A 72,089-nucleotide genomic window follows, 5' to 3' on the forward strand; every position below is an offset into this window, starting at 1 on the left:
ACATGTATCAAGAAAACAGAAGCCATTCTAGGTATTTTAAATAGAGGGAATTTAACACAGGGAAATGATAACATAGGTGATAGAAGAACTGAGGTGCCAAAAATGGGAAAGTGAGTCAATCCAAATTTTAGAAACTACAGGAAACCACCTTCAACCCCATGGCTGGAGAGACAAGGGGTGCTAGGACAGAAGCTAGAACCATTGTGTGCCTGTCACAAAGAAGATGCCTTCATTTATATCAGAATGAGGAGTGGGAATACACTGGTTTCTACCTTCTTGTTGCTCTCCAGTCTTCTATTGGTTTTACCCAGATTGCTGGCAAGTGAGCAGAGGAAGGGTGAAGGTGGGATCTGAGAGGAAGTAGACAACAGCTGGCATGCTATACAACCTGTATTTGCATTAAAAGTCACACAACAAGCATCTACTAGGCTTGCTCAGTGATTCATTTAAAGAGTAGTCCTATTTTATGTCTCAGAGTAGGCTATGATGCAGTATTGTGTGCTAATTGTACCTTTTGATGTTTAGTTTCTTTTGTTCTCAATAGGCACCTAATTTCTCTTTCTTTAAGATCACCAGGAGATTCCTATGTGCCCAATTAGTTGAGAGCAGAGTGAATAGTGTTTTTTCAAAGAAACTCTTCAAAAGAGTTTCAAAGAAAATCTTAATCTGAAGGCCAATGTATATAAAGTATATAAAAGAAAAGTTGCTCTGCTTCAAGTAGAGGTTGGGAGCCTGGACCTTCCTCTAAACTCAGCCATTCCTGGAGAGACAGTTAGATTTCCAAGTCTATCCATCTCATTAATCGACATACAATGACCCATTCAAGTCACTGTAGTATTATGTGGCATTAACTAAAGCCTGAATTACACCTACATTAGCCACAAATAAGGCAGAGTTCTGAAAATAGCACATAAGTCTCCAGGTCGTTAACTATAAAATGGAATCATTATTGGTGGGCTGTTATCCCAGTAGTTCATAGAATAGTTTAGAAAGGAGACTGTGGATTAATCTCCTAGCATGTGGCAGGTAGAGTCATCAACTTTGAAACAAAATTCTCTGAAAAACAAAGATAGAGATAAAACACTTTGCTGGATCTTCTCCATTAGTTGACACTGTTTAGAAGGGAAATTTTTTTACCATTGTTCTTCAAATATTTTTTTCCTGTTAGTTAAACGAAATCATTTTTTAAGGCGCTTGTGTAGCACGAAGACTAATCACTCATGTTCCTTCCATATCTTTCAGGTCCTATCCCCAAACTTTTAAAAGTATCACACAGAAACTTTTGGGAGGGTGGGATAGGAGTGTGGGGGCAGGAAGGCAGATTGAAAAATACATTCTCCAGTAAGCACAAATCCACCGACCTATTTAAGTGGCTCTGTCCTGAGTGATTCCTGGAGACATGTTTTATTTCCATTAAAAACAAAACAAAACAAAACAAAACTTCAAACGTTCACTGTTCATGTCTCAAAACTGATAGGAAAAGTATCTAATATTTGAAGTGTTCAAGAAAAGCTCGAAGAAATAAAAGAAACCAATTTGGTTTCTTTGGGGCTCTCTGGACCACTTCAGCAGGAACAACGTTCCTGGAGAGCCTTCAGGTTCGTTGGGAAGGGAACTCAAGATGGGCGTTAAAAGCCTGTCCAAATGCTGTGTTTTTGTCTGTTTGTTTTTGTTTTGTTTTGTTTTACTAGACAACAAAAGGAGTATAAGTGTTTCGGTGGCTGACGGTGACCCAAGCAAGCGGGTCAGTCTCACTTTTCTTCCTCCCTTTCTCCTTTTTCTCCTCCCTCATCTCTACCCTGTTCTCCTGGGTGCCCCTGCAGGGTCCTGGCTGTCTCGCCACTGTCCTAGCCCCTCGCGCATCCGCCCTGGGTGTGCATCTGCGCCCACTCCAGGGCTCACTCGGGACCCACACCTACACCTTTCTCTCCGGCCGCCCCCACTCTTCCCGGCTAAGGGGGATCCCGGCCAAGGGGGCCGCCCCAGCGTCGGCCCTCCCCCGCCCCCGGGGGCCCGGCCGGACTTAAAGAGCCGGGCCGCGGCCGCCCAGCCCAGCCCAGACGCCCGCGCCTCCGCTCCGCGCCCGCCCGCCAGGCCGCGAGCGCCCCCGACCCCGACGGCAGCTGCGCACGCTGGGCGCACACCCCGCGCGCCCTTCACCTGCGCCGCCAAGGGAGTACCCGGACGCAGGAACAGCGCTCCGCCCGGGGACACCGAGGCAGGTTCGCCGCTGCCGTCGCCCGTGGGCGCCCCGCGGGGATCCAGGAGAGCCAGCATGTCGGCCCTGCGCGCAGCCGCGGTCCTCCTGCTGCACCTGGTCTTGCAGCCGTGGCTGGGGGCCGATGCCCAGGCCGCCCCCCAGGGTAAGTGGGCTCGGGCCAGGCGCCGGGGCGATGGGCACTGGGTCCCCCGCCCCACTTGGGCAGGTGGAAGGACCAGGTTGGCGCGCACTGGTTGGCCCCTGGCTCCTGGGACCTCGCTCAGCACCTCCGCTGTCCCATCAAAGCATATTGTGATTGGAAGAGATGATTGTAGCATTTTTTGAGATTCGATTATCCAGTGATGAGACCAATTCCCTAAACAACAGTTTTGGGGGGGGTGCAAAACTTGTTTTCAGTCTATGGAAAGACGTCGAGTTTACTTCAAAGCTCACCACCGGGCCCCAGACCTCTAAAACATCCTGTGTGGTGTAGGGTGATATCCCGGTTCTGCACGAAGACTGGTCTCTGTCCCCGGCAGCCCCCCACTCAGTTCTTGCCCCTAAATCCTTCGGACAGGGCGGGAGCGGGGTTCACCCAGAGAGGGACACCCCGAAGAGAGTCGCAGCACTATTGTTTGCTCTTCCACCTGCCGTTTTCTGCTTTGACTTTGCTTAGACCCCCAAAAGCAAACCCTCTTTCAGGAGATGGCTTAATCTCTTGATTCCTGAGATAAATAGAAGAAGGAAGGACCAGGAGAATGGTCTTTTTCTATGAAAAAGCACAAATTTGGTAAATAATTTGAAAAGACACCTGGATAATCCTCAAACCCTTTTGTGAGAAGGCGTGGAAATAACCTTCTTGCAGAAAGCTTTTACAGTTAAACAGAAATTTTTTTATAAAGGCCAAAAGGAAAAAGTGATTCAGCAAGAAAGAGTACTTAGGGCTTTAACTGGTTTATCCAGCGTGTGACCTTCATCTCTTTGAAATTGGTGCCCCAGTTGATTTATTACAGACTAAGCAAATAAAACTAGAAAAGGCATAAAACTCGGAGTAAAAAGTGTTCTTCATGACAAAGTGGAGGCTGTGTAAGGAAAGCCTGGGAGGGTCCTCTGAACTCCCCTCACCGCCCACTTCAGTAATCATACATTTAAATGTTGCATTTCCCCCACGAAATTATTCATCTTGATTTCAGAAGAGGCAGCCAAAATGGTGGTTTCAGGGGGCTCTTTGTTGCTAGCTTTTAGTTTAGGTTGAAATATTTGAAATGATGTGGTCTGTAGTATTCATTCACAGTGACTTGTGCTTCTAGGAAGGAAAAAAGGAAGCTTTTAACACATTTCAAAAATTTTCTTTCTACAGGTGATATTTGGCAGGTTTGAATTTATGGGTGTAATTGTTTGTGTTATATAAATTCTCAACATTTGAACACACAGTTTCATGATGTCCCTTATGTATGGATTCCTGTTTTTCCTTAGAACTACCTGGCTGTTTCATGAAGATTTGAACTCAGGCTATACAAACCTAAATTACCTGGTTAATTTAGTTGCTGTAGATGATCTGATTAAGTCAATTCTCTGATAGGTTCTTTTACTGAGTTACCTAGTTTGCAATTAGCAGCTCAACTGGATAGTTTGCTTATCTCCTTTTTCCTCTGAGTTGCACAGCTAGAATCTTAAATTAGTATGCATTTGTTTTACATACCATAGTAGGTGGGCTCATTCGTAGCAGTAATTTCACCTCTAGCGCTAGAAGTTTGTGCTTAGATCCTGGCACTATCACTAAAATGTAATTACATTAATAGAAAATCGTAGTGTCTCATTTCCTTTTCAAAATGCTCTCCAAACTCATTACTAACTAATCCGAATTCAGTCTCCTGAGAGAGAAGCAAGTGGATTAGACCAACCATACAGAATGAACTACAGCAAGTTTAACTTGAGTCAAATTTTGATGTGGACATAGTCAAAGTAAGGATCAAGAATACGAAGAGTGGTTTAATGCAGTTCCCATGCCTTAAATGCACATCTCTTTTCTGGAGATGCCTTGTCCTGAATGCAACTTTCAAACATATTGCCCTCTTTTCCCTTTGCTCTCACTAGGGGAAATAGAAAATTCCAGCTCTCTGGATTTAAAAATTTTTATTTCCTTTTTGAAATATAGTAGGTGGCAGTCTTCATGTTTTGGGGATGTGGATCTTAAGAGGAAACACAATAGATATTCTGCTTTCCAACACTTCTAATATTAAATTTATTGTCATTTAAGTTCCTCAGGTACACGTGAAAAAATCAATATGGAAATAGTCTGAAGACAGATTGTCTCCGAAAACTAGTAGACATTCTTGATTAACTAGGTTTTTGCCCATTTGCTTTGTAACTTTTATTCATTTTTCTGTTATTACAAAAGCAATAACTGTTCATTATAGAAAATTGGATAAGCAAAAATAAAAGATAATATAGCCCAGAGATAGCCACAATTAATATTAACATTTTGCTGTGTATTTAAACCTTACCCACTCTTTCAAACCTTTGTCTATGCAAATATACCTTTCAAATGGGATCACATTATACATATAGCTTTACACTGTTTTTTTTTTTTTCCCACTTAATGTATCAGAAACATTCGTCCATGTCTGTAAGTATTCAGTTGCATTACCGTTTTTAATAGATTGTATTCCACTTTTGGGGAGGAGCAAAATTTATTTAACTAGGGCCCTTCTATAAGACACTTAAGTTGCTTCTAGTATTTTGATATTATCAATAACATTTTATTGAACAATCGCAGTACCAGAAGATGGTTTGGGGTGTCTTTAGCCCCCCCATAATTTTCATCAAGCCCTCCTTTCTTTGCCAAGGACAATTTATGTTTTCACAATAAAGTGCTATGCTAACAGACATTCACGTTTCTCACATCTTCCAATTAGATTGCTTCACCTAAGTCCTTCATAAACAGAAATTCTAGTAATTATTACCAGTGGTGGATATCCTTGAATCTAAATCACTTACCACATCATTCATTATTTCCTTAGGATAAATTCCTAAAAATGGAATTGCTAGCTCAAAGAGCATACAGATTTTGGAGCCTTTGATACTGTTATTTTATCTGTTTTCAAAAATGTTTGTACTAGTTTAAATCTTATCCAGCAGTGCACAAGGGTGCCTGTTTCCCTGCACCTTCACCAACAATTAGGTTTTATTGTATTTTTTGTTTTTTTAATTTGATGGTGGAAAATAACATCTTATTGTTTAAGTTAGCAATTCTTTCATCATTAAGCGTATGAACATTTATTTGTATATTTATTGGCCATTTAAAAAAATTTATAAACTGCCTCTTCATGTTCTTTGCCCATTTTTCTATTAGGATGCTTATCATTTTATTGATTTGTAGTTCTTCATAAACTGTGAATATTAACTTTTTAATAACCAGATTATTGTGTCTAGCAGACAGTTCTAGGTGCTAAAGTGCCTGAAGGCAGATTTGTTCAAACAGAATTCGCATAAAATAACAAAGATACTAAATAACTTTCAATGAATATTACTCAGATTTGGGTTTTATCTATAAATGATGTGACATATTCTCTCATGGCTTTCATAAATATTCAAAGTTTTTGAGAGAAAGTGTTTGCTTGATCAAAGGCAGCTTGTACAAATGCAAATTCTAGTTTTGTAGACCAACTCTGTCAGTCAGGGTACAGCCAAGAAATATAAAATACATCATTTTGGGTTTTTTCCCACATCAATATTTTTTAATGGAAAGATATCAGAGAACTATAAGTTACAAGGGGAACACTGAGGTATCACCAAGGTAGCAAATAGTTTTGTTGGCAATATATCTCCCACCACAACCATGCTTGCTGCTGCATTCCCTGTCATTTATCACTTACCAGGGAAGTAGAATTGGCCCTGGTCTCATTGGTATATAAGGGACTGCATGGCAGAAAGTCACTACTTGGGGATAAAGGAAAACAATGACTTTGGATGTCTCACCTCTTCCCTTGTACATTAAGCCTTCAATGTTTTTCCTAGCGGGCATTTTAAGCCACTTTTCCAGCCAAATCCAATTTTGTGTTTGCAAATGTAGTCTTCTCTTGAGGGCTATAACCCAGTGATGATTATTGCGTTATATTTCTTCTGGTTGAAATAACCAGCTGCTATGAAAGTGTTGAGGGAGAACTAGTGAGTTTTGCAATGTGGAAAAATGATCACAAGATTAGTTTATATTACTTTAACTGTAGCTAATTGTCTAATTATCCCCCTATGAAACATGTTTGCTCCAAAGTTAAATCTTTAACTGATTACCGCTTTCTCCCTGATTCTCCCTAGTCTTTGACCTTCTTCCATCCTCCAGTCAGAGGCTGAACCCAAGCATTCTGCAGCCAGTCCTGACAGACCCCACCCTGAATGAGATCTATGTAATCTTCACCTTCAAGCTTCAGACTAAAAGCTCAGCCACCCTCTTTGGCCTTTACTCTTCAACTGACAACAGCAAATATTTTGAATTTACAGTGATGGGACGCTTAAACAAAGGTAAGCAAATTTGCAAAAATCATTAACTTGAAAATTCCGTTTCCCTGTTCCAGGATGTTGGGGTCTACTTTCCTTAAGAGGGTGCCAGTGTACAGTTTATTCTCAACCACTGTTTGTTTCCATTTTCAATAGTACACAGGCATTCTTGATTAACTAGGTTTTTGCCCATTCTTTTCAAATCTGAAAGTCCTGAATTCTACTTATCATATATTTCCCATATAGGGAGGGGGACAATGTTGGGAGCAGGAATGAAGAACTGCTTCTGGCCAAGATGCCCTTTGACATTGTTCCACCCTTGTGTTATTCTGGACCCAATTATGGAAGGGACAGAACCCAGGGCAATTAGTCTACCACAACATTCTTATGTTCTCATGGAAGTACGTGGCTTAACAGACCTAACTCCTAGCTCTGTAAGCAACTAATAGAAGAATAAAATGAGCAGTTTCCTTTTCTACCTGTGTCACGTCAATATATAGAGGTATGTCACTTGTTTGATCCCTGTGTTGTCATCTGTTTTGCTGCCAAAGTGAGTTACTGTCCGGCGCCTTCTCGCTCGGTCCCACGCGTCCTGTCCTCGGCCGGCAAGGAGAACAGAGGGAAAGAGGGAGAGACACAGACAAACTGACACTTGAGGCACACAATGGCAGTGAATGCAAGCCTTTTACTGGAGCCAGGAAGAAAACTTTCTCTGTTACATATTCCACATGAGGCCCTACACCCCGTGGGAGAACAACCTCTATGCGGCCGTCAGGCACGGCTCCCTGTGGGCTGTCTCCCCGAGGCTAACCCGGGCAATTTCTTATATACAATAGTTACAGCCAATGTGCTGGTACTACGTAAGCGTGTACAATAGGCTAGCAGCAACCGCTGCCTCATGCGTCATATGCGGAAGCAGGATACAGGCGCCATCTTGGCTCAAACGATGGGCGGGGGCTACTCTAGAGCAGGTCGCGGCGTGTCCACCAGGCCCTAACCCGGAAAGCGGCTCCCCACAAGTTACTACAAGCACTAAGCAATGACTCCCAAAGAAAAAGGCCACTATTTTTCATCTATTTCCCCTCCACCCGCACCACGGGGACAACACCTGTTCCTGCTCATTGAGGAACGTGACAGATCCATGTTCGTGCTGTCTCATGCATTTAATAAAAATAGGTGGACTATTAAAAAGAAGTAAAAAGTAGGAGGACTGCTCCTTCTGGCTAGATTTTATATTTATTTCATTTTACTTCAGAAAGTAGACATTTCTAGTTCTTCAGACTCTCAGATATTAATGGTGATTAAACACTTAAATCTGCAGGCACAAGGAGTTGAAAGAAAGTCCTAATTCTTAGCCTTCATGGAACTGTAGTTTTGAAAATAAGAAGGAATGGGGCTTCATCCCCCTTTTATTTTTGTCTAGTTCTGACCCTCACTGGAGTGAGGTTTCGGATAATGAAGGGAATCTGGCGACATGGTCAGCAAATGATTCAACCATTCATGCCCACTTTTCCCCATCTTCAGCCCTGACAGGAGATCACTTAGCCCATCTCTCTGCCTCAAATCTGAAAGTCCCATTTTGACACACATCCATTGAAGGAACTCAGCTACTCAGTTTGTAATGAATTGATATCATTCTTCATCTAATGATCAGCAGCTTCTCAGTAAACTGCCTATTTTAGGTGCATTATTCTTTTAGCTCATTCAGTTTAGTGGCTAGAAGGCCCTCTGCAGGATGAGAACCTCTGTTTTTGCCCTCACTGAATCTTGCTCCCTATTTTTAAATTGTTTTTTATGTGTGAACCCATTGTGGCATGTCTGTGCTGCCTGGAAACAGAGGAAGCAGCTTTCTTTGAACTGACTCTTTTTGTTTTTGTAAGCAGAGACCACACCAGATAGGTGGACAGGTAGTAGACAGGGAAGGAAGTTGTTAAGGCGTTTCCTCTGAAGAATCACCAGTTACCTGACTCCGCTATAATGTCAGCTGATCTCCATGTTAGAGGAGAAGATGAAAGGGTCAATGAACACTTCTCCACTCTCCAACTCCTAGAGAAAACAAACAGATCCTTAAAATTTGGGAAAAAAAATAATCTGAAAGAATCCAGAAATCAAAATTCTCAAAAGACAAAGGAATTTATACCAGTATTAGCACTTGGAGAGTTGAAGAATGTGGCATAGGGAAGAAATTTCACTGGAGCAATAGGAAAAGTACAAAGATTTTCCATAGCTGATGAATCTGAATGTTCTGGGAAGCAACAGCAGTCTATTCTGACTGAAACAATAAGGAGAAGTCATTGGCTCCATTTGGTCCAAGGAAAAGAAAACAGCATGGGGCTCTGACGCCCCGTTGAGGTATTCTGCGGTGGCCATGCAGACCTGGCATAATTTATGGAGGGTGGAGGAAGAATTATCTTCCTGGAGAGTGATCCCCAGACATTATTCAACTTTCCAAGGTTCAGCTGATGTCCTATTCTGTTGATTTGAATGGAAAACAGTGAAACAGCCAGAAGAAATCAAGATGTCTCTCTATGGACTTAAAAGACCTGAATAGGGAATAGAAAGCATCCTCTTCTACATTAAAAGCCATGATTTGAGAGAGTAGGAGTATGACTACACAGATAATACCAAAAAGCAGGATTTGGTTGCCCTGGATGAGCTCCTGGAACAAACTACTAAAACGTAGCTCTTGTAGATTGCGGAGAATGAATTTGCCACTGAGCTCTCTGCTGCTGTTCTCACACTCCCCAAGTCACTCTACATGTGTGCTTTTGTTACCATTCCCATAGCATAACTTGGATCAAGTCATAGCTGACTCCAGAGACCTTCAGTAGTTTCCCCATTCCAAACTGAATAAAGTGAAAAACCTCAGCTGAGCATTCAGCACTTTCCGCTGTTTGACCTCAACCAACCTTTCCAATTTATCCCTCCTTCCAATCCCACAGGCAGCCTGTGCTCCAAGAACATGGACTAGCTACCTTTCCCTGGACCCACACAGGCTGTCCCTCCTTCTCCATCCTTTTTCTCTTCCCTCTGCTATACCTTGGTATATGTCATGTGCCATCCCCACATCCCAAAGTCCTACACATTCAAGATCCATCTCAAATTCCTTTTGACACCTTTCTTTATGTGACTTTGTGTGTCTTAATATTGGTTTGCCTTAGGTCTTCTCTCTAATAGGTTGTAAGCGTCCTCAAGATAGGGACTGAATATACCTTAACTCACCTTTGCATCTACTGCAGCACTTAACACAGTACGTAGAAGTAGCTCATGGACAGACTGAACATAATAAATGAAGGCCAAGAAGAGTAGCCTTGTTTATTAAGGAAGATATACACCACTGTGTAAATTCTGGACATCCAATGCCTGGCACATAGTAGGTGCTTAAAAAAGTTTTTTGAATAAATGTTGAGGACCATTTGAATGAGTGCATAAAGAGAAATACAGATAGTATTTCTGATAAAAAAAGATCTATCAAATTATTAGTAGTAATCCTGGTAGAAATAAGCATTCCACAGAAACTCCCTGGCTGAAGACCAGGATAGAAAACAAGGTTGGTGCTTTTTCTTGTATTTGTCTTAGAGACAACTTTCCGGTCAGCATCCTAAAAAATTTATCAACTGTGTCATCAAGAATATATCTCTGGGGGGATGTGAAAGGAAATGAAATAAGCTTCAGTGGCAGAGAGATTCCAAAACGAGCCGAGAGATCACTCTGGTGGGCACTCTTACGCACACTTTAGACAACCTTTTTTAAGTTCTAAAGAATTGGGGTAGCTGGTGGTGGATACCTGAAACTATTAAACTACAACCCAGAACCCATGAATCTCGAAGACAGTTGTATAAAAATGTAGCTTATGAGGGGTGACAGTGGGATTGGGAATGCCATAAGGACCAAACTCCACTTTGTCTAGTTTATGGATGGATGTGTAGAAAAGTAGGGGAAGCAAACAAACAGACAAAGGTTCCCAGTGTTCTTTTTTACTTCAATTGCTGTTTTTCACTCTAATTATTATTCTTGTTATTTTTGTGTGTGTGCTAATGAAGGTGTCAGGGATTGATTTAGGTGATGAATGTACAACTATGTAATGGTACTGTAAACAATCGAAAGTACAATTTGTTTTGTATGACTGCGTGGTATGTGAATATATCTCAATAAAATGATGATTAAAAAAAAAAAAAAAAAGAATATATCTCTGAATTGCTTAGCCTCAGCTTCACTGTCTCTAAAGTGGAGATGATACTAGCTGCTTCATAGGTTTATTTCAAGAACTGAATTATTTAAGGTATGATTACTTTTTCTAGACTGTGAAGCTCAATAAAATTTCATGTTCTTGTATTATATAGTAGTGACAAGAGATGTCTGTTATTGGGACAGCTGTCTGCCAAAGATAATTGTTTGGTCAACTCTTGGCTTGTCTTGATGACATCTTCACTTTTCAGGAAAAGGAAACAAGAACTACTCCTTTGATCTTAATTTGGTCACCATCGAAGAATGACTTGGTGCTGTGGAAATGAGGGGAACCTCAGGAATTTACAGTAATGAAATCCCCAGTAATAGAGAGAGTCAGTCAAGCTCTGTAGCCTGAGGATGGGAGATGTCAAGTAATTCAGGGTAGTGGTTCTGAAGCTTGCAGGCTAAAGAGAAATACAGCATGAGAGAGATAGGAGAGTTTAAATATTAGAATTCTAGACCCAATAATGAAGGGGGGAAAGGAGGGTCTTCAAAAATTAATGAATAGTATTTATAGAGCCCTTACAGTGTACCAGGGCTGTGCTATATGCCCAATACTAATTTTCCCTTTTAACTTTCACATTGTTTTTATGAAATGCTCTCGAGTAAATGCAAATCCAAAGGGGTCATGTGCAGAAGATGGAAGGAAGAATTTAAAAACTTGACACAAAACTATAATAACTAGGAATGAAGGCTGAAACCTAATTGAATCAAAACTGGCCAATCACACATAAGATAATAAAAGGTATGTTTTCAGCTATGTTCAGAAAAGGAAAGAATAAGGAAGGAATAAATCCGCTGCCTGGAATGGTAATGAAAGATTAACATATCGATAGAGCTACATTGTAACTACTAAGCTCTTTTGTTTCTGTCTCACTCATCAAGGGCAATATTCTTCAAATTGTCAAGAAAGGACAAAGCATGACTAAAAGAAAAAGCAAAAACAAGCCAAATGAGGAGATAGCAGGGAAACATCCAATCTCCTTTGTGAGTTTAATTGTCCAAATCCAGATAAATTATATTTTGGGGTACTTGGTGAAGAAAGTGATAATGCAGCCTCTATCAGTAGCATTTAGAAATCACAGAGAACAGAAAGGTTCTAAAAGACTGGGGACAGGCAAGTAGTTCTATTTTTATAAAGAAGGGAAATGTGAATTCTGAAAACTACAGGCCAGTGGGTTATTAGTATTCATGTATTTTGGGATCCCCTAGAAAAGAAAGCTATGATTATTTGCAGGCAAATTGGATTTACTAAGAATAAGTCATACCAAACTCACTTTTTTTTTTTTCAGTGAATTTCCTAAACTGTTAGACCAAAAGGAAGCTGTGAACATAACATATCTTGACTTGAGAAAAGAGTTGTATGAAGTCATTCATACCTTTTATAATGATATATAAAAGAATGAGCTAGATTATATTGCTGTTAGGGGTTGATAAGTCACTTTATATCAAAGTATCTAGTTATTTTTTACAAGGCTGTATTTGGGGCATTGAACTGTTCAACATATCAGTGACTTAGGTGAGGGCATAGACAGTATTTTATCATTTTTGCAACTGGCACTAAGCTAGAAGAAATTGAACATGTCAGATGTTATCAAGGATCGCAAGGTCTTACCAGGCTGCCACAAAGGGCCACAATGAATCAGGTGAAATTTAACAAGAATAAATGTAAATCTTTCTCTTATGAGGAAAGATAAATTGCAGAAGTACTGAATGCGGGAAATCTATCCTAGGAGTCCTATCAAAGTAAGAAGCAATCAGTGTTTAGCATAGTGCCTGATACATACTAGGTTCTAAAAAATGTTTGCCAAATGAATGAATGAATGCATGAAAATAGAGACTGCGATGCACCTGTTTTTTTAAAAGTTCCTTAAATTTTAGGCTTCATTAATACATATATGTGACCAAACTAAAGGAGATAATAGTCTCACTAAACTTTTAATCGTAGGGACCGTATCTAGAAGACTCTGTCTAGTCCCGGACGTGTTTCACAGGGACACTATCAACTCAGAGATTATCCTGAAGAGAGTCTCCAAAATAGCCCCTGTCTGGGTCCTATTTTTTACCACATCACAAATCAAAAAGTTAAAGGAACTGGAGAACTAAAGGAGCCAGACAGAAGACATGAGAGATATGAAAGTTGCCTTAAGATATTTGAAGAATGTCATTTGCAATGAGGAGCAGACAAAATTTGTCTGTAACTCTGAAAAATAAAATTAGGCCATTGGTGAAAATCAAAGGAAACAGATATTGGCTTCGTACTAGGAAAATGCTTTGCAGCTCTCTGCTGTAATGTGACCTTGGGATTCTGTGCATACTCACAGCTTCCTCACCTACCAGTTAGTTGTGTAAAATGACGAGTTTAAGAATTTTTCAAATATAAAACCCTCTACAGATGTTTAATATTATTGCTGTGTTTCCCCTCTGAATGGTTTCTTTTCATTATGAGTGTGTGTGTGCACGTGCATGTGTGCATGTGTCTGTATTCTGTAAATTTTACATTTGTTCAAACCACCATAAAAAGATTTTGAAACACATGGACAGTACTTATCACAGCTAGGAGTCACCCAGCGTACTTTCAGGAAAAGCAATTTGATGATTTACATTCTATATGTATTTCCAAAGCACTCAGGCTACAAAGACCTAATGTATAGGGCATTTAGATAAATAAGCAAGGCAAAAAGAATATCCATCACAAGAGACATTAATAGCAAGAAAGCATTTTTTTTTAATGTACAGTTATTTTAAAAGAAGAGGAAATGTTGACAGTGATGGCTTTCGTCATATATTTAAAAGTGCCAAAGAGCAAGGTCATTTGCCAAGCAAAGCAGAAAGCTCTGGACTACCTTCCCAAGTTTGCTGCCCTCAAGCCAGCCTACTCTGAACTCCTTTAGCCCAAACAGACAAAATATTATCATTTGCAGGTCTTTAAAGCTGGCACCTGACATTCGACATACAATATTTTTGACTACCAGGTCCATTTTTCAAAACCACATTTTGAAAATTCTTTTCTGAGATAGCAACTTTTCAAATCTTCATTGCTTGGGTTTGCTTTTTCATCTCCTGCCAGTCACTGAAATCATATATACATGGTCTGGGCTAGTTGGTTCCTGTATTGAATTGGTATCCAGGCATGGAAATGTAGCTTTGGGACAGGGCCATAAAATCAGGCCCCAAATTATCAAGGACACAAAATGCTAAGGTCAGAGGAAAAGGATTTACATAAATAAACCAATAGAAATTGCATCCACATTTTTTAAAAAGATAAAATTTGGGGTAACAAAAATCAGAGTTGACACCTGAAAACTATTTTAACTACTTTTTTTTTTCATTCAATAAGTAGTTGCATTTGGTAGTGTCAGATGCTAACAAACTATGGGAAAATTGGTAAGAAGTAGATTCTTGATTCCAGGAGCTTATGTTCTAGTAGGGAAGATAAGAAATAAACACAAATAAATACACTAATACCTACATTTGTATTGCAGTTTATAGTTTTACATTGAAAAGTACACCTAGAAAAGAACTGAGAAGGTGTTATGGAAACATGAATGAGAGAGAAAACTTTCAACTGCAGGGAACAAGGAAGATTTCAGGGAGGAGGTTGCATTTGAGCTGGATCTTTGCTACAGAAATGTAGTGATGAAGGAGCAGGAGAGCAATGAAGACGGGGAGAATATTCTGCACAGAAAGAAAATGATAGGGAGACTGAAGAAATTTAGAGAGGCATGAAAACATAGAACAGGGTAATTGAGATGGCTGGAAGGTTGGGGCCAGTCCTCCAATAAGGAGCTTGGACATTATTTAGGAGGCACCAGGGAACTGTTGTAGGATTTCATTTGCTTGCTTCTGTGCTTGCTCTGATAAGGCAGTAACTTGATCGGAGCAGTTCTTTAGGAAGCTCAATCTATCAGTCTGAAGAAACTGACAGTGCACGCAGGAAGAAGAGACCTTTGGTAGGCAGGAGAGTCAGGATCAGGTAGAGGAACACAGAGTGGAACAGAATAGAGGATGCCCACCTCCAGCCTGCAGTTTCCATCAGAGGTGCACTGAGTGTTTTATACTAGCCTTGCAAGATAACCAGGCCCAAGTCACCAAGCAAACTTGTTTCGACGGGTGGAGAGTGCAAAGCAAGCGTAAGAACTGAATGTGCTGCAGCTGAAGAAACAGAGTTGGGCCCAGCGACTGTTTTCCTGGTATGGTGCTCCCCTGGGTGGTGACCGGACAGAGGTGTGGTGGAGCCGGGGAAGACCGCTCCTCCCAGCTTCAGGGCGCTGGCTTTGTGCGCCTCTCGGGCAGTGCGCAATGACTGTCTTACTCTGTGTGCTGTCAGCCTCTTGGCTTTGTTTCCTCTGCTATGTGAGTGTGTGTTGGGCTAAAATAGGGTGAGGTGAGGGTTGGGAAAGGGAGGCTGGAGAGAGGAAGGGGATCCATTCCTGATCTCTCCCCCACCCCAATGGTGCTTCCTCTGTGGAAGGTCAGAGCAGTTCCCACCCAGCGGGCTGGAGGCTCCTGGGGCAGAGCTTTCGGCCATTTCCTGACTCCATAGACTGAGGTGAAAACGTTGTGTTTCCTTAGCAGGCGCCTGTCTGCCCTCTGGGGTGGTCTTACTGCTCTGAAGATGAAATACGTATAGAAGCACTGAAGTTAGGAATTTGCAATAAAAAAGAAAAACAAAAAATGAAGGCCAAAAGAGAAATGAGAATTATTGGATCAAGGTGCTTGGTAATTTTTCTGCTAACAGATGTTGTGAAAATGGAAGTTTCCATAATGCTTTTCTTCCTTTTTTCTCCTCTTGCCACTGTCACAGATATAAGAGCATGAGGAATTTGTCATTTTGATACTGCATTGCAACAAAAAGCAAAGCAGAAGTACAGAATCCCCTTAAATGAGGGTATGAATACAATAAGAGGTTTTTGCTGTATGGAGTAAAATGTTGAGTTGCCATTTTCAAAACATTTTTATTTTGTATATGATAAGCTTTAAATGCAATCATTTGAACTTTCTTTGGAAGTTCATGTTTACAATGTTTAATGTGCACCTGCTATGTATAGCGTAGTCCGCTGGGCACTATTTATAAAATTAAACTCAGCTATTCAGTTATGAAAATAAACCATGGCCCACATGCCCTGTGAAAGCCTGTTAAAAGCAGGCAATGGGCCCAAGAAAATATGTTTCTTTTGAATTTCATGGAAATTTGAGTTTATGGAGGAAAACCAAGAGTATTTGTTTTAAACCACAGGTATTCTCTTAAACTGTTAATATGGGGAGGAGAAAGAGGTGGCCATGACTAGGATAAAGAGAAATTGAGTAAATGTGTGTATGACCTAATTCAAGTTTGCTGGTCCAATTGGTATTTTTATTGGCCTGTAAAAATTCCAGATATATGCAAAACTTTTCTAAATAGGAAAGGAATGGAACTTTTTAAAAATTTAATTACTGCCTCTGTTTGGGCTCAAATTCCCCCTTACCTTGCATAGTATATATGCCTCCAATTTCCAGCCACGCAGTGACAATTGCAAATTCTCAGCAATCAGTATTAGATAAAAGGGTAAACATTCTGTTGCATACAGCAGTTTGAAATACCTCAAGAGTGTCTACTCATGTCTCCCTTCCACCTTCCCACTTTTTTTCTTTTGCTTCATACCACATTTATTGAATCCTACCAATACTTTACTCAAGGAAACATGCTATGTACTATATTCATAGAAATGCCTTCGAGCTAGTCTGTCTTGCCAGGTCTTACCAATTCTTTTCTCTCTGTAAGCAAGTGGTGGTCACCACATGGATGGAAGAGAAAATCTCCTGTCTGACCCCTCCTTAACATTTCTCTACACCACAGAACCAGATGCCAAGTGGGCATTCTCCAAACCAATGGAAAAGCAAATCTAGTCAGAGTTTAGAAGGAATGCAGAAATGAACCTAGAAAGCCTGATGTGGGGAAAGAGTTAAAATATATCCTTAAAGTTTCATTAGTAGTGATTTTTTAATTTTTTTAATCTTTAAGTTTTTTTTTTTTTTTTTTTTTTTTTTTGCGCTACTACAACACAAACGAGTATTTCTGGCTAGCTAGGCAATGGCAGCGCCAATTGGCGTTTACACTCTACAAAAAAAGCTACCCGAGATGATGGTCTGAGTTACTTGACACAAATCATACAGATTAACAGCAACACAGTGTATGACTCTTTTCTTTTTTACTTTTTGTGTTGCATATATCATGCACGTTTCTTGTAGAAATATGAGCTAATGAAGATGAGCAAGAAGGAAAAAAAGCACACATCATCCAAGCACCTAGAAATTATCATATTAATGTTGATATATTTCCTTCTATTGTTCCATATACGTGTGTGTCCATTTTATATGTACATACATATATATATGATATGTACATATATGCATAAACATGCATACACATATTTTTTATGAATGAAACTATACTGATTTATAATCTTTTCTCACTTAACAAAATACTGGGATTGTGTTATCGTATTTTCAATGTTTTATTTTTATTTATTGTATTTATTTATATTTTATGTTTGTTCCATAATTTAGGTAGTTATACCTCTCCTTTTAGACAAATATGTTGTGCCAGATATTTGCTATAATACATATTTCTGTAATGAACATTCTTATCTATACATCTTAGTGCTTCCTTAAAAAATGTCCTTAGTTTCAGTTCATACAAGGGACATTGCTGGATCTTTACATGTTCAAGTTTCTGATACAAATCACCAAGTTACCCTCCAGCAAAGTCCTACCGCTATACCTCCCACTAGAGGTATGTGGAGGCTTTTCCACCCCAGGGTAGTCGAAGGCTTTGACTCAGAGCTTTGGAGCTGGGATGATGTGTTTAGTACCTGAGTTATCCAGCAACATTCACAATCAACCTTCCTACCTTGTTCCTGGGATTGTTTCTGATGATGAATTTGGGGTCATGAGTGGTACCTTGGGGTAGACCTGGAGATGTTTTTGGTAGACTCACTTAGACCTTGTGAGCAAGTACTTTGGTCTTTATAGCAAGCCTTGGTCAACAGGCTTCATTCATAAAGGGTCAGCATCCAGGAACAGATTTTCACTTCAGGTCTCAATATATTCAGGACAATAATGGAACCAGAATTTTTTAATTCATATGAATTTTCATTTAGTGAGCCTAAGAAAATAAATGGTTAGTTATCTGCCTAGAAAAACAAACAGAAAATAAGGTATTGAATTTCCCTTCTAGTCCTTCTTTTGCAACCATGGATACCTTGTATTTTCTAACTGAGCATCGCTAAATTTGGGGATGGCTTGCTGAGGAACAACATGACACTTAATTCGACATATGCTTACAAAGGGCCTGCCCGTGCCTAGCATTCTTTTAGTGTTGGAATAAACCAGCACTGGCTTTGAGCACAGCTTCAAATTCTAGTCCTGCCACTCACTGTCTTCAAGCAAGTTCCTTCACCGATCTGAGCTTCACTTTCCTCATCTGTAGTGAGTCCAATCTCATAGGGTTGTGACAAGTGGGAATTCAGTATTTAAAGCAAGGAAGAACAGCAGCCAACCCCAAGCTGGTGCTCAGGAAATGGTGAATGAATTAATGAAGTTGTGCCCTCAGGAGCTTATGATCTACTTTTACTTGACTTTTGAGGGGGTTCTGCTTGCTTATTGTACTTATTCCTATCTGAAATGATTTAGTTTGTTTTTTAATTTGCTGCTATTGTTTGTTTCTCCATCAGCATAAAATGTCCTCCATGATGGGGAGAGGGTCCTTTCACCACTGCATTGCCAGTGCCTAGAACAGTGCCTGGCACACAGAAGATACTGATTCAACATTTGTAGTAACAACTTGCTCACATTCTTTCCGGTGATACAGCCTTGTGAGCAAGAGGCTGTTCAGGACAGTATCCCCAACCTTGCCTTATCACACCCATCCTTGGTCTGTGCTTGATTCCAGCCGTCCTCCGTTACTTGAAGAATGATGGGAAGATTCATTTGGTGGTTTTCAACAACCTGCACGTATCTGATGGACGGCGGCACAGGATCCTCCTAAGACTGACCAATTTTCTGCAGAGGGCTGTCTCTGTAGAACTCTACCTGGACTGCACCCAAGTAGATTCCATTCACAATCTCCCCAGAGCCTTTTCTAGCCTCTCCCGCAGTCCTGGGTCCATTGAATTGAGGACTTTCCAGAGGAAGGCACAGGTAGGAACTAACAAGACCATTATCTGAAGTAGAGAGGTGGGCTGCCAAGACTGCCAGCACAGGAGAGTTTGCTGAGGAAATATGTTGGCTCATGGAATGCCTGTTCCCCTCTGAAGGCCAGTGGTCTTAACTCTGTCTGCATGTTAGAATTACCTGGGCAACTGAAAAACAAGACTTTCACAGGGCCCAAACAAGACCAATTGAATCAGGGGCTTTGGCATCAGGTTATTGAAATACTGATTCTAATGTGAAGCCAAAGTTGAGACCTTTGCTTTAGGGGATAAATAGACTCTTTGGATACAATTGTAAAGTGGGAAAACAATAGCAAAAATAGAAATAGCTATCTTAGAGTGATAGGGTCATCTATTTTATAGAGTTTCAATTATTCTGTAATGTTATATTTTTAATGAAAATAAAAAAGAATGTCTAGAAACTGTCTAGCACTAGGGACAATATTTTTCATGGATCTTGTTAGAACGGTCACTAGCAAAAAAGGAATTTATTGCCAGCTTAGTTCTCAAAAAGTCCCATCCCCCTGTCTTCTGTTTCATATTATGTTGTTATTTTTTTTTCATTATATCATTGTACCTCCTGTAGAAATTGCAACATACATTTCTTTTAGATTTTTGTGCTGGGAAATGCTTTCTTTCCTATAAAGAATTAGTATTCTCTGTCCTTTTTTCAATAATTATAACTATAATCGATCATAGTTCCTGAATTTCATCTGCAACCAAAGTCAATGCCAATCTTAGAAACCATATTCATCTGTTATGGCCAGTAATATTGTTGTCTTCTCTCTCTTAATCCTCATTTATCACATCCATTTTATTATTTCATCATATGTGTTTTAGTTACAAGCTACTCTGAGCCCTTTGTACAAGGAGGCAGGGTATAAGCAATAATTTCCATTACAACTAGGAATGGATGAGAAAGTTTAGATAATAATAGAAAAACTATTGATCTTATCCTGGAATTCTGTGCTTGAACAAGAACAAGAATTTTTAAGCAGAGATCCCAAGAAAACTCAAATCCAAGATTTTTGCTTGTATTGTTTGTTTGTTTTTTTTTTTTGTTTGTTTTTGCAGGTTCCCATACATATGGGGAAACATTAAGGAATAGAGAGATACACCAGGCCTTATTTCAGGGTCCCTATACCAGCCCAAGTAATCAGAATGACAGTCAGAAATTGTGTCCCTGACCATTTCATAAATTAGTGTCCACCATCAAATAAGTCAATTTCTAAAAGCCAAGAGCCGGTCATGAAAGGTCATCAGAAACTGTAATCACTGGAATTCCCTCAAAAGCTCTACTTTCTTTGACTTTCAGTAGGGACCATAGCAACTTTGTCTTTATAGTCACCTACACATTCATTTAATCACTCAACTAGTCAGCAAATATATAAGCGCTGACTATGTGTTGGACACGTGCTAGGCATTAGGGAGACAGTGGGGCAGTATGTGGGCAAAAAGGAGTCACTGGTTGAACACCCCAGTCTTGGTCTTGCCTCCATGGAGCTCACAGTCCGATGTCCAACCCAACATCTGTTACAAAACACACACTGCCTAAATCTTAACATAGTTAAATGGAAAAGTAGAATTCCTCTGAAAATGCTTATCAGCATGCTCATTTCTAAAATGAGTATGATAACTTCATGAGCTGTTATGTATACTTTTCCTGTCATGTATATCTATAATAAAAATGAGTATAATTTACAAAATTAAGGGGTGAGGAAATTGACTTTCTGACTAATGACGAGTGATTGCTATTCACCAGTAATGTAAATTATGGTCCCAACTACTTAATCATCATAGAATATATTGTTTATTAGTTTCATAATTCAAGAAAACCAGAGACTTTACTAAAATCTAGAGCCAAAACATCCTAAAAACAATACTGCTTAAAATTAGGATCTGTATCTTCATTTCAGTCTAAACACCATAAATTTCAGGCAATTCACCAGGTAATTTCTGCTGCAAAATAACATTTACCATGAAAGAAAACAGCCTTTCCTCTTGTCAGTCATTTTGATGAACTCTCAGGCCAAGTTAGATGCCAGCATATTCCCAAGTTACTAGTTACTTCCGTATTTGCTTCAATGGAAAGGATAGGACTGGCAGGCTTTAGGAAAAATGTGAACCCACGAAATTATATAAGATTTCAGAGTCCAAGTATCCATGGCTACCACACTATGAAAATTATGTGGGTCTGGAAGTACATTGGCTTTTGAATGGTGTCACAATATTTGGTATGAATGTGATTTCTTCCAGAACGTCTTAGAAGAACTGAAGCTGGTGGTGAGAGGCTCCCTGATCCAGGCGGCCAGCCTGCAAGACTGCTTCCTGCAGCAGAGTGAGCCGCAGGCCACCATGAGCTCAGGTGGGGGATCTGGGGCAGTTTGCACACCTTCAGCAACACAGTCAAGCTCCACGGTCTCCAAATGGGCTGGGTCCCATCACCAAAAGGCAGGCTGTCAGCAGGACAGCTCGACAGGATATATTTACAGAAATCAAGCTCCCATGCCAAAGTCCAGGGCAAGGAATACTTGTGTTGCAAGTTTATTTTTAGAACTCACAGGAATTTGGACTCACTAGCCAGTAGCATCTTATCATGATCATTACTTTTTAGAGCAATTAGACAGATTACCCCTGACAGAGAAAAAGGCGGTGGATTCTCTGCCCAATGCGCTCAAATTCCTGAGACACCAGAGTTTCAAAGAGAAAGAGTTTATTGCTAGGCACAAAGCTGGAGATCAGATGGCCTATCAGCCTAAAATTCTGCCTAGGGAGTTCAAGGTTTTTATGGCTTCTAACAAGTGGAGATGAAGTCATTACAATTTCAATAACAAGTATAAGCATAAAGGAAGAGAGACAGAGTTATCATCATTTCAATAGCAGGTATAGGCAGAAACAATTTACAAATGGAAAGTAGCGAAACTGTGCTGGAGCCAGTTCATGGTTGGTTCTGAGCTGATGAGCTGATGGAGTTCCTCCATTAGCATTAGGGGGTTTGCCCTTAGAAGTTTCTAAAGTTAAAACAAACAAACAAACAAGTGGGTAAAGGGATTACCAGCTTTTACAATCAGAAAGGCACAAGATACACAATCACTATCAGAGATCAGGGCAGCAGACCACAGTACAGAGATTTGAGGTATTTCCCTCTGTCTACTCCAATATACCAGAAAGAAAAAAAGAACACTTATATAATGATTCAGTAATCATAATCATTTATTAAATCCTAACTTCTCGGTTACACCCCCAGTTAAATTCAGATGCTCTGGGTTTTTACATCATCTTGTCATGTTAATTCTTTGGACAATCATCTGTTTTTGTGTCTCTGTAGAAATGAGTCACTGGTTGAATATTCCTTCATTTTTTCTGTTCTTACAGGGGACTTTAATCGACAGTTTTTGGGGCAAATGAGCCAACTAAACCAGCTACTGGGAGAGCTGAAGGATCTTCTGAGACAGCAGGTAACATACAGGACATGTCATCAGGAAACCTCAGTCTTACTAGAGAAGCTCTTTATACAGCTGGTGGAGCTACAGGCCTGCAAAGGCAAGGAGGGGAACCCAAAGCCAGACCTCAGGGGGTCCCCCACAGACCACCACCCCAGGTCTCTGCTAGACGGGCTCTGGAAACAGGGAACAAGCTTGCCGTAAACATACCATGACTCCAAGCAGAGTGGGAGGCCTCAAGGAGTACTTCCAGCATTGCTTTAAGAAGTGTTGCATTACTTGCTACACATGGATTCTTTTATTCTGGGATTATATATCAGGTTCTCCTTTTCAATCTTTTCTCCCCCTTGCCATTTCTAAAGGTCAAGGAAACATCATTTTTACGAAACACCATCGCTGAATGCCAGGCTTGTGGTAAGTGCTTTTCTAGTAACTGGCTCATTCTGAGTCAGATGAGCGGATGCAGACTGATGAAGGACCTGGGGTGAGGAATGTTGCCTGTGGTTTTTGGGGCATCAGCACAGAGCTGGAGGGAAGGGAGAAGTTCACTGGGAAGCAAAATTTCATTTTGTGTTTGCTATGTTCTTCTGGTGGTAATTAAGCCTATGGGTTATTGTTTTTCTCTAGGTCCTCTCAGCTTTCAGTCTCCGACCCCAAACACACTGGTGCGCCCGGCACCCCCAGCACCCCCAGCATCCCCAGCAACCCCAGTATCTCCAGCTTCCCTAAAGCGCCGGTGTGACTCCAACCCCTGTTTCCAAGGTGTCCGATGTACTGAAAGCAGAGATGGCTTTCAGTGTGGACCCTGCCCAGAGGGCTACACAGGAAATGGGATCACCTGCTCTGATGTGGATGAGGTAAAAGTTAAATTAAAAGGGGAGGGGGCTATCTATGTACCTTCCACACCTGAATGGAAAAAGAAGCAAAGTTGACGATTAAGGGATGACTTAGGCTGTCCCCCAGGCTACATCAAAACTATTTCCTTATGAATCCTTACAGACCACGAGACGCTGTGAGCCAGGTTGTAGCTGGTCTGTAGTATCCCTCTTCTGTTTCCAACTGTTCTACCTGTCCGTGTTGCTACAGTGCTGAGATTTCTGCTTTTATTCAAACATCTGCATTGATTATTTCCCTTAAGTAGTCTGTATTACAATTTTGTTTTTCCATGCTTTCAAATGTGGGAGGAGGAGGACCCTGTTGTGGGTATATTTTGGGGGTGACAGCTGATTTCTTCAGGCTTCCTAAATAGAGGAGCAGAAGGGAATCTCAAACCAAAAAAATCTACTGAGGAGGCCCTATAAACTGTGAGTAACCACAGCCTGTGGTACCCAAAAGAGCCCAGGGATGGAGCCAGAGAGAGCACTTATGGCAGATACAGGCTTTGGGGTTGGCATAGCTTCAAGAGGAGACTGTTCAAGACCTTGGTTAGCCGGTCACTAGTCTAGTCTCAAAACAGTTGTCTGCCTCTAGAATGTGCATAAGCCTTCTACCTGGCTAAAGGAAGGCTGGAAGAAATCAAGAGAAACAAGCAAGGAGCTTCTGCACACACTGACACCCACAGGGCTCCTGCAGGCTCATGGTAATGCTTGCTCCCTTGCTCAGCTGATTATCTCTCCAGATAGTAAGCAGTTAAGATGGTCCCTAGTAATCCCTCTATTGGAGAAACTTCTGCTCACATTTCACAGAACTGCATCTGGTTTTTATATGTGAGCTGGAATTTTCCTCCTTTTGGAAGAGCAGAAGGTGGTCATGTTTTTTACATTAGTTGAAGTGGTTAAAAAAAAGTATCAGAACTGATCTCCTAGACTCAGAAAGCCTTGCAGTAGCCACAGACTTCATAGGGCACAAATACAGGGACAGATACTGATAGATCAAATCTTACTAAAGAATCTTACTATAAGTGCTGTGGCTTTGTTTTCTTGAGTCCTTTTCATTTGAGCAGTTGTTTAACATATCTGTATTCATCTAACATCCCAGTTGGTAAGTAGTTCAGGAGTGCTGTCCTTTCACAGAGATTTTTAAATTCCAAGTTAAAATACCAAGGAGCTTACCCTGGAGGTAGCCTGCTTGGCATCATGGACCCTTCCAGTTTGAATGTGCCATTATCTTATAGCAAAGCTCAGAATGTGTGGGGTCAGGGATTCAATGGATAACTCTGGAGTTGGAAGCCTTTATTTCCTTTTATCACTTTTCCCCACTAAAAAATAGTTCAGTGAGTAAATAAGCATATGCAAGTAGATGAATGAAAGTTTGAAAGTGTATAACCCATGTGGCTAAAGACTTTGAACTTTTGTTGGTCTGCAGTGCAAATACCATCCCTGCTACCCGGGCGTGCGCTGTGTGAACTTGGCTCCTGGCTTCAGATGTGATGCCTGCCCCGTGGGCTTCACAGGCCGTATGTTGCAAGGTGTGGGGATCAGTTTTGCCAAGTCAAACAAGCAGGTGGGCTGAAATCACGGTTTTACTATTCATTGTTTTATGTTAGTTACCCACAGAATAACTTTGGTTGGTTCACGCCTCTTTCAAGTATCACTCTTTACCCTACTTGAGCAGTTAATGCCATATTGAATGTCATGAGGTATAATGGGCAAATTAGGCCACTTGTCAGCTTATTTCTAGGTGTATTTCATAACTTCCAGAAAGGAGGAAGCTGTTAGATTGGGATAATAGTGTATACCCCCACAACTCCCCCCAAAAAACAAACAAAAAAAAAACAGTGAATGGAGTAAAACTGAGTAGGTGACGTAATTTCAGGCTTATTTTGTTGATACCCATTGAACATTCTGTTCTGCAGAATAACTTGAGAGGCAGGTAAGCAAACGAAAGCTTTGAAAAATTAGATCACTTTTATAGAGTCATTGTTGCCAATCAGTAGCTGTTTTAGAAGTGAAAGGATTTCAAAAGTAGAAATAATCCCCTGAGGAAAGCTACCCTTATTCTTATATAAACTATAAATTGTCATAAAGCACTTGAGTACTTTGTGACAGTCTCCATTTATTTCCAAATGTTCTGCTATATCCTGGTCATTATTTAACAGACTGTGAACTTCTTTTTGATGTTTTCAGCCTTTAAAAATGGTTGGTCTATAAATATATTTTACTACCTTGGGGAAATTATTAGCTTTGAAGAAGGGTAGAGCTTCATTATTTCCTAGCTGCCTCTCAAAGAACTCCAGGGGGCATCATTGTTTAGACTAGCAAAGGAAGGAAGCTAGACAAATAGGAATGACAAGAAGCCATTAGAGTAATATCCCAAAGTTTTTCATTGTCTTCTCTAAAGGCACAATCTCCAAGACTAAACCAAGGAGAATAGACAAAATGAAATAAAGGGGCCTGGTATAGGCCAGTAAGGAGCACTTACCAACAGATTTCCAAGTATATGATAGACTGAACTGAAGCAGTGGAAAGCTACCTAAATGAAATTGAACAACAGATTTTAATGCATTACCAAGATCAAAAGAATTAAAGGGAAATATGCAGGTTCCAGAAACAAAGAAGGAACTCAGAGTCAGAGCTGTGAGTAGAAGCTGATGCCACAACAGCTCATGGGAGGTGGGAGCTGGATGTAGGTCCTAGGAGTGGGGAGCTGGGATTTTAATACCTATGTGGGTGCAGCAGATATAGTCTTGGACCCTTGCAAAGACCTAAAACCCCTGTATAAAGGCAGGGGCCTCAGAGCTGCCCTATCCATTTACAACGAGACTGGAAAAACTTCACAAGCCCCAAGAAACAAATGGAAGCTTGACTTTAGCTTTAGGACATGGTTGACAAAAATGGAAATACAAATCAAAAGCTTGTACCACATATAGTTGTGCAAGCCAAATCTGTGTTACACATAAGATGCAGAAACACAAGCCAAAATATTAGCACAAAAACCAGTCTTGGAACAGTAGAATCCCCAGGGCCCTGGCTAAAATCAAAGTCATACCACTTTGTGAAGACACTCCAAAACTCAGGGCCAGTGGAACACTCACAGGCAAAGGCAGCATCACTAAGGATGAACTCATAGACAAAAATGGTAATTTGTATAAAAAAACCACCTTGAGAAAACATGATAAATATAAGTTAAAAAGAATAAAGAGATCCTTTATAGTAGTATGGTATCCATGGCATAGATACCATAATTAAAGAATAGGGTAATATGAAAAAAAATGCAAGTTTGAAAAACAGCCAAATAAAACTGCCAATGAATAATATAATCATTGAAATTACAAACTCATTAGATGGGCAAAACAGATTAGACACAGCTAACAGGGAATTCATGGACTGGAAGGTGAATCTAAGAGAATCGTCCAAAATGCAGCACAGAAAGGCAAAGTTGTGGAAGATATGAATGAGGGTTTAAGATTTAATAGATGATATTAATCAAAAAGTCCAATATTGGTCTAATTGTAGTTCCAAAAAGAGAATAGAAAGAATAGGAGTGGAGGTAAGCTGAGAATTTTCCAGAATTGAAGAAAGAAATCCCCAGATGGAAGTACATTGAATCTTAAGCAGGATAAAGAACTCTCCTGACTAAAAGGGTTGTGGATTAACCATGGAGCTTACCTTTTCTGAACAACTTTAAATGCCATGTAGGCAGCTATCATTTGGAATTGGATTGAAATTGGTACAAAAATCAAAAGAGATCTCTAAAATGACCCTTGGATTACCATTCTACCTGAAATTCTCTGTCTTCACTTCACACAAAAATATCAAAACAAACAAAAATTTATTTGCATTTCTATTTAAACAGTGTCTCTTTAAACTTTTTTGTACCAGATGTGCACCGATATTGATGAGTGTCGAAATGGAGCATGTGTTCTCAATTCTGTCTGTGTTAACACTTTGGTAAGTATTCCTCATAGCTGTTGTTCACAAAGCTGAATCAGTTATTAAACAAGTGTATGTTTATAAATCATAACCCCAAATATATATAGAAAATGTGGGCATCATACAATAATATTGCAGAATAAGGACCAAAGTTTGTGCTGATAAACAGTTTTTCATATACAAGCAATTTTATAAGTAATCTAATTTTTTGTATAACAGTAATTTTATAAATTCCAAGTTTGTTCTTTTTCCTCTATAAAAGTTGCAACATTAGGCTCTTTTATAAATATTTATTGAATAAAATGTCATTATCATCTTGAATTTAAGAAACATGAAAAGCTTGTTGGTTTGTATTCAGTACTCCAAGGTAAGCATTTTACCAGTAACCACATGATCCCCAAAGAGTATTCTTTTTTCAAAAACTTTTCAGAAGTAAGTCATATTAAATTAAAATGCTTATCATTTAAGGGGTCTGTAAATTAAATATTAAATATTTTGCCTCTGAAAATTCCTATCAGTTGTTTCCAAGATGAAAGATAGAACTAACTTACCATGTGTCCCTGGGAAAGTTATTTCATCTCTAGTTTCCTAGTTTCCTTGAATGTAAAAGCACTTTACAAATATCAAGTCACTTAATTTAATCCTCATAACCACCATATGAGTAGGTGCTATTATTATCCCCATTTTACTGTTGCAGAAACAGAGGCAAGGAATAGTTAAGTAACTAGGCTAAGGCCATACATCTCATAAAACTTCCAGTCTGGCTGCAGAGATTGCATTCTTATCCACTAAACTTTATTGCCTAGGAATATGCAGAGATTCATTGTTACTTAGTACAAAAGAAAGTAATTGCAATGAATTGTCCAACAGTTGGCTAATATATATAGTTAATCAAAGCTAAATAGATTTAGTATTTAGTCTTCCTTCAGAACCGGTTGGAATACAGGTAAGGTCTCCAGCGACCTCTACATGTGAGTCAAGGCCACCACCACCTGTCACGTGGGTAATGTACTACACAGCTCTAGGAAGCTCCACTCCCATTGCAGTCTATAGAAGGGCACTGTGCAACCTGCACAACTAACTGTCTGTGGCAGTCCCAAGAGGTGATTTATAAATAAGGAAACAAAAATAAATGACTCTCGTCTGAGAGTCCTGACATGATATCCTCTTTTCATCTCTTCCCACTAAGTTATTCAGCCTAATTCTGTTCAGCGAAAAGGTACATGGTCTCTTTGTATCAAGCACTGGGCATGGCAATATAAAAAGAATAAGTCAGAGTTCTTCCCTCTCCAGGAGCTCACAAGCAAATGATAGGAGGATTTGGTGTATTCAGAAAACTATAAGCAGTTTAGTGTTGCTAAAGAATAATTTGTAAAATGAAAAGTGAAAATAAATGATGCTGTGGGGTCCAGCATGAAAGATTTTGAATCCATTCATTCAGTCCACACCTGTTTATTGGGAACTGACTCAGTGCCAGGTACTGTTCTAGGCCCCGGGGATAGAGCAGGAACAAAACAGAGAAAAATTTCTGACCTTGGGAACTTATATTTTCAAAGATGTCACATTAAGACCTTTAGGCTTCTCCCAGACTCTTCCAATAGGGGTTCCTGAAGAGAATTAAGCTCTGCACAAAATTATTTGAGATGCTATTTTCTTAGTTCTCCCCAGAATGTATATGACTTGTTCACTCTAGATGCATGGGGATAAGTTAATTCATTACATACAAAGGATGCTGTAGACCAGACTTTAGGGCTTAATTGTCCCAGGGAACCAGGTGATAAAGGCAGTGTAGACCTTAGGAATTCAAAGGGAAGGGTTTTAAGCAAGGAAATGACAGGGTCAGCTTTTCATCTCAGTCAGGTCTCTCCAGAAGTCTTGTGGACAATGGATTTGAGGAAGACAAGATAGCTCTTGGGAGACCAGCTAGGAGACTACTGCAGAAATCCAGAAGGCTGGTGACAGTGCCTGAGTAATGCTCATATTGGTAGAGATGAACTAAAGAGGTGGTCAGGAGGAGTTTTTAGGAGTGTGAATTGTCAGTACTTGGTGATTAATTCAAATGGGGGCAAGGCGGGCCTGGAAGGGTCATGGGTGGCACTGAGTGGATGGCTGGAGGGATGGTTTGGTTATTCAGGGAAACCGGCAGTCCAGGAGGATGGGGAAGCTTAGTAGGAGAAATGGAAAATTCATATTTGGACAGGATAAGTTGAAGTGCGACATGCAAGTGGAAATTCCTAGCAGGCAGTTGAATTTGTGGGTCTGAAGCTCAAAAGAAAGCCTGGCCTGAAGAAAAAGATTCCGGAGACATCTGTATTAAGGTAATAACTGAAGCACCAGAGAGAAGAAAAATCAGCAGTAGATAGAAATCCAGGAAACCCCAAAAATGAAGGAAAAGGGAAAGGAGCAGAAGCCGAGAGAAGGAAAAACCTGACAAAATGTCAGATGAGGCAGGTAGATCAAGAAAGACCACTGAAAAGCATCCTTTCGACTTGGCAATGAAGAGGGCATGAGTGACTAATATCATTGAATTGTGCATTTTAATGGGTGAATTTTTTGGTATGTGAATTTTATCTTAATAAAACTGTTTAAAAATAAGAGAGAGAGAGAGGAAGAGAGGGAGGGAGGGAGAGAGAGCAAGAGAGAGGGAGAGAGAGAGAGATGGATGTCATGCCTGGCCCCAGAACGCAGACAACATATTTATCAGGTTCCTTCCATAGCACCTACGTCATCAAGAATTCTCAGTGCAAACCACCAACCCACCAACGTGCATTGAATACCTGCTTCTTTGTCACTTAATTATGAAAGAACCAAAAGAACATTTAAAATTTTGGTTGGTTTTTTTTTTTAACTTGCTTTTTAATCAAATCATCCCCTTGTCCCCAGAATAAAGCCTCCCACTCCACCTCCCAGAACTTCATTAGAACCTTCAGCCCTTTGTCCTTATTCCCTCCCCAGTGGAGCTGGCAAATGAGTGTCATTGTCCCTGTCTAGCCTTCTATTTCAGTTCTGTTCCTTCAGTGTCTGCAGGGCCTGCTGCAGCTCCCAATCTGATGGTGATTCCACCAACATTTACACAGTCTTTTAAGATGTAGAAGTAAGCAGAGAGGCAGGCGTGGATCTCACCTAATCCTAGCATTGTTGAGTACATATACAAATTAATAAGATCGTAGTACCTTTGCTCATAGTTTGAGCTCCTGACTCATCACTTTATCTTTGTTCCTTGCAGGGTTCTTATCGCTGTGGGCCTTGTAAACCGGGGTACACTGGTGATCAGACAAGGGGGTGCAAAGCTGGAAAAAGCTGCCGAAACCCGGAACTGAACCCTTGTAGTGTGAATGCACAGTGCATCGAAGAGAGGCAGGGTGATGTGACATGCGTGGTAAGTTTTTTGTTTACTTGCACTATCATTTTTCCTCTTCCGTTTTAAATGCCCACCCCTCACTGGTTTCTACCTGCTTCAGAGTAAAAATACTCAAAAATGAAAACATTGCGATCAAAATGAACCCAGAACGTAACAGGGTCAGCTGAGATTGTGGGAGAGCAATCTGAAGTCCATCTAAACATCAGTTGCGTTGAATCTCCATCTTGGTCTTCAGTCGACACCATCCACTTGAGCATCTCAGTGGTGATTTTTCCAGGTGGAGCCCCAGCTCCCGAGCACCTTCTATGGGAAAGGCCCAAGAACAGAGCAGCCAGAAAGTGAAGGATCTGCCTTCTGCTGCCCTAGCTTCTTGTTTGTATAATTTACTTACGAGCGTATCTGCTGTCATTTCTAACTGGACCTACTCTTAAGACCTCCAAGTCTAAAAATCTGGCCTAATACTCTAGGGGAGTGGGTCACAGTGAAGAGATCATTGGCTGCTGTGAACGCTCAGAGAAAAACCTCCTGGCTCCCACAGGTGATTGAGAGGGGCCTGCTGGAGGCCATTGTCTTATCCACCTCACCCAGCTCAGTTACTGTTCACCCTCCCTGTGCAGTTCCCAACCCTGGAGCCAGATCTGGGGAGAAGCTGTGGACGGGAGAGGCGAGGAAGAGAGCAGGGCAGTTGTGCTTGACATCCGTCTCTCCCCTGGTGGGCGAGTAGTGGGCCCTTTGTGAAGAAGAAAGCTCATTCCTGCCATCCATCTCCAAATCCCAGGATCCCAGTCAGTCCTCGGGTGTTCTAGGCATTGAAAAATAAGCAGAATTCAGCTGCTTCCCTCCTCCTCCCTTCCCTTTTCCTCCCTCCTTTTCCCTTTCCTTTCTCCTCTTCCCTTCCTCCTTCCCCCTTCCCCCTTCCTTCCCTCCTCCTCCTCTCCCAGTGAGCAGAGGCCGTTCTGTGATTTGAGTTTGCAGTATCGGCTCTGAGTGGCAGAAAGGGTGCTGGGAGAGTTTTCCCTCTTCCTTTAACACTTCATACTTAGACTTCTTTATCTTTCTGCTTGCAACATTTTCTACAAGGAGCATATCACTTTTCCAGTAGGAAAAATAAGAAGCATGAAAAATAATCAAAAGAAATAAATGAAATAACATCGGCTGTGCCTGGTAATCCAGGTATTCTGTGACAAGGTCAGGATAAGGAACTTGCTGTATCTGAGGGGGAAAAGAGCCAACAGTTTCCCTAACTCCTGTGGGCCGCGCATGTTCATTACCAAAAGAAGTCATTGAGAGGCAAGTGTATAACTACATTTAAATCCTTATTTTCTGAGAACAAATTGACAACTCCCTTAGGAAGGTGGGTGATGGGGCTCTTAATATGTTTTTCTGAATTTGTAATAAGGCACAACGACAGATGGTAAAGGATTAATAAACTTTGTGTGACTGCTGAAATAATTTAATCTGCCAGAAAATGGCTCATTAAAAATATATTTGTTCCTAGAGGAATTTTTTCTTCATTAAAGTCAGTCAAGGACTGTACCCCATGGCTGAGCTTTCCAGGCCCTCTTGGTGTCCTGCTGAAGAAATTGAGGGTGGGAGGAGGAGTGGTTAAGGGGAGGCATCTCCCCAATCCTGCCCTCAAAAGCCTCCTATGGCAGAAGGAAAGTGCAGAAGATTGAGAAGTGGCAGACAGCAGTTGCCGGTCTTAAAGCACCTTATTTTGCTTTGAGAGGCCAGGACATTCAACACTTACTTGTGTAAAGTTTGGTGTCCCTTGGTCCAGCCTCTGTTCCTCAGACCCTTTTCTCTCCTCACTCCTTTCCGCTCTTTCCTCAGGTCAGCTTTTCTTCTCCCTCTGTTTCTGGTTCCCTGGCATTTTCCATGTCCCCTTCTCCCATCTTCCTTTCCTTCTGCTATTAAACACCCCCTCCTGTGCTCCTGGGCCAAGAACCCCAGACACCTCCTCACAGCCAGGACACCACTTCTGGAAGGGTTTCCTTTCTCTTTGGTTTGTCAGTCATCCTTTAATAAGGCCAGCTAGGATATGGAAAATCAGGGGGAAGAACTCAAAAGTGCACTTAGCCAAATAGAAATAGCAAAAGACATTAGAATGAAACAGGCCTTAATTCAAGTCCCAGTTCTGAGACCTTGGGCAAGATATGTACTCACTCTGAGTCTAATCTTTGCTTCTATAAAATGGGGTAATATGAAGACTGGAGATAATGTAAAAATCGTGGTGCAGAATAAGTGTTCTTTTAATGCCTACTCTGCTGATACCAAAGGCTTGCTCTCAGCTCAGGCTGCTAGTGGTCGCAGGACACTGGGGTGGACATCTCCAAGGAAGGAGAGAGCAAGTTGGCCCAGAACTGCACCTGTGGTAACTTCTTCTGTTAAAAGAAACGAGTATGAAGGGAGATAAAGCTCCTTGGAAGGTTCCTCCTGTGGTCAAAATTGTTTAGAAGACTCTTACGTTCAGAGACATGGTCATGGTTCAAGAATGATGAGAAAACTGCCACAGAAGCACTCCTTTATTCAGTTCCAGAGGGAGAATAAATTGGGCAATCACATAGAGAACATTCTGACAATAACTCAAAATTACAACGACAAATGCCCTCTGAAGCAGAAATTCCACTCTAAGAAACAAGCACACCAGGCAGAATGACAAATAGCCCAGAATTATTTGTTGCAGTATTGTTTGTAATAGAAAACATTTTAAAAGCCTGACATTCACCAGTGGAGGTCTGATTGAATTAATTGTGGCCCTTCCATTCAACTTTATATATGCTGTATCTACAGCCCTTAAAAAGAGTGGCATGAATCTACAGGACTAATGTGGAAAGCTCTCCCAGATATAATGTCAAGTTAAAAAGAAAAAAAAAAGCAGGGTACAGAACAGTGTATATATGTGTGTTACCAATTATGTAAAAAGTCAAAAGAAAAAAATGTATGTGTATTTGTTTGTCTATGTATAGAATATCTCTTGGAGTGCACCTGAGAGCTGATTATCTTGATTGCCTGAGCCCAGAGAATAGGCAGAAGGAGAGTTTTCACTGGCTATTCCTTCATACCTTTTGAATTTTGAACCATTTGACTATTCAAAGACAACAAAATAGCTTTTAAAACTCCACCCAACAAGCCCCCCTCTGGGGATGGACACGCAGGAGCAGAAACCCTGTCAGCTGCCCCTCCTGCAGCCCTGCCAGACTCAGCTTCCCAGGCCTCTGATGGATTTTCCATTCACAGTGTGGAGTCGGCTGGGCTGGTGACGGTTACATCTGTGGAAAGGATGTGGACATCGACGGTTACCCTGACGAAGAACTGCCATGCTCTGCCAGGAACTGCAAGAAGGTAAGGAGGCCAAGAAGGAAAAACAATACACCGTGGCTCTCGAAGACCACATCTTACTTGGGAGGAGAGGCTCTGCAGGTCCCACTGAAAATTGCATGTTTAAAGTAGTTGCATCTAAATGAAGCAAAACAAGAGCCAACAATAAAGCCAGGTAGCCACAGTCAATCTTGAGGTCAGAAATCATTTTTGACTTAACACAGATGTAGGATGTCACTCTGAGCTGTGTTCCTCACTTAGGATAACTGCAAATATGTGCCAAATTCTGGTCAAGAAGATGCAGACAGAGATGGCATTGGAGATGCTTGCGATGAGGATGCTGATGGAGACGGGATCTTAAATGAGCAGGTACCTGCTTTCCAGGGAGGGACTGTGAACTGTTATATGCCAGTGATGCTGGAAGAAAGCCCATGAGGTCGACTATTTATATTAATCATCCCAAATGTTAGTTTCCATGCCTGCGTTCCCATAGCACTGCAACATTTTGTTCTGAGATTCACAAGTGTCTAAAACATAAAAGTTCTGACAACTCACGGCAATGGGGGAGGTGGAGATTGCCCAGCATCCCTCACAGGGCCTGGTACGCAGGAGGGATTCAGTATAAATGTCCAGTCTTCTGATTTTTCAGGATAACTGCATCCTGACTCACAATGTAGACCAAAGGAATAGTGATAAAGATATCTTTGGGGATGCTTGTGACAACTGCTGGACTGTCGTAAATAATGACCAGAAAGATACTGATGGCGATGGGAAGGGAGATGCCTGTGACGATGACATGGATGGAGACGGTTGGTTTGTTTTGCTTTGTCTTTTATTTGGGATTCGTTGGTCCTTTTGCCCTTGTATCTCTCTCAGGTGTAGAAATAGAATTACCAACCTGAGAGGTTTCTAGTTCTGGGGGTTTGATGTGGATGCATCTAGAGATCCCTAGGTTCATTTGTCCTGTTATGGAAGGGGACTTCACAGCCCATTCCCCTGTTTATAATCCTGGGTATTTCTGGGACTCAATGTTGTTGTCTGAAACATCCACTTCAAGCAGTGTCTGACTGGGGCTGTGCCTCTGTAGAGCATCTGCTTTCCCAATTTATACATTTTCCAACTACTTCCCCACCCTTTTCATATATTGGAGGCTTGAAAGTAGAGAGTTGAACTCAGGGTCTTGAGCAGGGTACAGACCACACCCTCTGGGTCAGGCACCTCCTTTCCCAGGAGATGTGGATGTCCCCTAGGGAAGGGCTGTGGCGGCAGGGGGCTGTGACACACAGCTCCAGAACTACCTCTTACCGTGATCTATGTTCATGGCACCCCCTGGACCGTAACTCTTGTCAGCTCTGGCGCCTCATGAGACTCCAGGGGGCGGGGGTGGAGGCATTTGTTCTTGTAAAGCTTCCATAGCATATAGAAAGAGGAATATGATTAAAGAAAAGACGGCTCTGATTGTTTCTGAAAAACATATCACATCACAGGGCCTTGAAAGAAAATCTTTCTAGAAATACACATACACACACACGTGCACACACATACACACCATTCCGGAATAGCCACACCTCCCTCAAATAAAACTTCACTTTCTACGAACCCAGTTGATGATCCAGATCCAACAGTGTGCTGGTAAAGTGGCTTTATGAAACAAACGCACAATGAAGCCCTCATTTGTAGTATTAGACAATTTCCGTGATGTAAATGCTTCAACCATTGCTGATTTCAAGCTACCTTATGACATTGAATGCAAAGTTGTCCCAGTCGTAGCTGGGACACCCACGGGCCCTCCCTCCAGGGTCAGCCCACCTGGCCATCACAGCCTCCTTGTCTGGTCGCCGTGATAGTCCTTGACATCTTAGACAAGTCACAGTGGGATAAATGCCTCAGAGAACTGTGCATCTGTAAGTCTCCTAGAGCACATCCTTTGAAGGTGCCTCCAGACAACTCTTGTAGAAGGGCAGTGGGTATGTGACAAGGGCCCAGTCAGAAGTAACTCACCACGTACCTGGGCGTAGGTCTGACCCATGCAGCACCTGGAAGGGTATATGCTCTGCACCTGTCTGTGATGTTCCTGTGACCCAGGACAGCATTCCTTTCTCACAGGAATAAAAAACATTTTGGACAACTGCCAAAAAATTCCCAATCGTGACCAACGGGACAAGGATGGTGATGGTGTGGGAGATGCCTGTGACAGTTGTCCTGATGTCAGCAACCCTAACCAGGTTAGTAGGATTTGGGGCAGTTCAAACTCTAGGTGAACTTCCCTGTGCAAAGACTCATTTAAGACCAGGTCTAGAAATACACAACAGCGCCCATCGGCCCAGTTCTCTGCTGCTGCCACTTACCAAACACAGCAGAGGAGGCAGAATTACACACTTTATCCCTGGAGGTGATGGGAAGAGCACTGCAGGAGATCTGAGGCCCTTCGGGCTGATCTCATAGACTGTGCAGTGCCTATGAAGTTAGTAATAGGCACTCAGTAATGCTCGAAACAGGTTTGTTCTGCTGAAAATGGAACATGGAAATTAACCTTTGGGAGCCTCAGTCCCCAAAGCCCCACACAGCCCATGTATGGACATTTCAGATTAAGTTCAGTCAGTAACTTGTTGAGATTCCCTTCTTACTCCTGCTCCATGTCAGTATAATTGGGTATTATGTGTCATTTATTTTTAAAACCCCAAGAAAGAGGAATCATTGTTGCCCATTGTGACTCACTCTTCTGGCTCAACTCCAAAATGCAGAAGCAAAACAAAATCAATTTCCCCTGTCCCCATGCCTGTGACTGGCTCCCTTCCAACCCGTGCCGGAGTTCCACATCCCCACCTGCCACCCTGCTGCCCTGGAGCCCTTTTCCAATCAGCTCATCTGGTGTGTAGGCAGCCCATCCATGTAGCTCGATATTTTAGAAGGCTTTTTTGAAAATTCTTCATTGTGCCTACACCAATATGGTGTTGTCCTTTTGCAGTTTTACACCACCCCAGTTCTAGAAAAATAATTCCTGAGATCCGGTGATGATAGTCCAGGTCTGCTTTCTCTGGAACATTCTGTACATGCAGTCCCAGAGATAAATAACAACCTATTCTGTTCCCTTTGCAGTCTGATGTGGATAATGATCTGATTGGGGACTCCTGTGACACTAATCAGGACAGGTATGGCACATCTCCCAGCTGCAGAGGGCTAGATGGAAAACTCCAGAAAGATTTTACTTTTAGAGCTTTCTGCTGCTGCCATGCTTTGGGATTTCTCTGGAAGGATTGAGCTGCTGGAGGGACCATCGCCCTGCCTCCAGTCCGAGTCACCACACCTACTGGAAGGGCCTGTGTAGGGGGTGATGGTGCCAGGATGGACTACCAGGCACTTTAGCTAGTGAAATTCTATCTAAATTCTACATGAGGCAATGTAGCATCATGCGTCAGAGATGGACTATGGAATGAGACAGCAAATATAAATCCCAGCTCCTTCTCTTACTAGCTGGTTAACCTTAGGCAAGTTACCTAATCTTCTATGCTTCGGTTTTCTCATCTATAAAATGAGGATGACAATGAGATCTAGCTCATAGGAATGTTGAGTTAATCTATGAAAAGTGTTCATTATGCTTTCTGTTACATAGGTAGCACTCAATAACTATTAGCTATCTTACTATTATATTCTTTCAGCTTAGGAAAGCGTCAACATCATCCCAAAAGAAAAGGCTGTCAATTTGTTGAGGGACCTCTGTTATTTCATTGCACTCAGATTAGATTTTTTTTTCAATTTCCTTTATTAGAGTGGAGTTGTTCTATGCAAATGAATTTTGTAAACCCTCCTAGCCCAACCTGGATGGAGCCCTACATTAAGACACAGCACTGGATCAGATGCTGTAGAACATCACCAAAAACACGGACATCTGCAACTGCCCTAGAGGCACCTGCAATCCAAGGCTTAAACCCTTTCATCTCCTTAAGGAATTCATGTAGAGGCAGCCAGGACAAGAATGAAAGAGAGAAAGGATTCTAAAAGGCAAAGCAGGAAGAGACGTAGCTTCTCTTTTAATACCTGGATCAAAGGTTGCCCTGCAGATGCCAGTTCTTGATCCAAACCTTGCTCAGGGACATCTCCTATAAATCCTGAGTAGGGTTCGCACGGCTCCTTCATTGCTGTCCTTGCTGTAAAGCACACGCTAGTTGAGTGATTATAACCATATTTTGCAACTCTCAGAGTCTCGATTTATTCGTCTGCAAAGTGGGATAATTAAATGCATTTCACAGCTTATCGGTAAAAATTAAATATAATGTAGATAAAGCTCCTAGAACAGTGCCAGCCCTCAGGTGATATCCCAGAAATGGTTGCTGGGCTATTATTGTTGTTATAGCACAAAGACAGTCTTACATAGGATGTCTCTCTGTTTCTGAGTGGAAGGTAGGGCTGGTACCCTGATGATTGCATTAAATTATGCACGTCAAGAACATTCCCTGTCTTAGGTCGCCCTGCACTCTTATTACCATCTACAGTAAATTTCTAAAATATCCTATTCCACTAGCCTCTAGATATTTGCCTAAAACAAATGACTCATTCTGTTCCATTTTAATTCTCACAAACTTGAACCTTGGGGAGGAGGGCAGGAACTGCTTGTTTTTGCATTAAAATGCTCAGGGCTATGTAGAATGAATGTCTGCTAATGGAAATAGCTCAATCTTATGTTTTGAAAAACAGCTCTGCTGTGTGCTCAGAAATCCCACTTTTTGAGCCATGTCGTCTTCTGTTTGTCCAGGTTGGCCTCCCTGTCTCTGGGCCTCTTCTGTCCCTCTGTACCCATCTGGGAAGTCCATGACACAGACTGGTCCCAGTTTTCCTCCCTCTCCCACCCCTAGAAGATGTAGGGATAGTTCCAGGCCCAGGACATGCTGTGGGTGGGAGCATGGTGGAAAGAGTATCCACTCTGATCCAGAATAGATATAGGAGGTCTCTGTCAACTCAGGGAAACCTCTGGGAGACAGGGCAGAATCATCCACAGATGGCCTGGAAAGAAGAAAAGTCCAGGTGAGCAGAGAATGAAGGCTCTGAGAAGTCCTGTAGACCAGGATTGAGCCAGGCCTACAACCTCACCTCTCAGGAAAGGGAGGAGCTTTTCTCCTTGCCATTCTCCCCATAGTATTCAGATCTGAGTCCTTGTTGGGTCCACTGGCCAGCGGTTGTGAAGAGTAATACAAAAGAAAACACTGTTGGGCTTCTTAGGAGCGAGGCATTTAGCAAGTGCTTTTTAATTAAATTTTTAGTATGTAAAATTTTAATAATCTTAATCATTCAATCTTCATAAAAACCCTGTGAGGTAGTATCATCATTCCCATTTTACGGATGAGGACACTGAGTCACAGAGAGGTCAAGTTTCATGCCTGGGGTCATATGCTGGTAATTGGCTGAGCCAGGATTCAAGCCGAGGCAGTCTGGCTCCAGTGGCCATCACCACAGGTCCTTCACACGTTCCCTGAGTCGGATATCATCTAGTAATCCCAGGGGACCGAAGAGAGCATCTGGTCACAAGAATCACAGAAATAGACCCTTACCTTCTTGAATAGAAAATGGCCCACTTGTTTCAACAGATTGAAGAAGTGGGGAATTTGTCTCTAAGGCTGATAGGACAGCCTTATCTAGGGAATAGTCCCAGTGAGTTTGATAAAGGGCTAGAGCCTAGTTTAAACCCCAAACACAAACTCTCCTCCCTGAGCACTCTTTCCTGTCTCCTGCTGAGCCGTGATCCAAGCCCCCTCTCCTTTCTCCTACAGTGATGGAGACGGGCACCAGGACAGCACAGACAACTGCCCCACCGTCATCAACAGTGCCCAGCTGGACACTGATAAGGATGGTATTGGCGATGAGTGTGATGATGACGATGACAATGATGGCATCCCTGACCTGGTGCCCCCTGGACCGGACAACTGCCGGCTAGTCCCCAACCCATCCCAGGAGGACAGCAACAGTAAGTGGGCTCAGCCCAGGGCTCACCAGCTTGCTTCAGCCAGACACACAGCAGCATGCCTCCTCCAGGGCACCAGTTCAGAGCATCCCCTGCTTCCCCACATCCAGTAGCTGCTTCTCCAAACCTCACTTCTCTGAGGAGCCTCAGTGTGTGTGGACAGCAGATGACTGGTAGGACAGCAGTCTCCAGCTCGGTCAGAGAAGAGCCATTCTGCAGCTTTCTGAACAGCCTTAGTGTGAGAACACAAGGGGCTGGGAAGCAGCCACATGGAAATGGCTCAGTCCCCCAGGGGCTTGGAGAGCCACTCTGCCATCTTGCTTGCTCCTTTCAGTGGGAGTCCCAAAAAAGAAGGAGAGAATAGAGAGAACACAGCAGAAGATTGTTTAGGTCAGGCTCACAAACTCATGCCTGCAGGGACGAGGCAGGTAAGGAAAGGTGGGCATAAAACCAGATATGAGACATCAGGGAGTGGTAGGAACTGGAGGGGGCATGCCCATCCAAGGCTGTGCAGACTCAAATGTTTTAATACCATCATCTCAGCTGAACAAAACATGCCTGTGAGCCACATTCATCCTAGGGGCCACCAGAAGTTATTCTCTTAGAGATACTCAGGTGACAATAATAATTTCCCTTCTTTTTACACGTAATAGTCTAGAAAGTACTACAGACATTTGCTCATTTAAGGTCAGGCTTAAGATCCACCATTTGGGGAACCTGACTGGATGTAATAAAAAGAACTTCCTGGGAACAGAGTGCAGGGCAGCTGTTCAAATTGAGCTGTTCAAATTGGTCTCTTCTGAGAACTGGCCTGGCTGTCCATCCTGAGGACTCCAGGATGCAATCCAGGGGCAGCTTAGACATTCTGATCCCAGGGCTCCTCTCCCAAGGCTGGTTGAAAATGGCAGCTCTGGAGCTGGGAGCGTAGGCTTTTCTTCTGCTTCTCACCCAGCCCTTTCCTCTGTCGAGGAGTGATGGTGGGCATGGGCGTTACCAGGCTCCAGTCCTCTTTCTCCACCCCACTCAGGTGATGGGGTGGGAGATATCTGTGAGACAGACTTTGACCAGGACCAGGTCATTGACTGGATCGACGTCTGCCCGGAGAATGCAGAGATCACCCTGACTGACTTCAGGGCCTACCAGACCGTGGTCCTGGATCCTGAAGGGGATGCCCAGATCGACCCCAACTGGGTGGTTCTGAACCAGGTGGGTGCCACGTGGCTGGTTGTTCCCAGCATAGCCAGCGGCTCAGATTTTCCTCTCAATGGAGAACCTTAAGATAACAGTAGGGAATGGTTGGAGGGCACTGACTTTGAGCCAGGCTCTGTTCCACCTTACATTTATTCCTCACAATAGCCCTATGACAGAGTGCTTTCAATTATCCCCATTTTACAGATGATGAAATCTAGTCTTAAAAACCTTAAATGACTTGCTTGTGTAGCGCCGCTGACAAGTGGCTGAGATAGCTAGAATTGGAGACAGGCAGTCTGACCCCACAGTCCTACTCCTAATGTCTTCCATGGACTACCTCTTGCAAAGACCTCCTCACTGTGTAACTAAGGAAGGAAGGCATAGAGAGGCTTAGCAGACTTTCCAGAGTTACACAGCAAGTCGCATTCACTAGAAGTATAAATTCCCCCAATTAAGGATTTATTGAATGAGCCTAAATGACAGTTTTAGCAAAGTTATTTTTATTCTGCTTTGAGGTTTTTTGTTTTTTGTTTTTTTTTACCTTCATTAAAAGTATGGAGCACATAACAAGGTAGAACAGTTGCTCAGATAATAAAATCCTTCGAGGTCAGACATCACCAACCACTCAGTTGTGGGGCCTAAGGTTCTGGGTTTACACCAGTTCACTCAGCTCCCTCTCGGGTTGTTCTTACCTCCCTCAACTCTCTCTGCAGGGCATGGAGATTGTGCAGACCATGAACAGCGATCCCGGCCTGGCTGTGGGTATGTCTGGGGCCTAGATCACCATTCTCACCACCCCTGTAGAATTCACTCTTTCCAGCTCTTTGTGTGACTTGTCTATTTTTCTCATCTTACTTCAATCTCTGCAGGGTACACGGCTTTTAATGGAGTTGACTTTGAAGGGACCTTCCATGTAAATACCCAGACAGATGATGACTACGCTGGCTTTATCTTTGGTTACCAAGACAGCTCTAGCTTCTACGTGGTCATGTGGAAGCAGACGGAGCAGACATATTGGCAAGCCACCCCCTTCCGAGCTGTTGCAGAACCCGGCATTCAACTCAAGGTATCGGTAGTTTGAAGCCACTCAACTCCCTTTCTTCTGGATGCTTCACCCAGGAATTTATGTTCTCCCATATGACCATTTGGTTTACCTATGAAATCAACTCATCCATGCTGATGTTCAGGTCAGGGAAGACTGGAGCTGACCCAGGGCCTTCAATTCATTCCCCCATACTAGCTAACCTCTGGGTGACGCTAATGGTGGGAATTTCAGCCTGAGTAGGGTCAAAGAGGTGGTGAAGACTGAGGGGTGCACCTTCAAGCACACCGTGTTGCAAGCTGCCTAATCTTTTTTTTCTCAAAGAGCCATCTTAGTACAGGAGCTCAGATAGGATATCTCTGTCACTCTTGCTGGGAGAGGAGGAAGCCTGCAGTAACCAGACATGTGGTGGGTGCCTCAGTGGGCAAATGTGGGGAGCCACGGATTTACAGGAGGAAAAAGGTGGAATGGGTTAGTGGAATATTAGTCAATGCCAGTTACTAAAACATTGCATTCACCTAAGTAGAAATGGCATTTGTTCATGCTTTTGTATGAATCCAAGGCAGGATTGTAACCATGAATTCATACCACATCCTCACCTCAGACTTTAAGAAGGACAAGGGTGGTCTGTGCATCTGTTTTTAAAACTTGCTTGCCTCGTCAACCAGGCCGTTAAGTCTAAGACCGGCCCGGGGGAGCATCTCCGGAACTCCCTGTGGCACACCGGGGACACCAGTGACCAGGTCCGGCTGCTGTGGAAGGACTCCCGGAACGTGGGCTGGAAGGACAAGGTGTCCTACCGCTGGTTCCTGCAGCACAGGCCCCAGGTTGGCTACATCAGGTAGGTGCGCTCGAAGCAGAACACGCACCCCATCCTGTATCCCGGAACCTCCACTTCCCCGAGAAGTCCTGGCCTAAGATTTCCTCAAGGATATGCTGAAACTTCTGAGAGTTCAGGCGGTGGCTCCTAGAAAAGAAATGGGGGGAAAGACACCCAAGCCCAGGCTGTCCTTCCTGGACCTTAGGGCCAAATTGGGGATAAAAGGACCTTCTGGGGAGGGAGGCCTCAGCACTGGGTTTTGGACGGTGCCCTTGAATGGCTCTTCAGAGAAGCCTGAGACTGGAGGCGCTCACTGGTGTGAGGTAAGGGTGTAGCTGAATCTTTTATCCACACCCTCCCCTGTGATGCCTCTGGGCCCTGTATAATCACTTATTCCAGCATATTTCAGGAGCATTTTAATGAGTCACTTCCTTAGTTGACTGTAAACTCTGTGAGGGAAGGACCTGGGTCTCATTTTATCTTGGTCTCCCGGTGCCTCGCACAAGGCCTGGAATGCACCATGCATGGCATGAACGGATCATCATGGAAGCTAATGCAGTCTGCCTCCTCTCTCGATAGGAATAGGTTTTCAAAAACTATTTCCAAAAGTTAGGACTACATCTTTGAAATTTCGACAGTGTACTTACTTTCTCATACTCAAACTTGAAGATAAACACCCACGCCAGCTTATTTGTACAATTAAGAAAGACTGTTGTTTGCATTTTCCCTTCCAGGGCAGGAAACCAGGCTAATGGGAAAAAGAAAATCTTGAGGGCTAGTTAATATTTTGTTCTTCTTTGTCACATCATATTGAATTTATTCTGGTTGCCTCAGTAAGAAGATCATGTTCAACGCTATTTTATAACAAATACTTTGAAATGCTCCCTTTTCTGTCCTGAAATGAAATCATAGAAAATACTACCTATATATAAATAAAATTTTGGAAAATCAGTCTGATCCCTAACAATATCATAGTGTAATAAAAGTAAAGTAATTCATAACAAAATAATGTCAATGCTTGGGCACAACTGCACTAGAAGACAAAATGAAAGAGACACGCACTATATCTAGAATCACTGTGCAGGTGACATTATAATACGGATTGTTGTGTTGGTGGCTTAAATACTACAGTGGTGTTGCTAATAGTGATGTGAACTTCTAAAATGGTAAAACAATTCTTAATTTGCAAACAAAACAAAGAACTCAGCAATTTCTCAATTTACCCTGAAAAAATCAGTTTTTATATTTAAAAAGTGCAAAGAAAATATTTGTTGTTCATAAAGAAAAGGGAGTTAGGTTGTAGGCGCACCGTCTTAGTTTCCTGGCTGCAATGACAAATACCATACAATGGGTTGGGTTAGACAATGGGAATTTATTGCCTCATGGTTTCAAAGCCTAGAAGGCTTGCTTCCTCCCAGAATTGGGAGCGTTCTGGCAGGCTGGCAATCCTTGGGTTTCTTGATTTTCCCATCATATGGCCATGTTCTCTCCTTGCCCCTCTGGTTCCTGTTGACTTCCAGCTTCTAGCTCCTCCCTGTGCTTTTCTCTCTCTATGTCTGAATTTCATTCAGTTTATAAAGGAATCCAGTAATCTGGGTTAAGACCCAACCTCATTTGGTTGGACCACACCTTAATTTAAAAATAACATCTTCAAGAAGTCCTGTTTACAATGAGTTTGCACCCACAGGAATGCAGATTAAGACCAAGAACATGTCTAAATTTGGGGTACATAAGCCTCCACACCCAGATAATTATGAACAGACTCTTCACCTACCTGAATGTCTGAGGGAACATGCCAAATGTGTGGGATGCAGGATAAGTTTTGATTGTTCTGCCCAGGGCATTGTAGGCCATCCAGATGCCACTATGACAACCAAAACTGCCCCCCACAAATTTCCAAAACTGTACTCCTACTGAGAATCATTGCTCTAAGTTTCCATCAGGTGATATAAATGAGACAAAGATAAACAAAGTTTTCAACATGTTATCAAGACAAGTTAACGCATGACAATGAAGACACAAACCTCTTGGTCACTGCATCAGGTTTTGATTCCTCTTTAACATCAGCAAGTACCTATTGAGTTTGACTCTGTGCCCAATTGTGTTTTAGGCCTTTTGAGAGACAGAAGTTTGGAAGACATGGACACATAGTCCCTGCCCTCGAGGAGCTTTCATCCTAGTCAGGGAAGGGGAACAGCTGGAGCACAGTAGAAGGCAGTGAAAAATGGAGTATGAAACAGAGTTAAAAACTCAGGTGTATAAGAAGTGGGACTCCCGGGGTCTCACGACAGGGACTTCACCCTGACCTGGTTTGGGTTTCACGGAGACCCACTCTGGCCGTGTTGTCAACAGGGTGCGGTTTTATGAAGGCTCCGAGTTGGTGGCTGATTCCGGGGTCACCATAGACACCACCATGCGTGGAGGCAGACTTGGCGTTTTCTGCTTCTCTCAAGAAAACATCATTTGGTCCAACCTCAAGTATCGCTGCAATGGTAACGTATTCTTATTACTGCACAATTTTATTACTGGAATTAATCAAATGACGCCACCTTATTTTTATACTGCACTTTCCTCCCCAAAGCCCAAGACTCATACCACATGTTCATTAAAACCTGACAGTCCTATGTAATGGAAATAAAAGAGCTCACTTCTCCTGTTTTCTAGATGTGGAAATTGAGACCCATAGAATTTAACTGCTTGGCTTAGGGTTTGGGGTTCAGTGAAAAATTCAGTCAGGTTTAATTTACAGGCAGCCTTTATTTTCATGCAGCTTACATATAATCACAGACTCAAAATCCATTCTGCCTGTTAATTTTCTTTAGGCAGGTGTATGAGCACTCCTGGGCTTTCAGCAACAATTTGCAAAGCAGCCTGAAGTAGAAAATGGCTGCGGTACCTTTCGAGCCTCTTGGGTGGGCTGACAGTGACCCCTACAGGCTCCCTGCAACAGCACGAGATGGGCCAGGATTCCTGAGGAGAAGGAGCCCTACTAACCTCCCCTGTCCCTGTTCTTGTTTGCAGACACCATCCCAGAGGACTTCCAAGAGTTTCAAATCCAGACTTTTGATCGATTGGATAATTAAACCAAGAAAGCCATCCATAACTGCTTTTCCAAACACTAAAGTCATATATTTTTTAACTTCTTGTGATTTTCTTTATATAAGCTGTGGCTTGCTTTTACCAGCCCAAGTATATCAAAACTTTTTATATGAATGTGACAATAAAAGAGAAGAGTCATTTCCTAAAAACTGTGTTACTCAGACAACATTTATGTGTGGCTCAGACTGTCTGAGGAATCCACATTGAACTTGCAGAGGGTCATTTCCTCTCAGACCGGATCAGTCAGTTAGACTGAGCATGTTGTGTGGATCATTTCCCCTCACTGCATTTAGCTTCACACAAAAAGCCCAAGGGCTCTCTGCTCACCCCAGCAGCCTCCTTAGTGAGGAATCTCAGAACATGTGCTCAGGGGCCCCTTCTCTAGAAAGACTTTTCTGACATTCCCAGGGCAGATGTGTCCAATTCTTTCTGCTACTCCTACCGCACCCCCTCCCCTTCCACACAGATTTCTAGCTCTACGCCAACACGATTATTGTGTTTATATATTTGGCTCCCCCTAGTGGACGTTAAGATTATTGAGACTAAAGGACCGTGTCTTATTAAAGTCTTTATCCCCAATGTCTTACACAGTACCTAGCAGATAGTAGACATAATGTTTGGCTAGTGGATGGATGGATGGATGGATGGATGGATGGATGGATGAATGCCTCCTAAGAAACATGGACAATGGATTATGTAGATGGATCATGCAAGCCCTCTTAGGACTCAGAAAGCTGCTTTGAACAAATGCTTTTACTACGGTAATATCAGTCGCATCACTATATGTACAGGGCAGAAACTTGCCTAATTTGTGCACTAGCCTTTTTTACATTCAATTTGTAAGTAAAAGATTCAGGCAAATTTTCATAAATTCTCTAGGAATTTAATTGCGAAGTCTATTGTTAGGTAGTAATATATTCTCCTATTCTAGAGTTTCTGGAAATAACTTAGATAGCAAATAAATAATAAACACTCCCACAACAGGTTCATTATAATTTTAATAGTCAGAAAATACAATGATGTATGCAAGACCAATATTAAGATATGAAGGATTTCCTGACCATCCCCCTCACATGGCCCAGAAGTGTGTGGTGCCTCATAATTCAGGACATTTGATCTCACACATAAAGGTTTCCAATGAGTGGACACATCTCAGACCTGTCCACGGTTTGTTATCTCAGGTGATGCTACCTAGTCTCCCAGCGGCAATCTGCTACAGAAGCTGGCTCCTTTCAACCTGTGGTTCCACATCTACATATCTTTCTCAATTGGAAACCCTGAGGAGGAAAAGTGAATTCATTTGGTTGAAGGTTGTCATCTCTCAGTCCTCTCTTCCCTCACTTTCTGTCTCTCACTGGAAGATTACTTCCTGAGCCTTAGGTCCTCCAAGAGCTCTCTGGCTACCTTGGTCTTCCAGCACCTTAGGGTACAGTTATGTTATGACTTTATGGTTCTATGAATGCCCTCTCCCCAAAGTCCTTGGCACTTTACAAGGCAGTCTATGAGGAAGGCTACAGATCTTCTTGAGGAGGTCTCATTCTAATCATTGGAGTAAATAGCAGACCATGTACACAAAATGTGCTAATCTCTGAGAGGCAAGTGTGTTGGTTGAGCAGATCTGGATATAAGTATGAGCTTAATTCTTAGAGAGTAGTAGACTGATTGACTGTGCAGTGAGCTTGGATTTCCTCATCCAAACAGTCCTATGGTTCCTGTATTCTCTCCTGTACTCCCTGCCTGAGGCTTGGTGGAAAGAGGGGACACTGTGCCCACTACCACCTCCCTGCCAGTCAGTTGCTGTGCAGTGGCTCTGAGAAAGCAATATGTGCACAGGAAATAGATGCCGTTTTTACTCAGTCAATAATTCTATGCCTAGACGCATGCTAAACATAATTCCATTCTTCAGGGAGCTTATAACACTGTTGGGAAGGCAAGACTCATTATATACACAAAACAGTGAGAGAGTAAATAGAGGTAGTGGTGTGCTGAAGCCAGTTCGTACCAGCTCATGAGAGCTGCCTATGAAATTTTTAGGAATTTTGTGGGCCAGTTGTTAACCGTTAATAACTTGAAAATGGCCATGGTGGGGGTATTTACACCACAGAACTCAGCAAAGACCACAAATCAGGGCTCACTTCCCCAAAAAGCTGGTGGTTAAATACTTGCCATCTCCCAACTGAGTAGCTCCAAATACCTTGTCCTAGTCCCGATCGTCCCTCCTTTATATTTTCGAAGTTGATGTACAAAAGCTTGAAACTTTCAGAAAACTTGTATTTCAGAAGTGGAGGAGTGGAAGAAGTTGTGAAAATCAAGAAGTACTTAAGAGAAGCTAGAACAGTTACAGATACAGACTTGGAAAGCCTAGCAGGTGTGCCCACTCCCCCCAGTCTCCCCCTCGGCTGCCTGAATGTTTTTTATGCTCAACTTTAATGCAGTGACTCAAATATCTAGTAGGTGCTAGTCAGGTTAATAACATTTTCATGTAAAAGTGAAAATATCACAATGCAAAAAACAAAAAAGATGAGCAACCCAATTAAAACATGGTCAGAGGACTTGAATAGACATTTCTCCAAAGAAGATATACAAATGTTCGACAAGCACATGAAAAAATGCTAACATCATTAGTTATTAGGGAAGCGCAAATCAAAACCACAATGACACTACCTCACACCTACTAGGTTGGCTATAATCCATCAATAAATAAATCAATAAAATGGAAAACAGAATGTGTTGGCAAGGATGTGGAAAAATTTGGCCCATTGCTGATGGGCATCTAAAATGGTGCAGTCACTGTGGAAAATGGTTTGGTGGTTCCTCAAGAAATTAGAGATAGAATTACCTTATGACCCAGCAGTTCCACTCCTAGATACATACCCAAAAGAATTGAAAGCAGGAGTTCAAAAAAGTGTACATGAATTTTCATACCAGCACTATTCACAATAGCCAAAATGTGGAAACAACCCAAATGTGTATCAACTGGTGAATGCATAAGAAAAATGTGGAATATCCATACAATGGAATACTATTCAGCCATAAAAAGGAATGAGTACTGATACATGCTACAATATGGAAGAAACTCAAAAACATTATACTAAGTGAAAGAAGACAGACACAACCATCACATGTTGTATGAGTGCATTTATATTAAATGCCCAGAATAGGCAAATCCATAGAGACAGAAAGCAGATCAGTGTGTGCCAAGGGCTGGGAGGAGGAGAAAATGGGGAGTGACTGATTAACCGGTATGGAGTTTCCTTTTGGGGTGGTGAAAATGTTTTGGAGGTATATAGAGGTGATAGTTGCAAACATTGTGAATGTCACTGAATTGTACACTTTAAAACAGTTAATTTTATGTTATGTGAATTTTATCCCAATTTTTTTAAGAGGGAAAAATTTAGGACTATGGCCATCAATTACTCACCAACTACTTTGAATTCATCCCAATGACTAGTCTCCTCGTGAGCTTCTCACTGAGATCAAGGGTACTGAAGGAATGGGAGGTGTGCCTGGGAGAGAGAAGAGGAACGTCATGTTTGATGTTCTATGGGGAAAGACCATGCCTGGGTGGACCCCCACGGGGTGTGGGAGAGAGTTCTTGGGGCAGCAGGAGGGCACTAGAAGCATGAGGGGGGGCTCCAGGGTGTGGGAGCAGGTGCAGAACGGGAGGTGGAGAAGGCTAACAGCCTAATTTTGCCCCCTCCTAAGAAAGACATAGGAAGCTCTCCCTTCTTCCTGTCAGGGTCTGTAGTTCAGAATTATGACAGATGATTGTCCTCAGCTTAATTTTGATGCTGGGCTACAGAGAAAAAGAAAATGAGAGAGACAAAGGATCTAGTCACCTACTGTTTAAATATCTGTAAGTGTATGACCCAGACCAGGAAGATATCTTGGAGTATGTTTAAGCAGCAAAAAATAATCTAATCAAGAAGCAAGGCAACTTGAGAACAAGCTCATTTGTCACACAGAGACGACCCCTGTTGGAGGGCAACACTTGGGGTTCCTATTAATATATTTCAACTTAATTCTTATCTCGACCTTTCATTCCGCCAAATTCAGGAGAAACGTAAACTCGGGCTGTCTTGGATTTCCGTACTTCTCCCAAGATCAAGATTCTGGGATGTTTTCTGGTACCAACATGTTGGGGGCCAATCTATTCCTACAGATCCCTCCTGACATAACTATTGTCAGCACCACCAACCCCATTCTCTAAGGCTAACAGACCACAATGGGGACCCCCAAATCTGTTTGAACCCATGCAACAGGCCTCCTCTCCCTTTATTTTCACTCTTCCCCTCAGCATGGCACATTCTTTCTCTAGTCAGGGGAGGGAAGCTTTATTATTCTCCGTAATTTGGGCCAAGAAGTTTTGTCTGTGTCCAGTCTTCCTTTACTTAACGCTCCTAAACCCCAGACTTCCCCCAAGGGCTTGGGTTTGGGTGCATGAAAGTGGGAGTAGCCTGCAGGCTGGCTCTGATTCCCATCCATCCTGTCCTGTCTGAGGGAATGAGCTCAGGGCCCACTCTGCCTGAGTGAGAGGATGGAGGAAAGGGGGATTGTAAGGATAAAAGAGGTCGATATATAAGGCAGTACCCACCATATCTTGAACAACTTCAAATTTTGGTAGTCTAACATCTTTGGGTTTCTGGATCCTCCTTGAAAGAATAAAATAACCACTCAGGATATTGTTTGGAAAAGTCAGGCTCACTGAGAAATAACACTGGAGTTGCTTTAGAGACAGAGGGTGGGTGGCAGAGAGGTGGTGAGGTCTGGAATGGTGGGGTCTGTGCTACTCCTGCATGGCATGATGGCGGGAGGAGCCTCTGATGGAGCCTACGATGAGGGGCTCCACTGTCCCCAACCTAAGAAAGTACCCCCATGTGGCAGAGAACCAAACCCCAGAGGGACATCCAGGAGCCAAGAGGGCCAGTGTCCGCCACGGATAAGGCCCCTATTCTCATCCCCTGGAACCACATAGGCCCCAGGATTCCTGAATGGGGACATGAGGTTCAGGAAGGAGCCCCAAGAAGGACTGACATTCCAGATGAGCAGGGCGGGAAGTGAGGGGACAGAGTGAGGGCAGGGAGCTGGGCTCTGCTCAGCTCTAACAGAGGCAGGCACACAAAAGAAAAGGTGAGAAAAGCAGCACACACAGGGCAGCAGCGAAGGGGCCTGCACTCATGGGAGAGAAGTGGACCTCGAGAGAGCCAGGCCCGCCTCCAGGCCCCAAACTCCCAACTCTGAAAGGTGTTTCTGGTTACATTTCTCACCCAACCTCCTGTCACCAGAGACAAAAGCAGGCCAGCCCCAGGCCCACGTGTAGAAATGGGGAGCCTGCCAAGCACATACGCTGTTCTAAAATCAAACTCTTTCACACGTGCTGTTTCTGTGAGAAGAAATAAAACAGAATAAACATTTTATTTAACATGTTAAAGAAACCAATAAACACTTTAAATGGATTCAGCAGAATTTTGGCTAAGGGAAATATGGTGTACTAAATGATATAAGCGGGAAAAACTAAATTGAAATTAAACAAATGCACTTGGTTTATCCCCCAACTCATACCTACAAGGATGGGCCCCAACTCAGTCTAGTTTCTGTTTCTTGAGCCACCGCAAATTGGACCTGGATTATTCAGCTCCTGCTGTTTGGATTTGGATTGTAAAAGTAAAATATGTCTATGTTTACCAGGACTTGTCCTTTACCCCAGAAATTCCACAGATAGACCCCAAGCTGAGTGCTCCTGGTGCATGGGTGACAGGTCCTAACCCTGCCCTAGATGGATGGCTTGCCCTCAGACTTGGTCTCAAAAATGCATTCATTTCAATCCATTATCCACTGTGATCTAGCACACACGTTTTGGTTAAGTTTAACTTGCTAAGATTAAATTTACACCCTATAAAACCCAGTAGAAAATTACTGTTGATGAGATCATATGTGTCCACGAAAGAAGTTGACAAACAAGTGTGAACATCTGTTGCTATGTTTCTTTTTTCTGAATAGTTGTTCATGAATTGCTTATTTTAGAGCATCTACTAGAACAACATTAGCAGATATCTAAAGTCTAAGAAAACTTCACAGAAGGAAAATTTTAATTGACAAATTCCCCATTAGCTTATTTTTATTATGTTATCCTCACCCTTCCATTGTACTCCCATTCCTACCCCAACAGAATTCTGAAGGTCAGGGTTTGAGAACTAACTTCTCCAAAGATGCTTCCAGCTTTGTGATTGTCTGTGAACTCCTAGAGGATAAGGACTGCACCATATTCACATCCATGCCCTACTGCCACAATGCAAAAGGTGTGTTCAGCTGGAAGGGCCAACCTTCAAGTCCAAGAGCAAGAGGTCTCAAATTCTGTCTCTTTCCATGGAACCCACGAGAGGGCAGCAATCCTCTAAAAATAGCGCTATTCTACACAAGCTGCTCTCCTTTAGCTAAAATGCTTCTCCTAGAGTTCATTAAAAGTAGAATAATAATAACCAGCTATAATTTATTAAACACTTACTCTGCTCTGAGTACTATGTTAAGTGCTAAAAGGTCAGTGCTTATGGGCTCTTTTATTTACCAAAAACAAACAACTAAACAAAAAAGAACCACCACACACACACACACACACACACACACACACACACACACACACACACAACCACCACCTAAATTTTGAATTATGGCTGATTAGGCTCTGAATAAACAGTGAAGCCTGGTTGTCTTTCAGAAATTGCCCAGGAAAGGTTTCTCCCTCGTCCCCTAGCCTAAATGCACACAACAGAGTCTTCTCCATGAGCCAGGCAAGGAGCCATTCATCTACTTGTTCCTCTTTCATTCACTCACTAAATTGTTCGCTCATTCATTCATCAAACTCCACTGAGCAATCACTATGTGCCAGGCACTGTGAGGGATACTGGCTTTAGTCCCAGGCTCCTTATGAATAAAGACTCATCATTCTAATACTGATTGCAACTGGCAAAATCATAAAGTATCATTTATTCTAGAATTGTAAAAACCTTGAAGCCAATCTCTAGATATCCATGGCTAAGATTTATTACAGTGAAAGGATACAAAGAAAAATCAGCAAAGGGAAAAGTCACATGGGACAAAGTCTGGAAGAAGCCAGGTGCAAGATTCCAAGAGTCCTCTTTCAACAGAGACACACACAGGACAGGCTTAACTCCCCAGCAACAAGTTGCAACAACAGGTGTGAAATGTCCCCCAGGGAAACACATTAGAGACTCAGTGCCCAGGGTTTTTATTGGAGGCTGGTCAAATATGCACCCTCTGCCTAGTGTATACACCAAAAGTCCAGACTCCCAGAAGAAAAGCAGAGGTTCAGCATAAACCACATTGTTTATACAAAAATTTGAGGCACAGTGAGTCCTTCTTACCAGTTCTAGAAATGGTAGGAGCCCTCTGGAAACCTAGGTTCCCAGACAGCAGTCAAGGGCCAACTTGGCAAGCAGGCATCTCTAAGGGTAGCTATCCCAGGTCTGGATGTTAACTCTTTTGTATACAACTGATGAATGTTTTCTTTAATTATAGAACAATTTCAGGTTTTGGATCCAGATGAATCTTTCCTCATCCATTAACAAGTTAGGTGTCCCTGGGCAAGTCACTTTATCATTCCAAGCCTCAGTTTCTTCAGTTACAAAATGCTTAGCAAATCACTGAAACTGGGGGTGGTCTTGAGGACCCCCAGATCACTAGTCAACTCTCTCCAGCATCTGAAAGAGACATTGGAGCTTGAAAAGTGCAAGAGTAAACGAAGCGCTAGGCTGTCATAGGTGTCACTAATGAGAAAATAATGGGAAATAGAGGCCTGTAGTGACTTGAATAGAGTGTCCCATAAATTCATGTCCAACTGGAACCTCAGTTTGTGAGGTAATTAGTTAAGAATAAGTCATACTGGATTAGAGTGGGCCCTGAAACCAGTGCTATGATGTCCTTATAAGAAGGCCCTGTGAAGACAGAGACACCCAGGGAGAACGCCATGTGAAGATGAGGACAGAGATTGAGGGATGCATCCATAAGTCAAGCAACGCTAAGGACTGCCAGTAACCACCAGGTGAAGCTAGGACGAGGTGAGGAAGGATTCTTCCAGAGGCTTTGGAGGGACCATGACCCCACTGATACCTTGACTTCAGACTTTTGGTCTCCAGAATTGTTACAGAATAAATTTCTGTTGTTTTCAGCCACCCAGTTTGCTAATGCTGCCATTTTGCAAAACACCAGAAATGGATTGGCTTTTATAAAGGGGGGTTATTACGTTACAAAGGTACAGTCTTAAGGCCATTAAGCGTCCAAGGTAAGGCATCAACAATAGGGTACCTTCACTGGAGAAAGGACATTGGCATCTGGAGAACCTCTGTTAGCTGGGAAGGCACACGGCTGGCATCTGCTTGCTCCCAGGTTGCGTTTCAAAATGGTGTTCTCCAAAATGTCAGCTTTCAACAGCCATCTTCAAAATGTGCCTCTCTGCTGCAGCTCACGTCTGGGCCTATGTGGCTCTTTTTAAAGTACTCCAGTAATTTAATTGAGGCCCAAGCTGAATGGGTGGGGCCACAACTCCACGGAAAATATCTAATCAGTTATCACCTACAGTTGGGTGGGTCACATTTCCATGGAAAGAACCTAATCCAAAGGTTCCAACTTAATCAACACTAATACATCTGCCCCCACAAGACTGCATCAAAGAATATGGCTTTTTCTGGAGGACATAATATATACAAACTGGTACAACAAGCTTCTTTGACTAGACCTGTACCTGGAGAAATTTAAGATGGGGCAGTCCCCAATTTCTGTTCTACTCTTCTTTCATAGTTATGGAACCCACAATTTTAGCTGGAACATAATGGTCCAGCTAAATACCAGATTTCCTTGTAGTTAAGTGTGGTCATTTGACTAACACACAATGGCATGTAAGCAAAAAGTTCATGGTAGCTTCTGAGAATCTTCTTTTAAAGACAGTTGATGTTTCTTCTTCATCCTCTTCTCCCTTCTCCTAGGCTAGAACATGGACATAATGGATGGAGCTCCAGAAGTCACCTTGGCTTGATGAGAAAGCCTTGGGAATAGAAGTGTTGTAGTTGAGAATAAGTGTGGAGTACCATACTGGCCCTAAAATTTCTACCTCTGACTTTTTGAACATGAGAGAGAAATGTCTGTTTATTTGAGGCTTTTCTGTTACTCCCAGCTGAATTTAATCCTCCCTAATACAGAAGAGATTCAGGATGGTCAAGTTTTCATAAAGGCATGGTATCCAGAACCTCAGAATCACCAGATTTTAGATCTGAAGAGTCATTAAAAGCCATATTTTCAGCCTCACGTCTTCATTTTACTGTTGGAGAAACCAAGGCCCAGTCACCTCTTTGATTTTCCAGGGTCAAGTGGATAATTATGAACAGGGCTGGGCCTGGGTCCCTGGCTTGGTAATTTCTAGATCCATGTTTCTCCTCCTGCTGTGGAGAACTGTCTCTGTTAGACCTGGCCAGGGGTGAGGTCTGTAAGGTTGCTCCCCTCTAGGTGACTCAAACAGAAAGTGGTGATAGAATGTACATAATTAAATTCCAGGGGTCCCCTAGGAGGCCATCCCCACTTTCTGTTTTGGTGGGGGAAGAGTCAGCAGTGGAAGATGGGCATGTCTTGGGACTTCACAGGCTCTAGTTTTCCACATCTATATCATCCTCTCACCCTTGTCAAACTTTCATCTTCCCTTGTAGTGCAAATCCAGGTCAGCCCAGAGTGCGTCTAGCCCATTTGGAGTTCAGCCCCACTCATGCCTCCTTGCCCAATGGCCTTTATGAAATGCACAGACAGAATGACCTGATACCAAGGGCCTGGTCAGCCTGAGGTATGGTAGGAGCCCACTGGGCTCCACCTTGTTTCCCACTGCATACCTGGCCTTACTTATATACCAGGAATTTCTGTTCCTACTGAAAAGCACTTCAGCAGATGCTTTTGGTGGCCTGCCCGTAGCTCTTTATTGCTCACTGACTTCAAACTGCCAGCACCTGCCATTCTTTGTTTCAGGATTTTCTCCGGTGCTGAAACCACTTTTTCTGTAGCAGGCTGGAAGTACAGGAGGATTAAGATCCCCCAAGAACAGCTTCCAGCCACTGGCTGGAGAGAGTTGGTGTATTAAAATTCCCAGCTCCCTTTCCTTGTGGGGGATGACACTGAGGCATGGGTTCTACGTTGGCTCCCAGAGGTGCCCCCAGCATGATTAAGCTCCAGTTGCCCTCAGCAGTAGTCACCTCCCCATCTTGGCCTCACTCTCCACTCCTCCACCTTCACTTCCCGATAAACAAGTTGTATCAAATCCTTATCTCAGAATTTGCTTCTGGGAAAACTAGCCTAAAATAAACCCTCATCAAAAAAACACAAATATATACATATATATATAGAGAGAGAGACAAGAAGTAAATTAGTGGGTGCCTTAGGGTGGGAGTGGGGAGTAACTGCAAATGAGTATGAGGGTTTTGGAGGGTGTTCCACTTTGCTAATGCTGCTGTCATGCAAAATACAAGAAACAATTGGCTTTTATAAAGGAGGTTTATTTGGTTACAAAGTTACAGTCTTAAGGCCATAAAGTGTCCAAGGTAAGGCATCAACAATCAGGTACCTTCACTGGAGGATGGCCAATAGCATCTGGAAGACCTCTGTTGGCTGGGAAGGCACATGGCTGACATCTGCTCCAGAGTTCTGGGTTCAAAATGGCTTTCTCCCAGGACTCTCCTTTCTAGGCTACACCTCCTTTTCAAAATGTCACTCTCAGTTGCTCTCAGCTGCTCTAGGCCTGTGTGGCTCTTTTTAAGCTACTCCAGTGATCCAATTAACATCCACACCTCCATGGAAATTATCCAATCGGAGTTATCACCTAGAGTTGGGTAGGTTACTACTCCATGGAAACAACCTAATCCAATATTCCAACCTAATCAACACTAATACATCTGCCGCCACAAGTTTTCATTAAAGATCATGGAGTTTGGGGGGACATAATACATCAAACCAGCACAGGGGGTTAACGGAAATGTTCTAAAATTATATTGTGATGATGATTGTACAACTCTTAAATTTACTAAAAGTCATTGAATTGTGCACTCAAGAGAGTGAATTTTATGATATGTAAATTATGCTTCAGTAAAGCTGTTACCAAAAAAAAAGAAAAAAATACCATCGGCCCTGGCCCACTCAGATTTTACTTAAATCCAGAGTTGGGGAATTTTAGGTTTCTTCGTATGCACACATGCATCCATGTGTGTACACAAACACACAGAGAAATATATAGAATTTTCCAACTTCTCCCTGAACCAACTGTCCCAAAGACATTAATTCTCAGCCACTCAGCTGGGTTTTACTGCCCCTGTAAGACTATCCCAAAAGTCCAGTAAGTGAAACAAAATCTAGAACAATGAGGGGTTTTGGTACTGGATCTCATCTTTTTAATTCCACCCACCATCCTCCATCACCATCCTGCCCACCCCAGCCCGGGGTCCTTGGTAAGTGTTCAGTGAATATTTGTTAATCGGAGAAGCGACGGGAAGCAGGCAGCCTGCCTGTGCTCCACAGCACTCCTTGCCCACCTCAATCCCCTGCTTTGCTATCTTCATAGGCCCCAAGAGGAGCCCCCACTCCTAATCTCTGTGCATAATGATGAAGAACCACACTTAGTTTTTTCAGAGTATTCTCACCCCCAGGAGAGTGTGCCAGGAACATGCTCTTGAAACAGCCTGCATATTCATCAGTACATTTCCATTTTAACAAGCACAGCTGTCACTCCTGCTGGAGGTCTGCTAGTTTATTGGGGACTGCTTAATCTCACCCTTTGCCACCTGTCCAAAGGGAAAATTTAATTCACACAAATGTCTAATTCAACCTCATTCCCAATTCAGGGATTGCCCCAAGAGCCTCCCTGAGAGGTATCATCTAACTATTTTAGGAGCACCTCAAGGTACGGGGAGCTCACTACCCATGAGGAAGCCTATCTCATTGTTAGAGGGCTCTAATTATTGAGTTCTCAGTAATAATAATAGTTATAAACTTATTAATATGTATGTGCCAGTGCTTTCCATGGGTTAACTCATTTAATGATCACAGCAAACCTATGAAATAGGTGCTATCCATATCATCCTCACTTCAAAAGGATGGAAATTGAAGTATGAAGAAATCAATAACTTGCCCAAGATTACAGAGCTAGCAAGTGACTGAACCAGAACCAAGGGAGTCTCCCTCCAGAGCCTGTGTGATACTGCTTTTTTCTTATTTGGGGCATAAATCTCTCACCAAAGAGCCTTATGAGATTGTGATGAAAGCCAAGGACCCTTCTGTTGTTAATTGTTACAGTGCCCGTGAGTTAAAGTACGAGACAGCGAAACAGAATTTAAAGAGCCTTTATTAGCCAGGCCAGAGACTGCTCACAGTCACTCCACACAGGGGATTCAGTGAGCAGCCCCTACCTGAGTGTGCTTGAGGCTTATATAGGCAGAAACCACATCCTGAAAATGCAAGCAAGCTATTTTGACAGAAGCAGAGTTGGCAGTTAATTAATGGTTGCTTAAGATCTTAAACAAGGTTGAGTAATTTTCTCAAGGTCAGCGCAATGGTTAATTGTTGAAACGGTTACGCTTGGCTAATGCGCACTTCCACAAGTCTCACTCCCTAAAACAGTAGTTTCACTCCCTTCTTCTCAGGGCTTAATATTTACTTTGCAGTCATTGCCGGTTGAGGGGGAAGGGGACTCTCTTGTTACAGATTAAGGGGAGGGGGCCCACTTCATTAATGTGCACATGAACACAAAATTTTGCTTATAATTTCAGGAAGCCGATCCACCCCAGTTCAACCCAGTCCACTCCAGCCCACGGATCCCAGGTAAGAACCACCGCCAGCCAACACGCCAACTCAGAATAATTTTGCTTCCACATCTACTTGAGAGCCTGTTCAGGAACTTTCTGACATCTATTCAGCTTCCTTATGTGTCTCCAGGCTAAATTTTCCCAGTTCCATATGAAAGAATGTTCAACCTCACCAGTAATTAAAAGAAAGGCACATTTAAACAATAATGAGATTGAGGTGGCATTCTGTACCTTTGAAAGTAGCAACAGTGAAGAATATTCTAAACTTAAGTGCTGGGAAGGTTGTACTCATTTGTTGCTGCCAACATTGTAACTGTAGACACTATCTTTAGAAAGAAATTTGGCAACACACAGCAAAGAGTGACGAAAATGTCCAGGACTTTTTGACTAGATAATCCCACTACTGGAATTTATTCCAAGAAAATAATTTAGATGGAAATAAAAACCATATGTAGAAAGATACTTACAACACTCTTATTTATAAGAGAAAACTGGAAAAAAAAGGAAAAACTTAATGTCCAACAATTGGGAAATTGAATGTAAATATACCCATTAACATTACCAAACACTGGTAAGTGTTATAATTCAGACAAAGGCTGACACGTATGTCACCAGGCCACAGCAGGCCAGGAGGAAGGTCACTGGCCCCTGGGAGCACGGGCAGGCCCAGCTGATGAGGTGGTCGGCTTGGCCACCACGTACCGGCCCCTGCCTCAGAAGCGCCCGTGGCTCCCGGCCCACAGCTCCCGCCTTCGTCAGGGCCCACAGGCGCGGCTCAGACCCTCTGTGGCCGCGCTCTCATGGACACCTTTTGCAAGTAGCTCTAGGATAATGATTACTTATAATGCTTTATTCATTTTTCTCCTTTTTATATATATTGAAATTTTGAAAGAAGACACCCAATGAGATGAATTAGATGAAATCACCATGACTCCACTGCTATTTTTCTTTAACCATTTTACATACTACCAAACATTCCCCATTATATGGATAATGACTGCATTCAGATTCCTCACTTTCCAAAGCCTGGAAGAGCCATTCATCATTCAAAGGTGTTTTTGAGCAGCAAACTTGAATCTGATCTTTTACTGCCAGCTGCCATCTCCTTGAAGGTCAGACTGAAAGGATGAAGCAACTAAGGAAGCAAGCCATGAAGCAACTAATTAAGAGGACATTGACCAAAACATCCCATTAGGTTTATGATTGTTTAAAAAGTTATTACCCAAGAAGAGCCCATTCTGCAGAATAACCAATGGGGAACAATTCAAGACTTGCACTGAAGATTTTCATTCATATTTAGCTGGGAAATAACAAGACACACAAAACACACTGCCCCTCTTCTGCCTGTACTTGTTCTGCCATCATTTGTGCCTAAAGAGACAACATGCATTCAGAACTGTGCATGTAAACCATGATAGACCCTTGTAATCCAAATAAAGGCAAAGGAAAAATCCTGGTGCCAGATCCAGGTTCAAAGTCCAGTCCACATCCAGGGAAAAGATCCTCGGTGCTTTTCCCAGGGTCAGTTCACAAAAGTAGAACCACTAGAAGCATCCCTTCTAGAGACTTCCGGAACGAAGTATTTGAACTTGCCTCTTAAAGTCCAGAGTGACCAAGAAATGGGTTTTGAAATTCATAAAGGGTGAGTTTTCTGATATTTATACTCCCATTCAGTATAACACAGAGTCTCAGAGAAAGGTATCCTGATTAAAAGATTATGTTTAACATAAGAGGGGAAAAAGTAACAATGTTTATCTTTAAGACACTAAACTGGCATATCAGGGTTGGGATGGCAGGAGGATTTATTTTTTTTTTTTACCCTTTGTAAATGGTTTAATATGTACATGTATTAGTTTCCAGAAATAATATGTTATACTATAATAATAATACTCGTGGGCTTTTTTAAGCAGTGTGGTAATTAAATATTGTGAGATGTTATGTAAAGAAGTATCATACTGTGTCTTAATACCTCTGTTCCTTTTTCCTGTCTTTATTTCTTGAAGGTTCCAATCTTATATTAGTTAATCCTGAGCTGTGATGTCTATGAGGGTTAATTTAGATTTGTTTAATGAGAAGCTATGAATATATGCTTGCATCCCATCTTGTTTTATACCTGCTCACACAGCACATGATATCTGATTTCTCATCATATCTGTCACTGCCACACACACTAGGCTCCCAATCTGTATGTTAAATAAATTAATGATTGCATTGTCCCAATATTGATCCATAAATAACCATATAGTTAACATTTATCTATGAAAGAACTACCAGAGAAAAACAAAAAACAAAAAAACAAAAACCTTGCACCTTCACCATTATCACTATTAAAAAAGGAAAACAAACTCATTTACTTCTTGCTTCCAATTTTTAAGTGAGTAGAGAATATGTTGAAAGCTATGAACCACTTTCCAGGAAAAAAGTGTGCACAGTAGGACCTCCTTTTACGCAACCAGTAAGTTCCAAGACCCTTCGTGCAAGTTGGAAATCGCACATAAAAGTGAACCTCATTATTTAACAAGTATTCCTTATATGAACACAGCTACCACACATTTTCTATAAATAAGGCAAATAAACACTCCAGTAACAATAAGTAAACAAAATTAATCACAGAAATAATTTTTAGTAACTTTAATTCTCTCTCTAGCCCCAGCAGCTTGTTCTGCATAAAGTCTCTCCGCCCCCTCCCCCAGAGGAAAAAATTGGCATCACCCAATGGGAGGCCAGGAAGGCGCCTGACGTCAGCGTTCTGCCCCTCCCCTCACTCATCTTCCCCTTGCTCCCAGGCTCCTGGCTCTGTATATGGCCTGCAGGATAGAGAACCCTATTATTGATTAAGTATTTCTTATATAAATGTACCTATCACATTTTTTATAAGTAAGACAAGTAAACACCCTAGTAAGAAGTAAACAAAATTATCATACAAATAATTTTTTTTAATTTTAATTCTCTCTCTGCGTTTCTGTTTTTCAATTGCCAATGGCATATGCCTCAATTCATGTGTGTTGATTTCTGATAAAATGAGGTCCTACTGTATACATATTTACACACAATTCTATCTGTATCAGGGCATTCATGGACTACATCGTTTTCCCATGGATCCCATTGGCCTCAGAAAAATCCAGATTAAGACTACGTATTTTAAGCCAAGTCTCCTATACCTCAAAATATCCACTTCAACCCCAAACTATGTAGGCTCTTGTTTAAAAATCTTGCTAAAAATTTACAGGGATAAAATGTACACTAGAGGTTTCTAGAGGGTTGGGGGGAAGAGGCAGGAGAGTAATTATTTAGAATTTATTTTTAATTAAAAAAAATTTTAAGGCATCAATAAAAGAACTTGGAGGGAAAAAAATTCAGAGAAAGAAGTGGAACAGAGAAATCAACAGGATTATTGTTCATTGTCCAGTGATAGGGTAGGAGTACCTCCTGAGCTTTCAGTTAGCTTTTTAGTGCCTCACTCTAAAAGGTAAAAGACCAAACAATCAAAATAGGAGAAGCTCAGAGGAGGGAGAGAGAGAGAACACAGAGGGACCAGAGGAACATGTAAAAGAAAAAACTATAAATAATATCCTCCCTGAAACATGAGAAGATATGCATCCATCAAGCAAGAACAGAATGCTGGAGAGTAGGAGGCATGCAGGAAGGACTATCAGGAAACAGAAAAGAGCTCTTGGGAGTTAGAATTATGATGGCTGAAATAATAAATTTAATAGAAACTTTGGAAGATAAAAGAGAGGAACTATCCAAAAAGCAGAAGATAAAAAAATGGAGATTGAAAATGGAAGAGAAAAGAAGAGCAATCCAGAAGGCCCAGGATCCAAAAAGAGGGAAGAGAAACAATTTCCAGGACAGAGTTTAACTGTCCGACCCACAATTGGGTAGGGAGGGGAGGATCAACCCCTTTGGATTCTATAGGGAAAGGGCACGGCCTCATTAAAAGTCTATATTGAGAGTGTGACTCCCAAAATGGAAAGTAATCAGTGTTATTAAGAAGTGAGGGTTAATGATGGACAGCCAAAATCTGCAAATGTCCACTACATGGAAACCCATGTTGATGCCTAGAAACCACACTTTCTTTTCTTAACACTCATATCACATTTTAAATAGGATCCTAGAATCATGTCTAGTGCAAAACCTACCCTTCTAGGCCTTTTGTGCCTGAGACCCTTTATCACGTCATCATCATAGGTAAGATTTACTGTGTCTGTCCTAAATGCCCACTGTTTTACATGGGTTATCTCATTAAAGACTCACAACAAAGTAAAGAATAAAATACTCTTAATATCCCCATTTTACAGAGGAGGAAACTGCTGCCCAGAGACATTAAGAAACATGCCCAAGTTTACCCAGCTAGTAAGCAGAAAAGCCAGGATTCACACCCAGTGTGAAGCTTCCACCCCTCACCTTACACCACATGATTTTATATACCTCTCCTAGAAGGCTCCCCAGGGCTCCCGGCGAGCAGATCCAGTGCCTTGCCATGCTCTGGACCCCCAAAGAGCATGTAAGGTGGGTCTAGAAGTGGGCATGGGAGCCCTCAGTAGAGCCGTCTACCAGGAGCTTTCTGCACGCTGCCCAGCACCTCAGTCCAGAGAGCCTCTGCCATGCCTGGTCACCCCCAGGCAGGATGAGTGCCAGGAGTGGCCAAAAGATCTGGTCCCTTTTCTTCTCACATCCCACCCAGGGGCCGTGCTCAGGCTATGGAACAGGGACCCCTGCTTCTTCCTATCTGGGAAGCCAGACAAAGCAGCTCTTTGGGTGGTTTTAAAACCCTCCAGGCAGCTGACACTGCCTCCTGAACAGCAACAGACAAGGCCTTCAGTGTTTCACCAGCATGACAGCAACTGTGCAAAGGAACAAGCAGACACTCCTTGTCTGAGCTGGTAAAAGGTTTCCAGGCCACAGGCTGTAGGAGACTAGCCCTGGAGCATCTTCATCTGTTTACCTTTCCTCCCTTCTCTCCCTTGCTTCTTGCCTTTAAAATGCTGACCTGGAAAGAGAAGTACTCAGCATTTGGGAAATGTTAATTCTGAATGTGAGATCTATTTGAAAGCTACTGAAGTGGGCCCCGATCTCAGCCCACAAAATCAGGTGTGCAAACAACTGTTTTTCTATCATTGAATTTAATTTATGGTTTGATCTCCATCCCACCAAAGTGGCAGAAACATAATCTAGCAATTTGGAATTTACCCACACCCTGAACACAGGATCTTGTCAAAGTGTCACCGAGCTTTGAGGGATGGGTTGCCAATGTCTTCTGGTTGCACACCTGTCTAGAAGGTGCCACGTACTGTCACTTAGCTTCTGCCTTGAACAATTGCAATGCACCATCCACATGTGTTGTATTAGTTTCCTATTACTACTGTGACAAATTACCATGAATATGGCAGCTTAACACAAATTTATTATCTCAGAGTTTCTGTAGGTCAGAAGTCCAAAAATCATAAACTTCATGAAGGCAAGGACCAGTAGTCTTTAAAGACAACCAAGACTTTCACATAATTAAATTAGGAGAGACACCACTGGGGAAAGGGACAAGGCCTCGTACAATTGAAATCTTGTGTAATAGAAGAGTGATCTGGGTAAACAAGAAGGGGAAAGAAATTGGGGTGGAGGGGTAGAGTTACCACAGATGGCTTGGGGAGGTAAGGAGAGGCTTGAAAGAGGAGAATTTCCTTGTCTTTGAGGGCAGGTTCCAAAGTACAGGTGGGCATGGGTGGTTCTGCCATTTGTGAATACTGAATAATTCCTGATGGAGGGACCTGGGGAAGAGCTTCTAGGATTTGGAACTGTAGGCGCATCTTGAGGACCTGAAGACATCATGTTCTACAGGCCTTCTTCACACATGCCCCAAGTGCGGGCAGCTAAATCCTGGCCCGTGGGCCCACCGTGCCCAGCCGTGGGCATTCGCTGAAGCCAAGCCCTCCAACTCTCCCCACTGTTGGGGATTGAATCATGTCCCCCACAAAGATATGTTCAAATCTAAACCCGTGTTCCTGTGGGTGTGAACACATTTGTAAATAGGACCTTTGAAGGTGTAATTTATTAACATGTTGCCAAATTGAATCAAGGAGGGTGTTAATCTGCATAACTGGAGGCCTTATAAAGAGAGGAAATTTGGATAGTCAGTCAGAAGAGGCCAGAAGTCAGACAAGGGCACAGGAGGAACCATGTGCCATAGGCAGAGATGTACGCCAGGGAACCCCAAGAATGTGGAAAACCAGCACCAGAGTGCTGCAGAATTCAGGGAGAAAGCAAGGCCTCTGGAGACCTTGATGTTGGACTTGTAGCCCCCCAAACCGTGAGACAGTCAGTTCCTGTTGTTAAGCCAACCAGTCTGTTGTATGTGTCCCAGCAGCCCTGGCAGATGATGATTCCTGCCAAAGGGGAAGCTGCTGGGATCCACGTGAGGTCCAAAGTAGAGACTAGTTTGGAGGGCAGGAAGCAGCCAGAGCAGGCATGGGGCAGGGAGAGAATTTCTCCTGCCACCCTTCCCCCAACAAGAAAAATCAGACACCTCCTGCCCACCTGCCTGGTTGGAGGGTGTAGGATATAGTCACACACAGGGCAAACAAACAGCCATTGCCTATGCCTGACATTCACAAAAGGGCTTTATTTTAGACTCTGGAAATTATTTTCAAAGCATATTAAATCTATACACTTTGTATGTGTTTTAAAAACATTAATTTTTAAAAGTGTAAATATTTAAAAACAGACCATGCCATTTTAACCTGTGATGGTAATGAAAGTGGCTCAAGTCTCTCTACCTCTGAAAAGCCCAGTGCAGAGCCTCGGCTGTGACAAAAGCACCCAGCAGTCCAGTTGCTGGCAACTGTCCAGAGATCTGGGGCAATGATAGACTGGAGTACAGCCTTCCCAGCTGGTCTCAGAGCCAGCTGGCACCATTAGACCGAGGAGAATGCTCTGAGCTTTCTCAGTAGTTTGGAAACATCCCAGCCTTCCTCCCTGTAACCCCCATCAAACCATCTGGAAAATGAAAATAATACCTTCTGCTTCCTACCAAGCTCCAGGGACCCTAAGAGAGACAGGGAGAGATTATCCAGTAAGCCCCCTGCATTCCTAGGGAAGGTTGCCCTGAAATAGGCTAATGTTTAGCCTCTTTCACGCTGAATAGAAGTAAGAAGCTAATAAGTGCTCTTTCCAGCCTCGTACGGGCCCTCTGTCTGTTTATATCCCCCCCGAGTGAAAGCGAGGCTCCCATCGTCAGCTCCTCAGCACTCTGGTGATTTCCTTTCTTCTCCCGGTTCCCTCTCACACCAGCCTGAGGTTCAGCCACCTGAGAGGTGAGTTTAGCAGTGCTACCCAAACTCTCTGTGCTTTTGAATCATCTGGGCACTCATTAGCATGCAGGGTCCGACTCAGTAAATCTGGATTCTGCATTTCTAACTTGCTCCCTGGTGAAGCTGATGCTACTCATCAGATTAGAAAAGCGCTAGACAGCACAGCAGGAGGGAATTTTAGTCTCAGATGCATTCCAGGCAGGCAGCTATTTCTCTGGCAGAAACCTGGAGTCCTGGTCAAAAAGCTTGATGGGTCTTGGAGGGAAATGTGATGCTCAGCTCTGCCCAGGACGGGATGCAGAAGCCAGGTCCACCTGAGCTTCTGCCCCCAGCCCCAGAGTCAATGTGGCAGTTAGCTGAGCTTTCAGTCTGGCACCAGCAATTAATCTTTAGGTCAGGGCCCTGGGAATATATAGGTGGGCACAGCTCAGTTTTGGAGTGTGTCTGTGGAACAAAGCCATCCCTCTCTGGGCTTCTCTGCACCTTCCCTGCCTCCAGCTGGGCCTGGCCAGGCCCCAGGGTGGATTTGTTCTGGTTAAATGCAGTTTTCCTGGCAGAGCTTCCACGCTCATGCAGTAGGTCTCTTGCCAAAAGCAAAGGATCATCTGGCAGCAAAGAATGAGAGATGCAGTTAATCAGGTACAATCATTTTTTAAATGACATCTTTCTTCTCCCTAATTATCAAAATCATACAAGCTCATTTTAGAAAATTTAGAAAATGTTGGAAAGTATAAAGAAGGAAATAATCCTGCAATCTCACACCTCTGAAACAATCAGTTTTAATATTTTGGAAAATATCCTTCAATCTTTTATGTGCATAATTGTGATCCATATACAGTTCTACTTTAGGCTTCTCTATCCCCCCAAAACTTAACACTGTGCAAAGAGGATTTATCCATTTCACTAATTCCTTGAAAGCATGATTTTATTAATAGCTGCATAATAGTCTATCCTATGGATTTGTGAACATTTGCCCTATTCGGGGGGCATTTAAGTTATTTAATTTTTTCCTGTTCTTGCTATAGAAATCTTTAACCCAATTATCTAGGCTTATTTCTTTACAATAAATTTCCAGAATTGGAATATTGGGCCAAAGAGTTTGAATACTTTTAAAGTCCCAGTTAGGGATTAAGCCATGTCTCCCACAAAGATATTTTCAAGTCCTACCCCCAGGTCCTGTGGGTATGAATCCATTTGTAAGTAGGATCTTTGAAGATGTTATCAGTTAAGGTGAGGCCAAATGGAGTCAAGTGGGCCTTAATCCAATATGACTGGAGTCCTTATAAACAGAGGGAATTGGGACAGTCAGTAGGAGACAGACAGGGAGAGAAATGGCCACGTGACAGAGGCAAAGTTTTGAGTTACAGACTGCCAACATTAGACTTCAGAGAAAGCACAATCCTGCCAACGTCTTGATTTTGGAAGTCTAGCCTCCAAAACTATGGGTCAGTCAATTCCTGTTATTTAAGCCAACCACTCTGGCAAACTAAAACAGTTCCTTGGTAGATATTATTGAGTTGTTTCCAGAATGCTTTAACAAATCTCTCCCCCACCTGCAGTGTGTGCCTGTTTCAAGCCATGATTGCCAGCTTTGCACAGTATTCTTTTATTCTTTCCCAATTTCATAGGTAAAAATAGTATTTTTACAATAGTTAATAGTAACTTTGGGGGGTGAGGGGAGCTCCCAGTGCAGCTGAGCTTTTTTTTTTCCCCCTGAGTTTATTAGCCATCTGTGCTCCTTCTGTGACTAGCCTGCACACATCCTTAGAGCTCTTATTTTAAGGCAGTAGAGAATGGGTCATGAGGTGGTGTCCGTCTATAGTCTCTGGCCATGCTGTGTCCCACTGATGCCTGCAGGCAGGGCTGGCATCCAAAATGTGAAGTTACAGAGCTTGTCTTTGGTACTGGACCCTGGGCACTTCCACAGACACCCACATCCCTGAGAGCCTTCAAGATAACCCAGTATCCTTCCCCCAATTAAAAATTTCCTGTCCTGGTGATACTGACTAGGTTTTAAAATTACAACCTTTGTGCGAGACCCAGGGAGAAGATGTTTATCTGGTGCAGGATCTATATTTTCTATAGCACACTAGATAATTTAACCTGTATGATCAGTTTGTTTGAATACCATAGGTGCACGGAGCTTTGAATGGGAAGTGGGATTTGGTGAGTTTGTACAGGCTGGGGTGAAATCCTGATATATCACAGAGTGATATGGGCAGAGAGTAAAAGTGTATTTGCGAGGCCCCCTGAGGAACTGGGGAGAAATGTGGAAATGTTGGACTTTCCCACCCGGGTTATTGTTGATTTTCTTGCAAACATTGAGGACTGCCAATATGGGTTGAGCCTTCAATCTGGAGGCTTTCCCTTGTGAGGCTAGTTGCTTCAAGGAAGAGGCTAAGTCCCACTTATAATTGTGCCTAGGAGTACCCCCCTTCCCCCCAGGAGAGCCTCTTTGTTGCTCAGATGTGGCCTCTCTCTCTAAGCCCACTCAGCAGGTGAACTCACTACCCTCTGCCTTACATGGGACATGACTCCCAGGGTGTAAATCCCCCCTGGCAACACAGGAAATGACTCCCGGGCATGAGCCTGGACCCAGCACTGTGGGATTGAGAAAATCTTCTTGACCAAAAGCAGGGAGAGAGATGGGGTTTTCTTATGTGTTCGCTATATAGATACCACTTTTTAGTTTTTGGTGTCACTTTTTAGTTTTTGGTAATTATTTAGTTTTGGTATCACTTTGTGGTTTTGGTTATTCTTATGTGCCATACAGATATCACTTTTTAGTTTTTGGCATGTTGGAATGGCTAGCAGGAAATACCTGAAGCTGTTAAACTGCAACAATCATCTTGAAGACAATTGTATAAACTATGTAGCTTGCACACTGTGACTGTGTGATTGTGAAAACCTTGTGGCTCACACTCCCTTTATCCAATGTATGGACAGATGAGTGGAAAAATTGGGACAAAAATTAGATGAAGAGTAGGATGGGATGGAGGGGATGGAAGATTTTGAGTGTTCTTTTTTGCTTTTATTTTTATTTTGGAGTAAGGAAAAGATTCAAAAATTAATTCTGGTGATGAATGCACAATTGTATAATGGTGCTGTGAATGACTGTACACTGTGGATGATTGTAGGGTGTTTGAATATATCTCAATAAAACTGTATTAAAAAAAGTAAATGAACAATGGAGGGAGGAGGAGAATGGGATGTTTTGGATGTTCTTTTTATTTTAATTTTATTTTTTGGAGTAATGAAAATGTTCAAGATTGATTGTGGTGATGAATGCACAACTATATGATGATACTGTGAACAGCTATTGTACACTTTGGATGACTGTATGTTATGTGAATGTATCTCAATAAAATTGCATTTAAAAAAAAGTAAGGAAGTACTCAACAAATGATGGGGCATGTCACAAAACCCAGCACTAAACCCTCTATGGCTCCCATTGATCAAATCTGTGATAATTTGAGCATGAAAATAATTAAAGACAGTAATAAATTATAAATCATTGAAAAAAAATTTTTTGTCCTGGGTCTCATTTCTTCAGACCCTTTCTCCATCCTAAGTTTTGAGTGGGTTCAAGCAAATAAACTAATCATCTTCACCTAATCAAAATGCTGGATGTCCCCGAAAGCCTCTTAACAAATGGCCATGACTAGGAGTTTTAAGCAAATGCTTTCAAATGAGTGAGGTGGAAACACACATTATTCTCATTTAATAGAGAAAAGATAAAGTGTACCTCAAAAGCTTAAGTGACTCCCCACAAAGCATGGGGAAAGCAGAGACAGAGCCTGATCTTCTGCTTCCCAGTCCAGTTGTCTATCCCCTTGGCTTGATGTCACAGTCCCTCTGTTTTTAATTAGGGGAAGTGGAGCCACCTATTTCCCATACATAGCTGTTACAAACTCAGTGTTGCAAAAAATGGTTCTGCCCTCCACTGCTTTCACTGACACAATTGTCCTCATCTTTAGCAGATTTTACCAATAAAATGGGGAGAGGAGGAATGAAACAGATAAACTGCAGCCAAGGATCATTGTTGCTAGGATGAAAGTGGGGGGCCCAGAGTCATAGCATAAATGCCAAACCCCAGATCCAGCCCAAACTTTGCTTAATTCCAACCCAGGAACTAAGACATGTGTTGTAAAATTAAAAAGTTGCCTTACCAGTGATCTCAATGGATTAAGAACAGCTCTCTAACATTCCTTTTTTTTTATCTTAGCTATTTATTATGGGCCCATCAATCACTAACTCAATCTTTTTCAAAGTTTTGATTTTCAGTATGTCTACTTCTTAAGGGTGTAGTATATCACACACGGTATTGTGCTTATTTATTATTTTCTGTTTCCCCAACTATGCTTTGAGCAAGTTGAGGGCAGGACTTTGTTCCCTGAATTTTTTCATGTCTCAAGAATGTGACAATTAGCAGGTGTTCAACACAATTTTGTTGAATTTATTAAAGAAAAAAATTACTAGGGTTTACTGTTTACTGAATAAAATAATATATTTTTTGTTGCTTCAAATTTACTTATTTTATGGCCTAACATTGGTATGCTGAAATTTGGTAAATACAATTCCAATATGGGCTGAATCTCTGAAAGGTAGGTAAGAGTACTATAAAAAGTGTAAATAGAGGTCAAGTGTGAGCAAGGCCATTCAGAACTGTTCCATGGCTCTTTACCAACCCTGCATTGGGGTTTCTGCCACTGCTGACATAGGGGGAAAATTATAGAAAGGAGAGAAGTCCTTGACGGACTTGACCATGGATTATTCACAAAGCTAATTCAGCATTGAAAGGGATACAAGACATCAATTCCACAAAAATGCAAGCAAGAGCCACAATCTGGCCTCATCAGGGAAAGCCATGCCCTGGAAGGCTGGGACTACAGATGAGGAGGCCCGTGGGGACTATGCTTCTGCTGCAATCAGCCAAAACGTGCCCCTTCCCTTCGGCCCCTCTGGTACTCCTCCTTGGAGTCCTCCTCCCACCTAGTCTCCCTTTTGGAGAAAAGCAAGCTATATTCAATCACATTTTCAAATTCTCCCGTGTCAGATTTAGAGCCAGAGATTTTCCATTCCCTCTTGCACTGAGGATTTTTTTTCCTTAGCGCATAACATTGACAATGTCTGGGAAGAAACAGAAATTAGAATCTAGCCTGGAGTCCCCCTCCTCTTAATTGAACCAACAGGGAGGGACAAGCCCAGTCAGTCCAGATCATTAGGAACCTCAGGAAATTTCTGTCCATATTCCCTGGTTTCCTTCTCTGAGGTGACTTGCATGCTACAGCTCCACGGCTCTCCAGTCTCTGGGTCTTGGTGAGTGCTCACCTTCTTTCTCCCCCACTCCGGGCAGAAGCTCGCCTTCTGCTCACCTGCCAACGGGACATCAGAAACTCCTCCAGTGGCCCTGAAATAGCCAGAGCTCGGCTGACATCCATCCTATCCCTCCCTCCCTCATTAAACATCCCGAGAGCCATACTGGAGGTGTGGAATGCCTGGGGGGCCTTCTCTCTACGAGGGGACTCAGGTTCCTGGAGAACTTGACTCCTTCGACCCCTTCAGCACTGGTCACCTGAACTGGTGGAGCCCTCTAATACAGTGACTCCGTATGTGTCTGGGGACTCATTAAAAGGGGAGATGATATTAGAAATTCTTTAAGCCAAGACTCGAGTAAGACACACCAGGACTTCAAGTCCTCGTTTTGTCACTTTCTACATAACCACACATGAGAAATCACATCGCTGATTTCCTTGCTTTCCTCCATTTGTAAAATA

The 72,089-nt window shown here is 42.4% G+C and overlaps 1 protein-coding gene across 1 annotated transcript; it reads left to right on the forward strand.

Annotated features, from left to right (window-relative positions):
• Positions 1-2,094: 2,094 nt before the first annotated feature.
• Positions 2,095-46,292, forward strand: THBS4 (thrombospondin 4). Its single transcript, XM_037801955.1, has 22 exons — positions 2,095-2,363; positions 6,518-6,721; positions 18,861-19,108; positions 21,376-21,484; positions 22,495-22,577; positions 22,925-22,976; positions 23,190-23,419; positions 24,867-25,004; positions 27,323-27,391; positions 30,600-30,752; positions 33,975-34,079; positions 34,317-34,424; positions 34,705-34,864; positions 36,162-36,280; positions 37,155-37,207; positions 39,821-40,014; positions 41,039-41,217; positions 41,916-41,964; positions 42,072-42,268; positions 42,913-43,085; positions 45,417-45,556; positions 46,086-46,292. The coding sequence occupies exons 1-22, from the start codon at positions 2,276-2,278 to the stop codon at positions 46,145-46,147; spliced, it is 2,913 nt and encodes a 970-aa protein (XP_037657883.1). The 5' UTR covers positions 2,095-2,275; the 3' UTR covers positions 46,148-46,292.
• The last annotated feature ends 25,797 nt before the right edge of the window (positions 46,293-72,089 follow it).

The sequence above is a fragment of the Choloepus didactylus genome, chromosome 13 (genome assembly GCF_015220235.1).
Source record: "Choloepus didactylus isolate mChoDid1 chromosome 13, mChoDid1.pri, whole genome shotgun sequence".
In the NCBI taxonomy this organism is placed as follows: domain Eukaryota; kingdom Metazoa; phylum Chordata; class Mammalia; order Pilosa; family Megalonychidae; genus Choloepus; species Choloepus didactylus.

What these genes read in the sequence shown, in the direction of transcription:
- THBS4 (XM_037801955.1), top strand. Translation starts at nt 2,276, where the DNA reads ATGTCGGCCCTGCGCGCAGCCGCGGTCCTCCTGCTGCACCTGGTCTTG. An exon ending in AGGGTGATGTGACATGCGTG is followed by an intron (nt 30,753 to 33,974) that starts GTAAGTTTTTTG and finishes TTCCATTCACAG; the next exon opens with TGTGGAGTCGGCTGGGCTGG. An exon ending in CGATGACATGGATGGAGACG is followed by an intron (nt 34,865 to 36,161) that starts GTTGGTTTGTTT and finishes CCTTTCTCACAG; the next exon opens with GAATAAAAAACATTTTGGAC.